Raw genomic sequence first — 72089 nt, 5'->3', positions numbered from 1 at the left:
CATATTACTGACTTCGAAAGTCATTGTATGTCTCTAAAGATATAAAGAGACTGGAATAAGACATGTCCAATTAAATATAACTTAAATACAGAAGAAAAAAAAAACACCTAACCTACTTCCTGCTTTAAAAATAATTTGTTGGGGGCCACTGAAGCCAGAGAGTGATGTTATTATATATTATACATGTGTTTTAGGCTGATAATTCCATCCTCAGTACTTAGGATGGATTGGGAAGAAAAACAATAGTCATCAGGAAATCTAATCAGCTGCTTTTGAATAGTTGGAGTGAACCACTAATACACCTTTGAAAAAATTACTCAAAGACAAGCTACAGTTGTCTGAGTTATAAATTAAAGAGGTAAAATATGGAGGATAAATATTAAGAATATATAAGCAACAGTAAAGTAAAAAAATACAAAGTGAACTTTTAAAATTTGTTGTTAGTGGAATTCTAAATACTTTTAAAAGAAGAATTAAATTTTAAAAGAAAAACATATAAGATCAAAATTATAATTTAATTTTGATCAGCAGGACCTAAATTCCAAATTATATGGATGATATAAGAGAATTTGTGAGAATAAGGTGGCATGGAAAGATAAGGTATACTTCATTTTTAATTCTCTCAAAAGTTTAATAGATGCTATTTCCTTCTTAAAAGTTATATTAAAGAAAAATAATCTAAAGGAAGCTACTATTAGAATAAAAATAAGCTTTTAACTTCAAATCACTAGAGCAAAAGAAACATATTATATATCAGAAGAAGGAAAGATAATTAAAAAATAAAAAATTAGGTAAAAATTAAGCAGAAATAAAAGCCCTGAGACTGGCTAACTGTAAAATCTCTAGCATTTGAAAAATATGCTGGCGATGGTAATCAAAAAGCCTGTGGAGTGGTTTATTCAACCATCACCTCAGGGCGAATACTCTATGGCCCAGATTCCATTGAAAGGGTGGCCAGGAACCTTTGGAAAAGACAATGCAATGTCACAGGTGGTATGAGTAGTAGTATTTCCCCTGATTCTTCACTAAAGAGGTCTACAGCCATTTACCAAAGTCGCTGTATTCTTGGGAAATATATTCTTATGAAAATGTACTCAACAAAATAAGATAGAAGTTTTAAAAAGAGAAAGATATAAGCTGTAAATAGAGGAGTCATGTAGAGAGATAGTAAAAGAAAGTCTCGGTGGCCACTTTGTCAGATGTGCAGAGAACAAAGAGTCTTGACCAAAGCAGAAGATGAAGACTGAAGAATGCTGTAGGAAAATCTCCAGGAACTAAATGAAAGAATTTAATCATTTGGGGGACAATATGACTGAGAGGAGTTTGACAGTTGTGATAGAACATCTCAAAAAAATATATATATATACACATTAATGAAGATAAATGTATAAAAGTTTTATAAATAAAAATATAATGAAGTAGTATTAGCTTAAGAATAAATTAACATTATACAAAATAGAAAAATAAATGATCCATTTTTGATGCTTGTTAAAATTTTTGTATAGTCATAATTTAATAAATAGTAACTTAATTAAAAGTTGATATATACATACACTTGGAAAATAAAGAAAAGTATTTTGGAAGGAGCATTGTAATATCTATATCCTATCATATAGAGAGTCACATGCACCTACTGAAAATTTCTATTAGATTTCTGAAATCAGATTTCTGAACTATATATACATTTATTACAACTGATTTGCACATTTACTGACTTATTTTTTTCAATGTATTGTACAGACAATTTTGTTTTAGGAATAGAATTTCATAAAATAAATAGAATTTAACAAAATTTAAGTATATAAAAAATAATCTATGCATTAGAAATTAAAAAGAAAATCATTGCTAAATAAATCTTTTGCCATAGAAGATAGCAAAAGTATAATGACATATTATATTACAAAGAAAAATAAATTTTGAGTCAATGAACTAAACAAGGAATCTTAATGTAAAAATATATATTTAAAACATGAGAAAAAAATGAGGGACTATCTTTTTAACTTTGCAGTATGGAAGAGTCTTAACCAATATACAAAATCATAAAACTATAAAAGACAAGATCAAAAGATTTACTGACATAAAAATAAATATTGTGTACAGTGACAAACTCACATAGAAACATAAAATTGATGACTATAATATATGAAAGTGCTTCTAAACATTAATGTGAAAAATATAAAAAACCCAGTCCAAAGTAAGCAAAAACAAAATAAGAAATTAAAAAGAACAGAATAGTAAAATAAATATTTAAAACATATTCAACAATATAGACATAAAAAGAAAGCAAAAATTCTCTTTAAAAGCAACAAACTGAGGAAAATGAAAAGTGTTGACAATGTCTAGTCTTTGTTAATTAACTGGAATCACTGTACCTGTCAGTATTTAAAATGTATATATTAATCCAGCAATTCTATTTATAAAAATTTATTCAACAGCTATTTGCGCATGTATACACAGACATGTCAAAAGATAATCCCTGCATTACTGATTTAAAAACACATACCTAAGAGGAATTGATAAATAAATTTTGGTATAATCATACACTAAACTACTATGCTTTGGTTAAAAAAGACAGCAACAAAATAAATAAGTAAACAACAACAAAAAAGGCAGATTCATATTTATTGGTTTGGAGAATCCTCTGAGATTAACTATTACATGAAGAAAAACTAAGCTACAAAGCCATATATATTGTGTGACTCATTTAATTATAACAAAAGTGCTTAAGTTTACTCTCTCATTCTCTCTTCTTCTCCCTCTATGTGTAAATACATACACATATTTATAAATATTCATACATGTAGATATATAAATGCATGTACAGCTATATTTTTACACATGTATACATATACACAGGTACATGTGTATATGTGTATAGTAATATGCGATAGTTGACTATAATATAAAAATAGAAAATCTGCAAGATTATGAACCATAGTGTTAACAGTAATTATCTTTGGAGAAGGGAAGGTTGGGTAAAATAGAGGATGAGCTTAATTTTTTTCTCTCTATAATTTCTTCTTGTTTAAACTTTTTACTGTGGTGTAGTAATTAGAGAAATAAATAAAACAAGATATGACTATAGCACGAATTAGATTAACAAAAAATGAAGAAAAAAATGATAGTATAAAAAGTTGGCAAGGATTGTGGAAAATACCCTCAAGAAATCTGAGGCAACTGCATTCCTGAGTTTGAAGCACAGGGTGTAGCAACTGGTAGGGTCAGAGATAGGGTGAGACTAGGAGATTGGGTAAAGACGTGGTTAATAAACCTTGAACATTAGTAATATTTTTAAAACCCAAAGGTTAATGGTTTGTTTTATAGGCCAAAAGTTAATTGCTTGTTTCATAGGTCGAACCTAAATATCTTTGCATCACAAACAGCAGAAAGATAGAGACAGAAAAGATAAATCAGTAAGAACAAGATTTGATAGAAAAGGATTTACTCCTAAAAGAAAATTTTAGGATTCATGTTTTGATCGTCTCACTTTCATATGCTTTCCACATTCAAAGCTATGTTAGGGTTTGAATAATTCATGCCTGGAAATATTCCAATAGGGTATTCCATAAAGAAACATCTAAGTATGTTAATGTTACCATGCTTTATTCATAACTGAAAAATATGTCAATACATTTTTAAACTCATTATGTAGTTTTTATAAAAATATAAGAAAATAATTAAAAATTTAGAAATTAAAAAAGAAGTAATATAATCACCCTCAAAACACTATTCTTACACAAACTTTTATATAGACCTTATATAGTCATAGCATTTTTTGCACGGGCTTGATAGTTTTAAAAAATATATGAATACATATTTTATCTAATTGTCATGACTATGTATATATCTGTTCAGTTTTGTAGTCTACATTGTAATAAGCTCCCATATGATTACATGGTTATCTCTCCATTCAACAAATATTAGTTGGCTCCTTCTACATGCCGGATGTATAATTGATAAACAAAATAGGAACTCCAAGTTTCATGAGAAAAATAGCTTAAGAGATCATTACAATTCATTGTGTTAACTTGTGTAATGGGTTAAGCACATATGGGAACACACGAAAGAGGCACCTTCCCCACTTTGCCATTTAGTGTAGAGACCTCAAAAAAGGATGTGACATTTAAACTAAGAGGAAAAATTCAAGAGAGAGGCAGTATAAAGGAGGTGAAGAATGTTAGAGGGCTACAGCAAACAGCAGAAAATGTGGTGTATTCAATAAGCTGGAAGCAAGTCAGGTGATGTGACTGGAGTGAAGGTCGTAGAGAATGTTACCTATCTGAAAGTATATCACACAACAACTGGAGTGACTTTTAAATTTGCTCCTGCTCCTGTGTATCTCATTTCAGAGCCAATAATCTAACTGGTTATCCCACCAAATCAGAACCTGAGATGATCTAATGAGCTAGAAACTAAGAGTCTTCCTTACCCCTTCCCTCTCTTCCTCCTCTATTGTCTTTGCCCTCTATCCCTACACATCTAATTAGTTACCAAAACCTATCAGTAGTACTTCTTGAATATCTTTCAGATTTGTGATACTCAACCCAGATCTTTACCCTTTTCCAAGGCTGATAGAGTCTTCCATGTTTTTTACCTTCCATTCAAAAGATATTTTCTTTCATACGCCTACCAATTCTGGGTTATGTATCCTTTCTACATGCCCTCAAAAATCAGCACTCAGGTCATCACATGGTTATTGATTCTTATATAAGTCAGCTATCTTTTGAAGCTAATAAAAATAGAGAACTTTTGTTAAGTGCTTCCTATGTGTACAGAATTGAGCTAAGGCATTTACATTGATTATCTCACTTAATACAACACATTTGTGCTGAAAGCACTTTATTTGAAGATGAGGAAACTGAGCTACAGAAACCCAAGGTCAAACAGTCAACAAGTGGCAGAGTATAGATTCCAACCGTAGTGAGTTTAATAGCAAAGTCATAAACACAGATGTGCAGAAACATAGCATTGTTTTTTAATTTTTAAAAACTAAATCGAACCTCCTTTTAAGTCCTCAATTCTGCTAGGCAGCTGGAAAATAAACAAACAAAAAACAGAGAAAAAACAAGGAACACCAAATTCAACAAATAAACAGACCAATAAATACTCCAACAAAAGGAGTCAAAACCCATCTTAATCCCTTTTCCTCCTTGCACAGGCTTTAGAAACCTGAAGATCCTATCTGGACATCCAAGGCCTCGGTGACTATCTGGAGGATGATAGACACACTGAGTACAACATCACAGAGGTGAGAACAGATATTGAACACAATATTACAAGCTGATATGGTGTAGCTGAAGCAGTCCTCGGCTCACCACCTGCTGACTTATATCATGCCGTCTGTGGGGATCATTACAATGTGTCTTAAGAAAAGAAAGAAGCCAGGATGCTTGGAATGAATAAGGGTTTGGGTAAGTATGGTCTGGCTAATGTGGAAGATACCAATAGAAATGGAGCTGTGTATACAGTAATGATGACAATGGTGTTGCTTTTTTTGGATCTGATAGTAAAGAAATGCGACAAAGCAGAGACGAGAGAATACCTTACACAATATGAGTCAAAGGTGGCCAAGAAATCTGGACTGGTTGCTAAATCTTCTGGATCTGAAATCCTGAGTGGATGATAAGGGGAGCAAGATTAGAGGAATAAGTCAGAGAATTCAAGTATATGGTTTGGTCTGAGGCCCATCCAAACTAGTTCTGGTAGGATGTGCTATCAAGAACCTTCAGAAATAGGGTGGAGTTAGAGATGATCCATTTGAAATGGTGTACTGGAGGAGCAGATAACTTCTTTGGTGGACATGTGTTTGGTTAATGGACAAAGTTGCTTTCAACACATTCAAGACCATGCTTGTTGATTGACTGAAATGGAAGTTTGAAATAAGGAAAATAATCTTAATCTTGTCTATTAGAAGCAATTTAGTTTTTGACAGTTTATGCAGATACTCACAGGTTAACTGCGTCCCTTTTTTATTAAATGCCCCAACTTACAGAGTTTTACTGTGCTTACTTCTTTCTCTTGGTTTCTCATGAATGACATGAAGAAGCTTCTGTAATATCCTTGTACTGCTTTTTCTGGTTTCTGCCTTATCTTGTAGTTCTCATCAAGCTGAGTATCTGGGTGCTGGCATCGTCCCCTTCTGGGCCCTATGTAATTCATTGTCTCTTCTGGTGAGAGGTCACAATTTGAAGTTTTTTCCTGCTCACCCAGCCTCATATAGTTTCTTAGAATCTGAGTTACTTCTGCCAAAACCAGTGTCTCAGCTCTCCAAAATTTCTGGTTTATTTCCCTTGTCTGACTTCTCTCCTGGGATTTCAACACCAAGAAAGAGTAGAGCTGAGGACCTCTCAGAGACCCTTACCCATATCTTCATCCCTCTGTCCAACTCTAGCACCAATGGGGTGTGGTAGAGAGGTAGGGTGGGGGACAGAAATGGAATGGAGGGGAGGGCAGAAAGCACACTCAGGTCCCAATAACCTTATTCAAGCTGCTAGGTGGAGCTTTGGACTTTTCAATCCTGTGAACAAACAAATTTCCTTCTTTTTCTAGCTTCTTTGATACTGAGCTTTTTAAAAAATTTTTAAATTTTTAAATTTTTTTTATATTTTTATTTTATGTTTTCAGTATGAAAAGTTCAAATTAAACCAAAGAGGTAACTCAAAATTTTTGATAAAACATATCCTTTAGATTAATTGATGGAGAGAACAGGATTTGGGGATATGGGGGTAGTCACGAGCTGGGGATTCATTAAGGTCTCAGGTCACATTCACTGCGAACACTTATTGCATATGGTAGTTGATTCAAAGACACTTTTGACATGTATCATCTTTGCCACCTTTGTTTACACTTCCTCAAAGTTACAGACCATGAAGAATCTCATGAGTGGTTTATGACTAAGGTTTAATACTTTATGGGGGTACTAGTTTGGAATTTGAAATCTGAAAGCTCTCTTGACATTTTCCTGATGTCTTTATTGTCTTCTTGGTCAGTCTCAAGTTGAATTCTACCTTCATTTTCTCCCTTTCCTTTCTCTCTTTTTCTCACCACTGGGAAGTTAAGGCCAATAATTCAATAAAAGAAACACTTAGCTAACAAGAGACCTTTTCAAGTAGATGTCATCTTCTAATGAAGAATTATTACACTCAATATATTATCATAGCTAGAGCAGAACCAGTTTGAGGATAAAAATGACTTGACAGTTATTTCTTCTACAGTTTTTTTCCTCCAAGAGCAGAAAATAACAAGTCAGCTAGGCTCCTACCCTGTAGTGAATAGGAAAAATAAGGAGGAACATAGGCAATATAGTTAGAAAAAAAGTCCTATTGAGGCATTATCGCACATGTCATTACTAAAATATTAGTCTGATAAGGAAACACAGAAGGCATTGTTTGACTAAAATTTTTAAATTCTAAAATATTCCATCCAACATTTAGGAAGAATTACAACCGACATATTAGTCTTGAAGTTGGCATGCAAGTGTTTAAATGAATAGAATGAGAGCAAACAACCAAATACACTATTTAGTAACTATTCTCAATTTTGTAGACAAAAGTATTTTAGGACTCAGATTTGTAATTCCTTAGTAGCAAATATCCTCTTGCATATAGAAGTATTTTTCACATAAACTTCAATAACTGTGTACTATGAATCTGTTGAAAGTCGTCCTAGCATGGAAGCATGGACTAAGAGAGGGTTTTCTTCCTTTTTTCTTCTGTTTCTAATAATCTTCTTTGTCAAAGTGGATTAAATGAGTTGATATCTCAAAAGACATGGGCGGCTGACAGAATTTGGTGCAGAGAAGACTGCCAGGAAAAGCAGTTCCCATCTCACTGCTAATATGAAATATCACTTGATCCAAGAGTGCATCTTTGGCTTTCCCGGACTTCTACAAAAGTGTTTTTATGCATATGGTTAACAGAATGTGCTCTGACTGCAGTGTGCTTGGGTTGGATCCTGATTCTATCGCTGATTCTGTGACCCATGAGCAAGTAAGTTGTTTATTATACCAATTCTTCAGTTTCTTGATCTGCAAAAGGTAGAAAATGTGACATCATTAACTCATAGGGTGATTTTGTATGAATTTAATGATAAATCCATTCTATGCATTTAGGCCACTACATTGTATATATTAAGTACACTAACTATTACTTAGTCATCCCCAAATATTTATAGATCTAAGGACTATGCACATACTCCCTATGTAACTTAGTGGTTTAAAGACTGATAGACCACCTGTAGATACACACACTCAAAGTCATATTGTAGAATGTGAAACTTTTTTTTTTCTAATAATTTAAGTATTTGTTATATGGGTATTTCTAGAATTTTATCAGGGATTTTGAAGAGCCATAAACACTGTAAGTCTATCATTTACTTAGTCGTGTAAGAATTCTTTACCCTCTTTAAAGCTCTGATCTGCAGCAGTAAGTAAAATATTTTTCTCCTTCTCTCTTCAATCTCTAGGCAAACTGCCTACATTAAAGGGAGAGTAGAGTTCTGCTATTTTGAATTAAACAAATGAAAAGGGAATCTTTCTAATTTTCTTTTATTTAGTGGACCATATTTTTTAGGTACATTCTGACATATATATGTATATGTGTATATATATACACACAATACACACACACATACATAAATATATATATAAATATATTAATATATCAATCATATCATCACATAAGACTCCCATTAACTTCAAAGAGAATGATAAACAATGGCGCACAAGTGGTAAAGCACATTTCCAGGGCATAATGAAGTATTATCTGAAGCAGTGCTGAAGCAGATGTCTTGGGAGAGGAAACAGTAGCAGTGCACCAACTGCTCGAACTGCTGCAGACAGGCCCGGGTCACTTAGCCTTAACGAGATCATGCTGACAGCCAACAAGAAAGGCAAGGCTGGAGTTGGGGGTGGTGCACAAAATTATTGGAGCCACTGTTGTTAAGTAACACCAGTTTGTACATGTGACTTGTTGGTAGAGATTGCTGGTCATTCATAAATCTTCCTAGTTTCAGGGAGCTGGGGACATTGGGAAATGACCAAGGCCTACGTTGTTGTCTTATAATGTAACCAGAGCTCGTAAAGGACTGTGGGACCCCGGAAGAGAGGCTGGGCCCACCGCTCTGGTTTGCCTGGGCATTTTACTCCAGTTCCTGTAGGAGGTGTGCCTACCTCAAACTCTGTTCACCTGTTACAGCAAAGTCAGAGCCACAGGCTTGTGCTGTGATTGAGCATGGTAAAGAAAGATTTTCACCACTGGGTAGAGTGCTTGGGCAGCAATGAAGTTCTACTTTAATTCAGCCCCATTGCCTCCTAAAAAACTGCAAGTCTCCATAATCTAGGGGTGGGATGAAAGGAGGCAGAAGATCCTCATATGGGTTCAGAGTTGAGTTGAAGATCTAGTATCCCAAATATCATTCTATGAAAATCTCTTCTGTTACATGATTCTTTGGGATTGCAGCCCTTCTGCTTGGCCCTCGGAGAGGAAATATACAAGGCTATCAGTTGAGCTGAGAAAAGAGCAGAGATTCCACATGAAAAAGTCATGGAGGAGTAAAAGGATCGACACCTATTATTTTTTAATATCCCTGGACCTCTTTGGTGATTGCAATATCCAACTTTTAGTAGAGTGCAAAACAAGATGTAGTAGGAAAATAAAGCTTTGAGAGAGAAAGCACATTTTATTGCCTACTGCACAGTCCTTTGGAGTGGTTAACATACAAGTTACACCAGAGAATTACCCTCTGCCCACTGCCGTTGCTGACGAGTTGCTAAGGGAGCTGATTAATGGAGAAAATATGGTTTTGGCATAACAATCAAGATGGGCTCTTTAGACAAAGCAGGATTTGTCTACTTCACCCAATGCCCATTCAAGATGGACAAGTCGACATTTTAAAAATGGAAAACAGATGTTTCATACAAAGCTTTAAAAGTGTCAGGTATAGATGAAGGACCCTGGCTACTCAGATGGATTGGATCCAAGAAGGGAATGTGGAGAAATCTGGCATTTCATCTAGCAGGCATAAGTGCATTCTAAAATAATCAGTTTACTTTTGAATAAAGAAAAGTTGTTCAGAATCCGTAAATTAGGATAGAATGGCTTCTGAATGACCCAAGAGTCATCACGTTAATTTTCTTCCAGGTTTATTGATGTATAATTAACAAATAGAATTGTATGTACTTAAGGTGTACAAAGTGATGATGTTACATGTAAATACATTGTGAATTGATTACCATAACATGTTAATCAACATATCCATCATTGTCATCATATTAGTTAATTGTTACTTTAAACAATTGGTTTGTCAGATCATTACTATCAAATTCCTTTTAATAAAGGGATAGAGAGAAAACTTTGAATGAAGTTATAACTGCATATATTAGTAATTGAATGTAATTTAAATTCAGTCCACTGTACCATACTCTGCAAACTACATGTGGAATATTTAACAAACTTCCATTCTCTAAAAGCAAAGCAGAAAGAGACCATTTGCAAAGACAAATGTATGCTTTAAAATTTTAAATAAATACATGTTTTTACTCTCCAGTGCAAGAGTGTTCCATTACAATTACCTGAAGAACTTTAAAAAACCACTCATGTGGGCTTTACCCTTAGATATTATAATTTCATTTGTGGATGGTGGAGCTGGAACACTGGAATTTTTTAAAAGCTCCGTGGGTTATTTTAATGTCAGATATTTAAAATCAGACTGAAAACTCCTGTTTCAATGTGGCTAGGTATCTAAAATGTGAGATAAAACTTTTTTTATCCTCCTGTTTGCTGGGATGTACTGTACACTGTGCCAAGGGTGACTTCCTTGTTCATTCATAGCAGAGAACGTGGAGTCTAGTGTGGGAAAGCCTAGTTTGGAATCACAATTGCTCTCCTACTAGTTAGGTGACCTTAGACAAGTTATACTCTCTGTTTCTCAGTTCTTTTGTGTGTTAACGGTAATAATAATGGTATTCGATCCTTAGAGGTAGTGTAAAGATAAAAGATTACATATTAATAATTAGTATTGCAAAGCCTTTAGAACAATTTTTACTACTAGAAAGGACCTAGACTCTAAATTTTGCCCTCTTTTCCTAGTCTCAAAGAAGCCAATGAATATAAAGTAAAAACAATTGTTAACTTTTTATTTTCAATAACATCACTCCCAGGATTGTACATCATTTTTCTGCTTTGTTAACAAAATTCTTTGAAAAGAGATGAGGACCAGTACTAGTGGCCTCCAGTTCTGTTTCCCAAGATGTGATCTGTGAAAACCACCTAAAGCACTTCTCAGAAATAGAGTTGCCTGGGTCCTATTACCAAATATTTTGAGGATGACTCTTATGTGCAATCAAGCCTGAGAACAACTGCTCTAGTCCATTCTATTGAAATGTGTATTGATAGGAAAAGAATTATTGTGTCCTTCACCTACCTTCTAGTTCTGATGTAATTCTCAAAAAGAGAACCTCTTTTTGAGATTCACACCTCAGGGAGGATCTCAAAAATGTCAATAAAAGGTAACTATCAGAAGACATGGTGACACTGTTGCCAATGTGCTCATGTAGAAACCTTATCAAGGTTGTAGGTTTTGACTTTATGTGACAAAGCGGTTTAACCCTATCTCTAAAGGAGCACTTGCCACTCACTGTATGTAGTTTTTGAATGGGTTTCTCTTTCTGGATAATTACCTTCTCATATCTTATCACTCTTGTGAATCCACAATTGTGGGTAGGAGTGTCTTCCTCAAAATATTCTAAGACCCCCGCCCTCCCCTCCCCCCCGGTGGCTGGCACCCACCACCAGAACTGGCAGTCTGTCTAGGGAGGGGAGGTTCTGGGCCCTGTTCCGGTTCCTTGTTTCTCCCTGTGGGACTGCTCTCCAATTCCTAACACTCCCCTGTGCCCAGCACCAGATGCCCAGACGAGCTCTAAGACTCACGCACGTGTGGTCCTCAGGGACCCCACGACCATGCCACATTCCAGGAGGGCAGCCTGGAGAATGAATGGCTCCCACTGACAAGCATGAAATTTTCTTCATGGAATTGTATAAGATTAGACTGCCAGAAAAGTGCTGACATGCTGATTTTGGGAGACTCACTCATTTTCATATGGAATAAAGAATTTTCATATGTACTGATTGGAACTCCTCTCCCCTCCGACACACACCCAGTATATATATATATATATATATATCTTTCTCTATCCATTATTCTAAATATTCATCTATAAATCACCATATCTCACCTCACATTAGAATATTCCTAAATATAAGGACCCCGCAAGAATTATTTGCAGACTCTATGAATGCTCTTGACTCCAACTTTTACTCTCTTTTTATCACCAAGCAGAAATAACTATATTTTTTTATTCTGGGACACCCACTGCACAACAGCAGCGTAGTTGTTTAAAGATCTTTACAATAAAGCTAGCTAAGCTAAACTCAAATAAACTAGGAATTGGTGCGATAAAAATTAGAAAGGTACGTGTGAAATAAATTAGAATAGCCTGGGATGTTGCTGTAATCGCTCCACAATCCTTTGTGAATAAGAAAAATCAAACTTCGTTTCTTACCCATGCAGGTAGTAAACAGGTCCATTGTGCATTTGTCGTAGGCTCTTTTCTACATATCTTCTTGGGACTCAGGCTGGAAGAGCGGCAGTATCGGAAACACTGCAAGTTCCAATAGCAGGGCCAAGAAGCTCTGGAAGGCTGGACATAAACAATTTAGTAATTTGGCCAGAAGAATACATACCACTTCTGTTCACAGCTCATTGGTCAGAACTAGTCACAAAGTTCTCACTTAATGACATGGGGTCCAGAAAGTGTAATCCAACTAACTATTTTCCCCAAAGGTGAAGAGCCAGAAATATTTGAGGAGGAATAGTAATGACCACTACAGATATATTCAAGGTAGTATACTTATTTAATATTTCCCAAGTTTCTAAAAGAAATGCATACCTTTTGCTGTTTCTCTTAAAAAGAGTATCTTTTTTTTAAAAAAAATTGTAGAGTGAGAAAAGACTCATAAATAATGGATGTCTTATAAATAATAAATATTACAAAAATTAAAGACAATTCCTATATTTAAAATTTATAAAAAATTAGTCAATGCATTTAATTTTATTTACTTCAAAGACAGAATCATATAGCATTGAATTCATGCTAGAATCCAAAAGCAAAAATTTGAGCACAGAAAGGCAATATACACAAATATTAAAAATGTTATTTCTAAGTCAGGAATATATGAGAATTTTTTTTTACTTTTTCTTTCAACTATCCTATAATGAGTGTATATTTTTTTTACAGTGGGGAAATACATGATATGAAGTAAGAGAGAGTAATGTCTTAGAGAAGAGGAAACCAATATATTTTTAGTATAAAATAAAAAACCAGATTTATTAACTAAAAGATTAGCTGGAAATAAATCTTTTATTTTTCTACAAGTTGAAAAGTAATATTTACATTCCATTAATTTGGAGAATGAAATCTAGTAAATGAATAGAGATGGCTAAAAGGACTCTGTGGTCCATCCCAACCCTGAATTTGTACCAAAAGCTTTTTATTCTACTTTAGACAACTTTGTGAAAGGCATAGCTGCTTGTCAAAGAGAAGAACTCTTGTTTATGTTTTGGTATCTATTTAGCTATCTTTTAAGGATTAGATTTTGTGAGATCCAAATGTTACTTAGGAACATTACAACATATCTTCTGTTTTTACTGGTTTTTGAAACAAAATAACAAACAGAATTTTTGAAAGGGTGTATTACTTCATAATTAGAAAAAGAGAGGGATTAGTGGATATGTTCATCCTCTTCATTTTAGTGATAATTTCATGTAATTATATGTATATATATGTATATACATATACATGTACCTATATATATATCTTATCAAAGTATATAATTTAAATATGTACAATTATACCTAAATGAAAACGTTTAAAAATTTCGAGATAAACATCAACATGTGAATGTTAGCATATCTGCAGTAGAAACAAACCAGGTCATTATTGTTAAATTTAGAAATATTGTGCTTGCTATATAATATGATATTTTGTATTCTCAGTATATTGAATGTTTGGATTCTAACTTTATAGTTTCAAAATCAAGGCTAATAACTAAAATGATGCTAAGCTTCTAATCATAACCGAGTCTATTTCTACATGAGGAAATGAGGAAGTGAGGTGAAAATATTCTTTTGATCTGACAGATCAGCTGTGGTTCTTATGTTCTACAAAGACATAGATATTTGAGTCACTTTGATCTTTCCACCATTTATAAGGACCACAGCTGATTGGATTAAGAGACATTTGTTTTCAAAGCTATCCTACCACTGAATATGTAGAAATAATCTAAGACTAATTAACAAAATACTTTTAAATTCTAATATTTCACATGCACAATGAAGGATAGTCCAGTTGCAAAGGGTATTTGTTAACATTTCTAAGTTAAACTAATGAAAACTAGCTGAAAAACATGCTCTAATACAGAAAAAAGGTTCTCTATGAGAGTATGTTTTGTACCTTGGCCAAAATAGGCAGGCAGTTTTCAATACATTTTACCCTAAGCATTTGTGGAGCTCAGGAAGCATTATGTTAAAAATTTTGTAAGTTAAGTTCCTGAAGGTGGATGGTATTGCCAGTTCCCATTGTTTAGCAACTAGCGGAGTAACTCTTTAGGGGAGCAACTAAGATGTATTTGGATTTTAAAGACCAACAGGATTGGACTCAAATGCAACTTAACTAGGTCCAGATGATGCTAATTAATGAGGTTCATGAAGAGCTGTTAGAAATCTTTAAAACTTGTCCCAAAATAGTTAAGTCAGCACATAGGAACTCACTAAGCATTTGAGTGACTGGTGAAGATGCTGGTGACATGGAAGGATGATGGATAATAGAGCATCTCTAATAAATACTTGAATACGGAGTCTGAAAAACTATGGTTATATTCACATATGTTATATATGTGAATAGTTCTATATATGGTTACTATATAACCATATTCATATATGGTTATATGTATGATTTTATATAAATATATGGTTATATATAACTATGGTTATATAGTAACAGTAACAATGTTTACTATGGACAGTGTTCTTTCCTAGAGAAGCTTGGAATGTGGGGATTAGAAAAGTTATTTCAATAATAAAAAGCTCAGTTCTATAAAATAAGCCTATGTTGTCAAGAAAAAAAAAATGGAATCTTAACAAGCAATGCTCTTTTTGGACCCATAAATGTTAGTCACAATAGTGCCACAGATGGCTTTGTGATTTCGTGTTATCACGTGACTGATTTTGTGCAAAAGTAATGACCCTTGTAGGCCTGGCTCATAAGAAACTCCCATAGATGAACCTATTAGTTCCTTTCTCTTCCAGCTATTTGAAATGGAGTTAACACCCAGTATGACCTTGGGAGATGTATGTTAAAAATAACAGAGCCACAAATGAAAGACAGTTGAATATCTGAACTGTCATTTAGAGAAAAGCCTACCACTCTGATCAGAAAGATACTATCTGGACTTAACGTTAATAAGAAATACATTGCCGTGGGTAAAACCACTGTGGTTTGAGGGTTCATTTCAGCAGATAGCATCACTGCAATTAATACAGCTGAGAAGGCATTTATCATCACATCTATTTACCAGAGAAAGAAGCATATTTAGGGAATATTTTGTTTACAGATGGGGACTACAGCAGAGAGAAGTGCTACTTTTCAAACAAAACATATTAGGTTTCTATTGTTTCAGGAATGGGGACTCAGGTTTCTTGATACTCGGCTATCTGATACACTTAATTGAAAGCAATCTCTCTACACTTTGAGATATTCTATAATTTAAACATACCTTTTTCATGGTGCTTATCACTTTGCACTGCAGTACAGATATTTGGATACATATTTTGTATTTATTTCTCAATATTATACTCTTAAAGCCTAGCATTATGTGTGATAACTTTATCGTATACCCTAAAATATCTTGTTCGGTGCTTTATTAAACATTTTAAAAGCTCAATAATGAATCTGTGTGATATCAGCCAATATGCCTTTATATTGTTTAATATAAAGATGTGCATACAAATTATTTAATGCCTTCCTTGACTGTTGCTATCATATAGCTTCAGACTGAGTCAGCACAGATTAGAAATAGGAAACTCTTCTATGCTGCAAACATTTTCTCAATATTTCTTATCCAAGAGTTAAATAAAGTGGATTTTATTTGTACTAGAAGCTTTTCTGTAGCTTAGTTGAAATTTGACATATTTTGTAAAAAAAATTACTGATCTTCTAAAGTGTTACTCCTTTGAAAAACTTGTATATCAAGATGGACAGATGAAGAAGTATGAAAAAAATTTTGTATGAGTTGTGCTCATGCAAATATATATGACTAAGTAGTTATAAACAAATTATTCATTTAATGCTAACAGTAAGTTACATCATCCTAAAATGTAACTCATAGTTTTAACTCTAGGCATTCATTTGCATGTTTTTTCTTTTTTCATTAGCAGTTCTGAAATTTTGTACTCTTAAATCTTAAAAGTATCTTTTTCATTGCTTTGATTTTTTAAAAAAGCCCACATTTGCCAAATGCATCATTTAACTGAGGGCTGAGGATGTAACCAAAAACACAAATTGCTTATATATGTCTAGGATGTTATTTTATAGATATTTAAAAAATGATTAGGATTATGAAGATATTTAATATTTAGCTGTTAGTACTAGCCATACAATGCTTTACAATATAAATCAGCAATTTTCTGTAAGCACACATAATTTAGAAATCAATAAAGTTTAGCAATATTGCCATAATCCTGAAGAGTACTATATTTTTCCTTCTAAGTGATATATACACACACACACGTACACACACACACACATATACATATATACGTATATATATACACATATATATTTCTTCTGTATTATTAGACATCATCATTACTATCACTATATTAGACATTGTGAGGAGAATGACATGCTCACATCATTATGGTCCTTAAAAATGTATGATCTGGGAGTGGTTCCATGGTGTAGTGGTTAGCACGTCTTGCTTTACACACAGAAGGTACTGGGTTTGCACCCCAGGCAGAGCCATGGACCATATCCTGGGTGCACCAGGCCCAGGGTGCATGCCTCTAGTGTGTGGGAGGAGATGCCCCACACACGCTGGAGATGCCCCATCTTCAGAGATCCAGTTCTTAAGGGGAGACCATAAGTCCGGGGTGGAAGTGGGCTGAGCAGGACAGGGGCGGGGGAGGGAGGTGGTGGATGAAATTAAAGAGTGGAGGGAAAAAACAATGCATGTTTTGGCTGGGAGATAAGGCAAATTCTTGTTCATGAGATAACTTCAATGCACGTTGCCAAACAGAGCGCCAATTAAATGGCGAAAAAACAGTCTTAAGAATAGTCACTATTTAAATAGGCAGAGGTGAAGAGTGAGAATCTTTCAAGCAAAGAAACTATTTGAGAACTATGTAGAGATAAGAGAGAATAAAAGCATAGTTCTCAACCCATTAGAATCATTTGAGGAGTTTTTAACAATCCCATGCCGAGGCCACTCTCTAGACCTACTAAATAATCTACAAACTTTTTTTTGGAGGGAATTAGGAATCGGGAATTCCTGAAGCTCCTCAGGCTATTGATTCCGTAGGGAAACCCAGATTGAGAATAGCTAGAGGAAAGCTTGTTATACTAACAGTCAGAACTGTTTGGCCAGAACTACAGTAGAAAGAGACCAGATGGAGCACAGTTTGCTTGGAAATAAACATGCCAGAATCATTACAAAATCTTGTGAAGCTTAGTTATTGGGAATTGAGGGAAACCAGGAAGAAGAATAAGTTACTTTCAAGTTTTTAATTTCCAATGACTAGAATTATGTGGTAATTAATTGTTAGAGAGGAAAGAGCTGGTCATAATATGGAGAAGATGACTTTGGATTTAAGTGTATTGATTTTAAGCTAACATTGAACACTTCAGATGACTATATCTAATTACGAAGTTGTCAAACATTTTTTAGATGCTGTCTTCTTGAAAAATGTATGACTATAAATATTAGTGTTTCTGTTGCATATCAAAAGGCATCACCAAATTTCACACTGTTTTTAAGATTCTTTATGGATTCTGGACTTAAAAGTATTTTTAAGACTCAAGTATTGCATTTGTACATGAATGTATCTAATTTTTTTTGCACAAATATAAAATTCAGAGTAGAACCTTAATTCACTAAACATATTTCATTTGTTCCAACCTAGATTTAGCTTAAACACCCTAAACCTAAAAATTAACTGTAGCCAGGCAGCTATTAATGAAATCTTTGAATACAAATTGGTAGAAAATAAGACTTATTAAATTGAAATGCCAAGTGAAACAGCTAAGTAGAAGCAGACATTGCGACTCAGTTGGAAATTCAGCTGGATGCCAAACTACTCCCATCAATGTAGAAAATAGTTTCTGTTTTGAGAAAATCCATTGAAATGTTCTAATATAATTCATAATACTAATAATAATACTTTTAATTTAAAAGAAAGTATTTATACCCTAATCTTCCTTTAAACAGTAAATACAAGTCATTTAAAATCAATCTATAATACACATTAAAATTGTAAAATTCTTCAGCCTATTGATTCTCATTCATAGCAGCCCAAATTTCTAACTTTGTTCTACCTCTTGAACATTTTCCTCTTATTCATACACTGGATGTACAATTACTTAGACAAATTATGATCAAATCAAATATGAACTTAGATACATTTTCTAAAGTTTAGTTTTTTATCACTTTCATTTTCAAACTTATAAAAAAACACTGTGGGGTGTATTTTTTTCTTGCAATCATAAGTGGTACTCCCCTTAAGTTGAAATATATAATTCTCGAAAATAGACATTATATTTTATCAGTTAGATAAGCTACTGGCAGGAGTCAGGAAATGCCAGCTTACTCAAAGTAAATAGACTAGCTAAAGGGACCATGTACTGGGTTTTATCTAATATAAAACATAAAAGTTGCTTGTAGTTCATAAAATTTAACTTATTGGAAAGATTTCCAATTTCTGGTCTGGCATGTAAGGAGCTTGGACATTGTCACATCCTATCAACAAGTAAAAAGCTGAGCAACCTGAAAAATTAACATCCCTTCTTAGATATGTCAGAGAAGTAGAGTCACAGGGAAACCACTGCCCCCTAAACTAGAGAGACAAACAGACTGGATACAGAGAATCATAACTTATGGGAGAAGAGTACCACTAGGAGAAACCTCCACAGGGACCAGAGAGGAAAGTTCTGTAGGAATCAGTCCCAGAGAAGGAAAACCTAAACTGTAATTGATGAATTTCTGGAAGTCTGAGAGTAAAAAACTTCAGGGGGCCCAGTAATAAGAGAACCCTCACACATTTATGAGTTTTACCTCCAGGAACTCAACTTGGTCTCACAGTGAAGATCTGGGGAAAACCCACTCTTGCTGCTGGAAGAGGGAAGGAAAGCCATCATTTTGAAATATGCCAGAGCATTCTGTTCTTCTTAACTACACTTGCCCTCAACAGAAACTATTTTACTACAGCCTAACTTTTGGAGTTTTATCAGATCGTAACTGACCTGGGCAAAGGAAAATATTCAACCCCAATTCACTTTAACCTTCTACACAAGGGAGGGGAAATAAACAGTTACAGTCTCCTCTAGATACCCTGTCCCACTTTAGTGTCTACATAAAGGGGACAGAATGTCCAGAGGACTGAGAAGCACTGTGAAGTCTAAGCTCTAGGGGCACAGGTTCTTTAAAACAGGGGTCCCCAACCCCTGGGCCATGGACTGGTACTAAGTGGCCTGTTAGGAACTGGGCTGCATAGCAGGAGGTGATTGAATGAAGCTGTATTTGCAGCTGAGTGAGTGAAGTGTATTTGCAGGCGCTCTTCAGTGCTAGCATCACCACTTCAGCTCTCTCTCAGTTCATCAGGCATTAGAGTCTCAAAGAAGCACCAGTCCCTGATGCTGTAAAGGTTGGGGACTGCTGCAGGGCTGCAATTAAATCATAGGATGGTAGAATGCTTCCCCTCTCCCCTCACCTTACCACCACATCATTAAGAGCCTATATACTTCAGATTCTTTTGCTTAGTACATCATGTCTCACTAAAAGAAAAATCAGAAGGCATACTAAAAAGCAAAAACACACAGTCTGAAGAGATAACTAGTATCAGAATAAAAAGTTAAATACGGCATAAATGTTGAAATTATTAATTCCCAGAATTTGAAAAAACTATGATTAATATGATAAGGGCTTTAATATAAAAAGTGGATAGCATGCAAATACATATGGGTAATGTAAGCAGAGAAATGGAAATTCTAGGAAAAATTAAAAAGAAATGTTAGAAATCAAAAACACTATAACAGAAACAATGCCTTTGATGAGCTCATTAGTAGAATGGACATCACTGAAGAAAGAATCGCTGAGCTTGAGATTGTGTCGAAACAAACTTTCAAAATTGAAGAGAGAACAAAGACGGGGGAAAAAAATAAAAAGAACAGAATAAGCAAGGACTATGGCACAACTATAAAAGGTAATATACTAATGGAAATTCCAGAAGGAGAAAAGGGAAAGGAAAAGAAGAAATATTTGAAATAACAACGATTGAAAACTTCTCCAAATTAATTTTAGACACCAAAATACAGATCAAGGAGGCCCAGAGAAATCAAGCAGCATAAATGCCAAAAAATAAAATAAAACAAGAACAATCAAAAACTACACCTAGAAATATCGTACTTAAATTGTAGAAAATGAAAGATAAAGTCTGGAAAGAAGCTAGAGGAAAACAACATCTATAGAGAAAAAAAGATAATTATTTCTGACTTCTCAGAAAACATGCAACCAAGAAGAGGATGAAAAAATACTTAAAGAGTTGAGAGAAAATAATGATAACCAGCCTAGACTTCTACAGCCTTTAAAAGTAAAGAAGAAATACTTCCCCAGACAAACAATAATTGAAGGAATTTGTTGCTAGTAGACTTGACTTGCAAGGAATGTTAAAAAATATTTCTTCAGAAACAAGAAAAATGATATAAATCAGAAACTCAGATCTACAAAAAGAAAAGAAGAACACTGGAAAAGGAATAAGTGAAGGAAAAATAAAATTTTATATTTTTCCTATTTACAATTGATCTAACAGATAACAGTTTCATCAAAATAGTGATAGCAACAAAGTATTAATTATGTATGCTTATATATAAGTGAAATAAACGACAGCAATGATAAAAGGACAGAAGAATTAGGATTATTGTCTTATAATGTATTTGCCTACATGTGAAAGCTGTGTAGTGTTATTTGAAAGTGTACTTGGATTAGTTGTAAATATATACTGCAAAATCTAGGGCAACTACTAAAAAAAAAGAAGAAAAATTTATAATTGAAAAACTAAGAGAGGAAAGAAAATTGAAACATATAAAATACTCAGTTAAAACTACAAAAGGCAGAAAAAGAGTAAAAGACAAAATAGGAACAAAGAACAAGGAGAGTAATAGAAAATAGTACCAAATATGTTAGATATTAATTTTACCGTATTAATAATAACTAAAGATTAGTGGTCTAAATGTACCAAAGAAAACATAGGTTGTCAGACTCAATCAAAACACACAACTAGCTCGATGTTTTCTACAAAAAAATCCAATTTAAATATAAATATACATATAGATTAGAAATAAAGGGATAAAGAAAGATATATTAACACTAATCGAAAGAGAAGTTGAGTAGTTATGTTAATTTCAGACAGAGCTGACTTTAGAGTAAGAAAAATTTTCAGGGACAAAGGGAAGCATTCGAAAATGATAAAGGGATAAGTTCTCCAAGAAGATATAAATGGTTTTAATGTGTATGCACCTGGAAACAAAGCTTCAAAGTATGTGAGACAAAAACTGATAGAACTGCAAGGAAAAATAGATGAATCCTCTACTATAGCTGGAGACTTCAACATCTTTCTCTTAGACATGGACAGATAAAGCAGGCAGCAAATCAGAAGGGACATAGTTGAATTCGACAACACATCAACCAACTGGATATAATTGGCAGAATATTCAAAAGACTCAGTAAGTTAACAAGTAAATTATATAAGTATTAAATACCTAAAAACTTTAATAAGTGAATAAATGAAAGTTAAATGATTATTTTTGAATATTTATTTTATTAAATATTTTATAAAAAGAAAAGCATTACAATTCTCACATTTTGTTTTTGAAAACATAAAGAAATTTTAATTTTCGTATTAATTTTAATTTACATTTTAATACATTTCAATGGTTTAAACATATAGTATAATCCAAATATATTAAGCTTTTATGTACTTTAGGTCATTAGATCATTACAGCTTCTAGAACACAAACTAAGTGAAAATCTTAGTTATAAAAAAATTAATGATCTTGCTGAAATGAAGCTAAAATAAATTTTATTAAGTAAAATATAATTTATAAACTGAATATGATTTTATTTTTATGATATATTGATATCACTTGCTCATCAATAGAAATTCCAGATATATATAATAATTTAGCCACCATTGATATATTTGAGACTTTCAGTCATGTAAGAATCATAGCTTTACACCTATGTTTTATTTTATTTAAAGGCATATCTATCTAAGGAGGAAGACACATTATAGGTTGCTAGAATGATGTAATTTCCAAATGTTGATACATAGAGGACATGAGCCTCCATTCCATTCATACATGTTTTCCAGGGTCCTCCAACTTTAGAGGTTTGCTTGAATCACCACTATTAGTGGGGGAAACTTCAGGCAGAGAAACTTCACAATACTTTTCCCTCATGGCATACGTGAGAAGTAAGAATTTATAAAGGAAGTGAAGTAGGGTATTTTTGTAAAGAGTTTGCTGGAAAAAAAATAGCATATTTTCTTTCTAGTATACAAAGTAAATGAAAATATAAACTATAGCCAGATATAACAAATATTAAACTTGTACTCTACATTCAAATATAATATTTTCAGATTTTAAAATGAAAAAGAATTCTCATCTGCATAAATTTTTTATATCAGCCTTTACATTTGAAATCATTTATAATTTTGAATTTAGATGTTTTATATAAGCTCTTCAGATTCTTAGTACAGAGAATTTTTTTTCCGTTAAGAATACAATAAAGAATTAAGTGTTTGCACATTAAAATATATAACAATTTATGTTATATGTAAGAAAACATTCTTTTGTTTTATTTTCATATATAAGGTTGATATATTTGTAATAATATGAATGTCTTCTAGTCAATGTTATTGAGTAATAATACATATACATTAATTGCATTAATTTTAGGTACAAAATTTTATGAGTTTTGAAAGTCGTATGGGCCCAAACATCTCCACCATGATCAAGATATAGCACATTTCAATTATCGTCAAAGATTCCTTGTGCTCTTTTGTAATCCATCCATTCCTCCACTTCAGGTCAGAGGCAACCACTGATCTGCATTTTGTCACTATAGACTAGTTTGCATTTTATATCAATGGAATGATATTAAATGTACCATTTCAATCTGGAGCTTTTATTCGTTCATGTCATTGCATGTTTCAATAGTTTATTCCTTTTTATCACTGAGTATTATTTCATTGTAAGAATATACACATTTTGTTCTTCCATCCCCTTGTTATGGCATTTGGATCATTTCAATTTGGGGCTTGTGAATAAAGTTGCTATGAACACTTATGTATATAAGTCTTTGTGAGGACATATGTTTCTGTTTCTCTTGAGTATATAAATATCTAGCAGTGGAATGGCTAGATATATGGTAGATACAGATTTAACACTTTAAGAAGCTATCACACAGTTTTCTCTAGCGGCTTTACCATTTTACATTTCCAACAGCAGTGTATGAGAGATGAAGTTGCTCCACATCCTTGTCAACACTTGATATTATTAGTCTTTTAAAAATTGTAGTCATTCTGGTGACTGTGTAGTAATATCTCACATGGTTTTAATTTTAATTTTCCTGATGAATTATAATATTGAAAATTTAAAAATTTGAAATAATTTTGAATCCAGTCCACATACTCATGCCAAATATTAAAATTCTGATTTGCAGAATGCCTCTGCCATTTTAGAGTAGTCATCTGGCTTGACAACCATAAAAAATATATTTGATAGGGAGTTCCGGTCAAAGAATAGAGGAGTAGGTAAATGCTGTGCTGGCCTCTTCTCACATCCACATTAAAACTACAACGAAACTACTGAACAATCATCAGTGGGAATTGCCTGAAGTCTAGTTGAACAGAAGTCCTACAAATGGGAACCACCGAAGAAGCCATCTCAAGGCTGAATTTAGCTAAAATTAGTTTTCTTTTAATGCAGAATTTGAACACATTATAAAAACAACAACAAAAATTCTTTCATAAAACAAATACAATTTGAAAATTTCACATAGACTATCTCTTCTCGTGATTCTTACCTAGACTCTCCATCATTCACCACTTCCTACTCTAATCAGCTGCTCCTTAGGCTTCGAGATGCTCTCACTAAAGGCCAGGAATTTCATAAACTATACATGGCTAACCAAAGCACTGTAAACTTGGAACTAAAAGTGAAATAAAATAAAATGCTTTTAAAAAGTTCATTTTTTTTTTTAAAAAAGGTCAAGAATCCAAACTCCTCTAGCAGTGCCATAGGGGCACATCTTGCTCTTGCTGCTGAAGTAGATGTCATTATGGCGGATGACTTTGCTGGATGTTCTCTGTGCATTGCAATGCATCAGATGTGAATGCGATTCTTCATGCCCTGCCTGCTGGGAAAGACAGTATAGCGCCATCAGGGTCCCTATCAAGGGAACCTAAATGAAGGAGCCTTTTCCTGGGTGGAAACTAATGACCCAAGGTCCAGCTACTCCAGGAACTGCACCCCCAATGTTTCTTGGGCAGAACTATTGCGTAGCTATGTAACACCAATGAGCTTTGGCACCCCAGTCAAAATGCTTTCAACCAGACTCTTTTCACCTGAGGCTTATTATATGGATTTTTTAAAAAAGTTTCAAGAAAGAATTTTCTCATAGAATCTGTTTAAGTATTTTGAGACTCAAAGAATATTTAGTGGAGTTGCTTAAAAGCATATTTTATGTATGAAGTTTTCTTTAAGATCAGATTCAATGCTTTGGACACATTGTGAATGATGAACATGGAAGAAAATTGCACATTTCGGTCCTTCAAAAATGTTTTTAGGATTCCCGAGTGACAAAATTATAATGGTTGGTATGCAGAAAATGGGGCACCATAACTGATAGGCTTTAAAGCATTCTGGGCTTACCTTTGTGACGTGTGATTGAAAAATGAAGCAGCTTTCCTTTTGATTTTCTTTTCCATCTGTTTTTTACATTTAACTAAGCAAAAGCTATATCATTTATCCCTCAAAATGGCCTCCTTTTTATTTGACCCAAGTTTTTTCTGAAGGCTGGAGCCCATCCTGCGCTCTGTAGGACTCTACCCCACATGTCAAACATTCTATCAACTGATATTAGCAAGGCAAAAGCTTTCTACTTTTGATATCTCTGAGTTAAAATGAGCTAAAAATTCACTTGCCGCAAAGTTTTTAGCAATATGATATGGTTAAGAATTAATGATTGCTGAATTAGAATTTATATTTGTTCAGTTTAGTGAGGACTATATTTTATTAACAAAGAAGTTTCATTCACTGTAAAAAATAAGTGAATCAGTACACATTAATCACAATTGCTTTGGAAAGGGCTATGACATATATTTTAAACAAATAAACAATAGATCCTCTGTTCCAAGAAACATTTCATCTAAGAAAAATTGATTTTGTAATTCAAACCAGAAATTGCCTCAAATATTCAGCCTATATTGGTTCATTTTGTATATGCCATTTTATCTGGGCAGTTTCTGTTGACATTTTTCGTGTTTGTAACTTCATAGGCTGTGGTCATTTGTTACCCCTGCATCACCTATCTACACGTACATTTGTCATTCTTCTGTTGAATTTGGCTCTAGTTGGGCAATGGGAAGTTAGAGCTAGTGGAATAATGCTGTTATGTGAAGGATATCATTAGAGAACAAAATTGTACTTCAAAGACCAAGCACATATGGTTTCGACTATAAAGATGGCAGGTGGACGGGAAGAAAGGTTGATTTCAAATTTATTTCCATGATAGGAGAAACTTCTTGAAAGTCTGAGGAAGATTAATTTCCAATTTGAGATTCCTAATAACTGAAACATGATCAGGTTTTACAACTTCCTGAGGTAAATTTTCTGGATGGCCAAGCCATCTTCATGTAAACCAATGGAACAATTTAATGTTAAGTCTCCGAATGATAGGATGCCGACAAATGTTTGGTAAAGAGGGAAGCTTTGGAAGCCAATGTATGTAGAGTATAATCCATTTGAAAAGTTTTAACTAGAAGATTTATAATATCAGAGAAGTGAAAACTAAGTAATTAACTTTTAAATGTGATCCAAACAAAAATAAGCATAATTCCGAAAACTTTTTTTTATTTTAAAAGACCAATTTATTATGTATCTAACTTAAGTTTCAATGTTGTTTAGCATATGAGGGCTTTCTTATGCCCTAGAATGTTAGTTTCTTTAAAAATGATAATAGTTGGGCTTTTCTGAAAGTATTTTTTTCTTTCTATATTTACGATGATTCTGGTCAAAGAAAGGTAAAGATTAGACAAACATAAATGAGAATTTGACTTTCAGCAATTATTCTACACACATTTGCACATGCAGTATTTGCACATTGTTTAGCAATATTCACAATAGAAAATATACAAAAAATCACCTAAAAGTTCATTTGTAGGAGACAAAATAGATGTCATGTTATGAATGAACACTGCAATGTTATGTCCCATTTCACACAAATCTATACATAATACCATATTTCCAGGATATGGTGATAACATAAAAAACAAAGCTCAGAATAATGTAAAATAGATGTGTGTGTGTGTGTGTGTGTGTGTGTGTTTAAGAAATAAAACCACTGACTCAAATTTTAAGATAAGATGCTCCTTTCCCTCCATTAATATTCTACACACAAGGGGCAGAGATTGCACAATCCCCAGGGAAACCACTCCACTCCCTCAGCCCCTAAGTGCCTTCAAGTTACTAATGTCATTTTACATCTCTGCATTGATATAGTTTAGTAAGTTGGATAAGCAGGCAGGGATCTTTATATGAGAATTTCTTTATTTGAGGTAAGGGTTTTCCATCTGAGACCTGATTTCTTTCTTTCTTTTCTTTCTTTCTTTCTTTCTTTCTTTCTTTCTTTCTTTCTTTCTTTCTTTCTTTCTTTCTTTCTTTCTTTCTTTTTTATTATTCAGGGATTTGTGAGATAAGGGAGCTGTTGGCAGGCATACCTTACTCGTAGACATTTTGGATGGAGGAAAAATTTAACAGGGTGGGCTTGTGGGCAGTACTGGCATTTCTATGACAGGCAAGAGTCACATACTTCATAGATCTTTTGTAGTTTTAGTTGTATTCTCTAGTGTAGCTCATTCTCTGGTATAGTGAGTTCAGGAAAAGGTCTTATAATACTTTTTGGAGTGTCATATGAAAACTGATACCAAGAGACCAAGGATAATAAAGATCTTCTCTAAGTGAAAAGGGAAGTCAATTTTGGCAGGTAGAAAGTGGGGAAGAAGTATCTTCTCAGTAGTCATTATTAACATAGTAAGAATCCCAGACAGAATATTATCTCAGTTCTTGAGCACTAGACCCAGACTAGGCATCTCATGACACATTCCCACCAGTCCAGCAGCAGTGGTCCAGGTGGGCTCTCCTTCCCTGGCTATAGCATCAGGGATTGAGTGAGAGCCCATGTGGGTAAGGAGCAGGTGCAGAAGAGATAGAGCCTGGGAAACACTTGTCCACCTCCGCAGGCCCAGTATCTCCAAACCTCACAGAGTTGGAGACGTCAGTATGATTTCATGTTTAGTTTAATTTAAAGACAGATACATGTAGACACATTTACAAACATGTTTATATGTGCTCGTTCATATACAAATGTATATTTTCTGGCTCTGCCAACAGAGAGACCTCAGAAGCAATTACACTCTAGTGATGATCAAACTCAACATGCAGATTTTGATTACTAATACCATTCTTCAATAAAAGAACCAGAGCTCCTTCAAAAAGTGACTATTTCTGCTCTGCCAACAGAGAGACCTCAGAAGCAATTACACTCTAGTGATGATCAAACTCAACATGCAGATTTTGATTACTAATACCATTCTTCAATAAAAGAACCAGAGCTCCTTCAAAAAGTGACTATTTCTAAAGATAAAGCAGGAAATAGTGCCAGAAAGTAAAACAGTGTCAAAACAAACAACAAAACTACCACCACCAACAACAGTAACAATGATAGGAATATATTAAATCCACACGGCAGTTAACTGAAAGGATCCCCAGTGGTCAAATCTGGAACAATCTGAACTGTAAAACAAATGATGTAGTATTGGATTTGACATAAATAAACAATTGAATAGATTAGTAAGTAGGAGAGAATAGAAAAATCTTGCATGCAGAAGAATTTCAAAAAATTGATATAGACACCCCACCCTCAAGGAGGTGAAACTTAACTTCCCAGCCCTTAAGTACAGATTGCACGTTTTGACTTCCTTCCAAATTCTGCATTACAGGAAGAGGAGGAAGGGTAATTTTACATTGAAGAAACCTGACAAACCTCATCTTACCTAGGTAATTAAAGTTAATGTCAAAAGCGATAACTCATTTTAATAGCATGTACCCATGACTGGATATGCTGAGAAGGACACTTTGCCTCTGAGGTTTTTTCCCCCCCAAAATTTATAACTCCAGTTTAATCATGAGAAAAAGGTCAGACAAACCTTAATTGAGGAGCACACTACAAAATACCTGACCAGTACTCAAAACAGTAGTCAAAGCCATCAAAAACAATGAAATCTGAGAAACTATCACAGTCTACATGAGTCTAAGGAGATACAATAATTAAATATTATATATTGTGCTGAATGAGATCTTGGGCCAGAGAAAGGACATTGGATAAAAATGAAGGAAATGTGAATAAAGTACACACTTTAGTTAATAATCATACATGAATGTGGTTCCTTAGTTGTGACAAATATGCCATATTAATATAAGGTGTAGACAATAGGGAGACTGGATGTGGTATATATAGAAATTCTCTGTATCATCTTTAAAGCCTTCTGTAAATCTAAAAACTATACTAGAAAAAGTTTGTTTTAAAAACAAAAATTTTGATGTAAATCTAAAAATAGTGGATTTTGTAGTTCAATGAACAGAAACAAAGGAACAAAGAATGGTACATGGGTTTGAAGAGAGGGGCATAATGCTTTCCATTTGACCTGTTAATTTCTTTCCTAGTCTTTTTAAAAAAGATATGTCCCATGCAAGGAAAACACTGACTATGGATTACGATTCACAATAAACTTTATGCTAAAAAGTTAGTAAATAGAATTAAGTGATATATAAAAATGCTAATATATGACAACCAATTGGGATTTGCTATAAGGATATAAAGAGGCTTTAATATTATAAAATCAATTGTTGTAACTCACTACATTAATAAAAAAAAAGAGAAAGTTATATAATTACCTCAATGACTCCAAGAAAAAAATTAATAAAAATTTGAAAAAAAAAAACCCTTTTATAGTAACTATTGGTATACTAGGAACAGAAAGAAACTGCTTTTAACTGATCAAATATATGTGTGTATGTATAATGAATTATTAAAAGATTTTGACTGGATCTTATATTTAGTGATGCGCCGAATATTATATTCAGTGCAACAAAGTAGGATGAAGGAAGTAGAAGGTCTATGATAAAGAAAAATAGTACAATATTAAAAAAGGCTGTATTTTCATAAACCACCAGTAAGTGAGTAATTAAATTAAAATAAAGGTACTCTCAACAATAGCATCAAATACGTCGGGTACTTAGAAACAAATCAAACAAGAATTTTAAAAGGCTTATGCACAGACACCTCTACTAAATATTTCTAAAAGAAATTATAAAAGAAAACATAATATATGGAGAAATATCCCATATCTCTGATTTTGAAGACTCAATATTGCACTGATATGAATTCTCCCTAAATAGACCTATAGATTTAATGCAATCCCAGTTAAAATTTAAGCAGATATTTTATCATAGAAATTGACAAGATAATTCTAAAATATACTTATCAGAATACTGGAAACAGCCAGGGCAATCTTGGTAAAGATCAGAGTTGAGGATTTATACTATCACATATTAAGATTTAACACAAATATTTAATAATTAAGAAGTAGAACATAAACAGCGAAACGGGAACTGAATAGAGAGTCCAAAAGCAGACATATATATATATATATATATATATATATATATATATATATATATACAATCACTTCATTTATGATGAATGTGACAACACAATATAGTGAGGGAAATGATGACCTTTTTAATAAATGGTCCTGGATCAACTGGATAATCATATACCAAAAAAAAAAAAATCCCTGAATGCCTATGTCTTATTATATACAGAAATTAAATCCAGATAGATCGTAAACCTAAAGATGAAAATTAAAAAAAAATAAAGTTTCAAGAAAGGAAACAGAAGAGAATATTTTCATGAAATTAGAGAAAGCAAAGCTTTACTTAGCAGGACACACACACAAATTTAACCATAAAGAAAAGATTAATAAACTGTACTATATTAAAATTAATAATTTCAGTTTATTAAATAGTATCATTAAGAAAGTTCAAAGGTAAGGCAAAGAGTGAGAAAAGATATTCATATAACTTATGTCCAGTAAAGGAGTGATATATAGAGTTTCTAAAGAAATCCTGCAAATCAATAAGAAAAAAAATGATAGAACACAAGATAAAAGTGACAAACAACATGAACAAGCGCGTCACAAAGTGGATATCTACACAATCAATAAAACCACTGTCTGATACCACTACATGTATACACTGGAATTGCTAAAATAAAAATAACAGACAATACCAAATTTTGGTGAGGATATGGAACAAAAGGAATACACATAGCCTTCTGGCGAGAGCATAAATTTGATCAACTACATTGTAAAACTGATAATATCTATAAAGTTGACCTCTGCATACCTTTTGACCCAGCAATTGCCAAAAGACACATACAAGAATACTGAACACTATTGAGCATTGAATGGAAACAAATCAATGCCCATTCATAAAGTAGTATATTTCTACAGTGAGAATTTACACGGCAATAAAAAGAACCACCTTCTGCTGCATGAAAACACGTGGATGAATCACACAAGTATAATGTTGAATGAATGAAGCAGATACGAAATAAGACATATTAGGTGAATCCATTTGTAAGAGTTCAAAAACATATCTAAAGTAACATATTGGTTAAATGTCAGATTTGTGGTTACGTTTTAGGGAGTATTGGCTGGGAAGTGCGATGGGGAGGTGCGATGCTGCTAATATTCTATTTCTTCGCTTGCTTGTTAATGAATGTTTTCTTGGTGAAAGTTCAACTTGTACACTTAAAATTTGTGCATTTTTCTCTATATAAGTTATGTTTCAATAAAAAATTTAGCTAGACAATGTATTAAAAGATACTCATTGAATATTAGACAAGATGGAAATTCTTGCTAACATTTGGCTTAAATTTATATGTTTATCCTTATTTACATGTTTGCAAGCTGTCCTCTAAATATACCCTGCAATTACTATTTTGCTTGCAGTATTATAATTAATTTTGAATTTTTCTACTCTTTACTAAAATATTTTGTTCTTTAATACCTGATTCAAATTTTGAAAATCAGTTCTTCTGGTTTAATTCTCAGCCCCTGTCGCCATTGTTCAGGTCCTGATGTCTCTAAAACCAATACTGGCTTTTGTCTGAGCTCCCTCTTTTTCAATTCATTCTAATTGAATGCAGGATCCAGAAAAATTTTTCTAACTACTTCTCCTGATTTCCTAATAATTTCCTTTCAACTAAAAAACTGTATTTTTCAACTGTTTTTGTTCAAACTTCATTTAAGTTCAAACTTTTTGGCCTATGGTCTGATGTCATATCTTTCTGTGATCTGACATCATATCTTTTAGTCTTTAAGCAAACACACAATGCAGGAAATCTTGGTTATACTCTTTATTTTCTAATAATAAATTGTGTCTTTGTTTTTGTAGCATTGCAAATAAACTTTCTCCCTTGCATGCTGTATTTTGAACCTCTGTCTTCACTAGTGAAATAATAGTCACTTTCATAAATATTTTGAAGACCTACAAGACAAAAGAATAAAATGCGAACTCTCCCTTTGAGAAGCAAACATTTCATGTGGGAAGCCCAGAGACAACTGCAGAATTAGCAGTACCATAGTTTGTGAAGTTCTATATAAGGCAAGTTGTATTATTCAGTGTCTTTGGCTGTGGGCTTTTGCTATGTGCTCCTGATCTCATTGTTTTCTCTCAATAGCTATCTTTTGATGGGCCTGATATAATTCTATTTCATTCACTTTATTCTATTATAATAGTTCTTGAACAGGAGAACAGTCAAATAATAGCTTTCTTTTAATCTAACATCTGTACAATTGTCACATAGCGTTTTCCCCTCTAAATCATGGCTGAAAAATATATGTTCTTTTGTTTTATAATATGTATGCAAACCACTTGTGACAAAAACCAAGGAATCATAGTAACATATAAAGCTCAATGTCTCACATGTTCCTAACAGGCTGAGGAGTGTTTATCACATTTGAGAATGTGATAAGAATTAAGAATAATGAGTGCATAGTTTACATACAATTTCAATGCGTTCATAGAATCCTTTCAAAAATTTGGGCTTTGACACCAATGCAAGTCACTTTATGCAAGAGCCACTTTTGGTGAGACAGCTATTATACTCAACCTGAAACAATAGTACTATAGTAGAAGCACAAATACATTTGTAAGAAAATGCAGAGATGAAAACAGTTAATTATGACTTTAAGGAACAAGTAAAGGTTCATAGAGAAATGGCATTTGATCAGAGCCTTAAAGAATGAATAGAATTCCACAAACTATTATAAACTGATGAGACATTGTAAGAAAAAGCAAAGAGGCCTGAAAGTGATAGAGATCAGGGAGAGATAGATGTATCTGGGAGCTTTCAACCTAGCAGATGACTGAAAAACAGTTAAGAGGGAAGGATATGAACATAAGCACCAATTAAAATTTCTACATATAAGGAGTAAGCAGAGGGAAAGGAGGCAGGAAAGGGAACAAAGGATTATTAGAGAAGTTGGGGCAAACTAGGTTATTTAGTGTCTTAGCAATTGAAGAAGAAAACCTTTCAGGAGGAGGTATGCTACAGAGTCAAATGCTACAGAGTCAAATACTACAGAATGCAATAACGGACCCAACAAAAAGAACTATCAGTTTGATATGGCAGTCAGCATTATTAAGAGCACGTTTGCTGGAATGTGAGAGTGATGGTGGCTTAGGCCAGAATGCAGTAGAAAGGGGAGTGAGCAGGATGGTGTAAGGAAGTGAAGGACCAGCTCAAAAAAGTTTTTTTTCTGTCCTGTATCATGAACCGAGTATGACCATTCTCTCCAAGTGGATTCCCTTAATGTTTAATTTTATGACTGATTGATATTCTAAATGATATTATGTGGTCTGCAGGTTTGTATACACATTTTGTCTCCCTACTGTGATTGGTGTACCTTTTTATGTACTTCACAACAGAGGAGTACTCACATCCTGCACTCAATGGCTAATTATTTAAACAGTGCATAGTGAAGCACAATTCCAACTATTTTCTGAAACCTACATTAACCACCCTAATTCTTTCTTCCTCTATTGAACTATAGTGTTGATTGTCCATGTCCATCAGCTTTTAAAAATACTTCTAGTTTTTATTTTGAAGAGTCTTCAGGCAGTGTGTATATCTTATTATTATTATTATTTTTTAATTGTCTCTGGGATCCAGTGGACCTTCCAGACAGTGAATAATTGTTCTATTCAGCAAAGGACTCTCTTCCCAGCTTCTTCAGCTTGCGTCTCCAAAACCAATGACTCCAGTAAAACCAAACTGAGAGAAGAAAAATTCAAGTAAATTAGATCATATGACATACAAAAAAAATTGAACTAAATTCAAACGTAACGAGTTTCATAACCCTGAGTTCTTCTGTTTACATTTATGAACTGTTTATGAATATTGTTCATATTCCCTTATCTCTTAATATATGAATTCAATATGGATTTGAAAATTTTCTTTGGGAATGATTGCTGTATTTCTAGGAAAAAAGCTGTTCATCCAGACCAACTCAAGGAAGGCTACTTAGGGAGGATACCTAGGGAGCTGGTAAATATCTTGGTAGAGCCTTTAGGGCTAACTCTAAACATCTAGGTCAAATAGCCTTAGCAATTTAACAGTACAGAACAGTTCTGAAGGAGTCATTTCCCTAGCAAACTTCTGAAACATTTTTAGAATACTACATCAATAAACCGAATCCCTGGTGAGGTCGCTTTAAAAAAAAAAAGTAGAAATAAAAAAGGTGGAAACGATGGATTAGGTAAAAATTGAAACTGAACATTTAGGGCATCTCAACAAGCACCAAATCAATTATATCACTTTTTCTATCCTTCACCTGAAAACCATCTGGGACTGTCATGTAGCCTCAGCCTCTCAGCACTGTCAAGAAAGAATTGTCCAGATTGTCAAGAACACATGCTTTACACCACTTCTACAACACTCGTGTGAGGAAGGCAACTTATACAACAATGGGTAAAATTATATAGTGTTCAGGAAGTCCATAGTATGAATAGCTCCAGGATAATGTAAATGTTTATAAAGCACAGTCAGCAGTTCAAGATTTCACACCTCCTTCTACCAAACACCTAATTCATTTATTTTTTCTCAAAAAAAAAAAAAGTTATGTTACATTTTAAATGTGAGAATATTTTCAGGTAGTAGAATATAATTTGGTCTTTTCAGATTTCAATAATCTTATCTATGTCTCTGGTTGCTTCTCTCTCATGCATCACACATTTTTAGAAATGCAAAATCATTAAAGTTATTTTCATTCCCCTTTATTTAAGGAGTATAAAGGAGTCTGGAGGGGGATCCACAATGATTTCAGATTATAGAAATGATATTTTGAGTATTAGTAATTAGAGTTATTGTAGCTTAATTTAACCCATATATTATTAGCACTTTCAGAGATATATTTATTTACTTATTACCATAAATGTGCTAGCTAAGCATAAAGAATTTTGCTCCTGGCCTCATAGAGCTTACCAGCTAATCTGACAAAATAGATGAATAAATATGCATGCATTTTAATTTTAAGGACTGTCTAATCCTCTATAGGGTATGTCAATGACTGGTAAAAGCCCATTCATATGACTCTCTATACTATCCCAGGTAATAATGCTGTGTGTGTGAGTAGCTAAGTCAAAGATAACTCACGCATCTTCAATAGGCCATTTCATAATGAATTTCTCTGAGATCTTGCCTTACCACATAGAATATCCCTTTATTCACTACCTCAAAGAGTCTAGAATGAGTTAGAAAAAAATAATTATACTTCAAAAATGCAGTGTCAGCAAGAATCATGGAGAATTTCGAAAAATATTTGGTAGAGGAATACTATGCTAGAGAAAAAAGGATGGCACAGAATTAACATCATAAAAATTAAATGAACATCCTTAGATAATTATAAATATCTTATGAATGAGAACAAACATTTGAACGATATTTGAACAGTAAAAGATAGGAAAAAACTCCGGAAAATAAAATACTATTTTTAGATGATATTAAAACCTACAATATTATATCATTTCCATTTCAGAGTACACTCCTTAAAATTAGAATGCACATTGAACAGATAACTAAAGCTGTAACAACCCAAAATCTGAAGAAAAGTCAGCAATGATTTGTAGGTTTTTTTTTTTTTCACATTTAGAGTTAGATCATTTATTTACCTCTTTTTGTTTTATTTTAAATGTTATTTATTGTCCCATAGAAAATGCCATGAACAGCTGGTGGATATTTTCTTTTCAGGTGGTTTCCTTCAGAAACTATGGAGAAGAGTTGTTATGAAATTAGAGTCCTTCTTTGTTCTATGGAAAACCATGTACTCGATGATTATGATTCTCCAAACTTGGATGGACAAACATGTAATCTTGGACTTCTGAGAGATGCTGCTGTAAGAGCTGGTTCATTTCTTTTATTCTTATTCACATGGCAAATGCTTGTTTAGAATATGTTTGGAATCCTTTTGTTTTTCCGTAGTGTTTTTTTTTTTTTTTCTAATTCTATTAAAATAGTCAATGAGCTCTCTTCTTTTCCTTTCTTTTCCTTTTAATCTAAATAATGTTACTATTTAGGAATTATTAAACCATTAAAATAAAGGCAAGTGTACTTTACAGAAATCCCTCCATTTAAAGTGTTTGATTATAAGTGACAGACAGCATATAAGATATATGAAAGAGTAAGAATAAAAAATTAGTAATGTTAACAATCTTAAACTAGTGGAAGATGGAACAGTTGGCACCCTTCAAAAGTCCTGCAGGCCTTTTTTGACCATTCGAAGTTTTGGCTTCTCTCTGATGGGCTAAGAAACATACAGAGATGCAGCCGAAGATTGGAAAAAAGAGCCAAGGTCAAAGGTCGACACAGTGAGGGAGTTTGCTCTTTAAGAGGTTATCTGTGGATCTGCAAAGCCAAAGTGTAATTGGGTTTTGTGATGTGCTTTTAGTGAGTAATTGTATATGATCTTAGATAGTTTCAAAGACAAGCTTGGAAGATTTTTCTGGCCTGTTTGTGATAGCAATTTTGGGGATTGTGTGCAATCTTGGGTGAACAATTCATAATGATCAAAAATAGCCATTAGAAGTGATACAGCAAGTATGTGACTAACTGCAATATAATTTCAGTACATTAATTCTAATGTAACGTCTTTATTATTTATAAGACTTTACAGCAGCTATGAAAATAAGGATATTTTGTTTTCATGGCTGGTATCAGCATAGCAAATTTTATATCATCATCACAGTTCTCAGTTTTTCAGAGTTTGGTCTTTACTTGAGAATTACTGACTCATCATAAGAAAAAAAAAATTAGATCATTGCAATTGAATGTCCAAGATTTTTTTGTCACTTAACTTCTTAAGTTTACCATTCCTGAATATTCTAAACAATGGGAAATAAACATTTTCTTATTGTTTTAGTTGTTTAGGGTTGCCTTGATTAAGCTGTCACTGCTGTCAATTATGTTCTTATAAGCCTGGTTGGATCTATTTCATGTTAGGAAAAAGCTCAGATAAATCCAGGAAAGCTTAATGTTTATCCAATGTGAAAATAATTACTCAAAAGTGTTATTCTTAATCCAGATAATTAGAGTGAGGAAGGAAAGATCAGTGTCATTGTGAATTATGCCCTGGCAATTGACTCTTGGTCCTTGTAAGTTTCAGGTGAAGATGTGAATGGATAAAGGTTAGATTAAACATAATCCAAAGTAGCTGCAACCTTAATCTGTTATGATACAAGGATGATCACTTAAAAAGAGCTGGATTGTGGGATTGTTTCTGGTTGGATAAGATGCCGCTCGACTGGGACGAGTCTTAAAACACGCTTAGCACCATGTCACTGCAGCTGTAAGCACTTGTGCACGACTGCAGCCTGCTACAACTAACAGGCGCTCCTGGGCTCAGGCTGCACATTGGAGTGTCATATTTTCACAATATCTGGGCTTCACATTAGCATGCCTTCCAATGGTCTGCATGGAAAAATATTTCCTGTGATGTTTGTGGTATCTCTTCTTAGTTGTAATAACATGGATTCAGAGTCTGCTAAAACTCTGGAATAAAGTATGCAGCCATTTATTAGAGGGCATATTTGTAATTGAGCTTATTTTTGCTCTGTTTCAACATAGGAACTCTATTATTAAAATACTCTTTCAGCTAACTCACAATGTTCATAGAACTACCTATTTATCGAGTATTTTGGAAATAAATTTAGGCATGGATAATGAAATCCAAAAGACTTTTAAAAAGCATGATACAAAATCCAGTCATTTTTTTAATTGAAAAGAAAAAATTAGAGTTTTATCTATTTCTTTTAATAAATCTCAGAAATTTAATATACTTAATTTCTGAATGGCTCAGTTGGTTTACTTCAATTATATAAAATGGAATAAAAAATAATTTAATGATTATTGTGTGAAACCAGTTACAAATTGAAATTCATTGCTATATTATGACAAATGAATTTTAATTAGAGTCCGAAAGTTTATTGATTTGTGATGGTTTATCTCTCTCCCCAGTAAAATTATGTTGTGCCTTATTTATTGTTGTTAAGTAGTTAAGAAAATACTACTGCAATCTAAAAAGCTAATAATGTGAATTTTTAGAACACATTTAGCTTTACTTGGAATAATCAAAATTCTAAAAGGTTAGTTTGAATATCTTAATAAAGTATATTTTAACAAACATCACTCTAGTATATCAATATATTTTTAACTTTAATTAAAATCTAAATTTACCTAGTCCTTGGATAAATACCTAGCATAATATGCTATGAATGTACCAGACATGTTTTCTAGTTACATTAATGACTTTCATATGTATTTGTGCAAAATTTGTTTTTCGACGATCATAACATTTGCTGGACATTTACCACACACATTTAGGCACTTGCTCTGTATTGTCACAAGTTACTTAATGCCATTAATTTGTGTATCTGATGTTTTACCAAGGCTTGTTATTTGCCAAGCAGTGATCCAAGGGCTGTGACAATAACAGTGAAAAAAACAATCCCTGCCCTTGGGAAGTTTATACTCTTCTGAGCAGAGACAGAAAATAAGATAAGAGATAAATGCATAATATGCATAACAGTGGCAAACGCAATGAATAATGGTTAAGGGCTTAGTAATGGGACGTGGTAGATCACTGTTTAAAAGAAAGGTTAAGGATGGCCTCACAGAGAAGGTGAAATTTGTGCAAAGACTTGAAGTGTATGAGAGAATGAGTTATGTGGTGTTCTTGGCTAAGGGTATACTAGTTTCCGAATAATTACTCTTTTTTTTTAAATTGTTTATTGGGGTAACATTGGTTAATACAACAATATAATTTTCAGGTGTACATTATAATTTGACATTTGTATATTCTATTGTGTGTTTATCACCCAAAGTCCAATTTCTTTTGGCTACCATATATTTGATCCACTTTACCCACTTCACCCTCCCCCTACCCTGCTATATTTGACCCCCTTTAACTATCTATCTCCCCTCTCCTCCCTCACCTCCAACCCTCTGGTAACCACTAGTCTATAGCCCTCTGGTAACCAATAGTCTATAGTCCATGTCCATGAGTCTCTCTGTTTGTCCTTGATATCATGTGATTTTCAACTTTTCTGTCTGGCTTATTTTGCTTAGCATGATCTTGGTAAATAGGACAATTAACCAGGAAGGTTTCTTATCAGTTAATCAAAACATAGTTATCATTTCAGAATTTACTGATGAGTTTGGCCAGAGTATCAGGTTCTACATTTAAAAATATATATATTTAAATTAAACAAACTTCAATAAGTTTTGATTCTAAAATATTTGTGTGCTTGATTTTCGAAGAACACAAATGTGTTTTTATCCTCCTGATAATGGTAGAAAACATAGCTATTAGTCTTTGAGAAGATGCATTTGCATTTTTGCATAGAAGAATAAGAGCAAGAAGAAAGAATGTCTCTCGGTGCGTATTCAATTGTGTATGAATACTACAGGCCCGATGAATTCTGTTGTCATTGTGTGTTCTACCACTTACATACATACAAACCGGGCCTATCCTTGTGAGTTAGTTGATGTGACAGGCGTGGTGGCCAATGTGCATAGACATCTTGCCCACCTGACTTATTATCTCTAGAACACATCTTTTTTCTTTTGATTTTTTAATTTGCAAACATTGTTTCATCGCAAATATCCCCAGGAGAATTTACACTTTAAATTGTTGCCATTCATTTATATTTCAGTATAAACATATTTACTATATAATCACCGCAGGAAAGAATTTGGTGAATAAGAGAATGAACATGGAGTTTCTAAGTTCCCAGACAGGGAGAGGTCAGAGATACACCTGAGAGAAGAATATTACAGAGAAGGAGGTCAACGTTACCACAAACAATATTTACCTACCTCACAGCTCTAAAATAAGGGCTGCTACAACACACTGTAGCCATGGACCTCCTAATAGAACAGAGAGAATAAGCATAGTACAAAGTTAAAGTCAGAGCAGAATACAGCGGGGATCTGACTAGGATGCACATACCTGAGGGCAGAAATTATTGGCGGCTATTTTAGAGTCTGTGCATTCACATCTCCCATTAAACAGCAAAGAATAAAATAAACAAGATAAATCAACTAGAAAAAATTGTGCATTGTAAAGGATGAGGCAAAACATAGGCTGGTAAGAGTATACATTGGTATAAACTTTCTGGAGAACATTATGTCTAAACAGCAATAAAATTTTTGGACCCGTGATGACATTTCAATAAATTTATCAAAAGAATAAAAGAAGAGAGACAAAAAGATCTAAATAAAGGAATGTTCATTAGAGCTTTATTTATAGTAAGGAAAAGTAGTAAACCAGCTTTACAAATAGAGATAAATTGATTTACAGTTCTATCTGGATGAGATAAGATTTTACGGTCACTTTATAATGTTTCCAAAGTATATTTCACATCATTAGAAAAAGCTTAAAATGTTTTTAAACAATAACAATAAAAATGCTAACTACTGCGTAGTATGATTTTGATTAATAGATATCTGAATATCTATCTATACCTATATATCTATATCTATCTGTATCTATATCTGTTTCTGTATCTATATACCTATCTTTATCTATATCATCTATATCTATATCTATCTGTAATTATATCTATATCTATAGCTATGTATATCTATCTATGTCTATCTATAGAAATAAAATCATTATTACCAGTATGTACTTTTGGTTAATAAGATTAGAGGAATTATAAGCAAAACTTCTAAAAGCATAGTTTTGATTTGTAAAATGTCTATGTGTACATAAAAAAACTTTCCCAACATTTTCTTTTACTTCTCCACTTTCTCTAGGCAGGGTAGAGTGGAAGGCTATGATTTAATGTAAATATATGATTAGCTATGTTGGCAACAGTATGTCCAGTCATTCTGATTGGTGGTATGCCACATGAAGGACAGGACCCAAACTATAGCATACCACAAAACTGAGGGCAGTTTCCATACCTCAAGGATTTTGCAGATGTGAATAAGGATACTGATTTTGAGATGAGAAGATTATCCTGAATGTAGGGTGGGCCCAATTCAATCTCATGAGTCTTTTAAAGGTAGAGAACATTTCACAGATACGGTTAGAGAGAGAAGTCAGTGAAAGAGAGATGCGACATTGCTGTTTTGAAGACGAAAGGAAGAGGCCCTGACCCAAGGAGTGGAGGAGGCCTCTGGAGGCTGGTGAGGCCAAAGAAAAAGATTCTCTTCTAACGCTCCAAAAGGAACATAGCCTTGCCAATACCTTGATTTTAACCCTGTGAGATTCCTATTGTACTACTGACCAACTGAACTGTGGATTATGAATTTTTTTTAAATTGTATTGTTTTAAGTAACTAAATGTGCAGCGATTTCATATAACAATAGTAGATCCAGTGATGTTTTAATTAAACTCATGTGAATTTATTTCTTTAGTTCTAAAATAGTTATTTAAATATAAAACATTTATTCAAAAACTATATTTTTCTATCAGCTTACTGTTGGGCTAAGTATATTTAAATACAATTTGCATATGGGCTCTGTTATTGGCTTAAAGAAAACATAATCAGGTGAGCCAGATGGAATTTTTATAGGGAGTGCTTCCTTCCGACTACTTTGTGGGGGATTTTATGGGCATCGTTACATGTAGTTAAATTGGAGTATATGTTGCTGTCCACATGTGCTCCTTCCGTGAGGAGACGGGGAACAGCAGAAGGGGTGTAGAGTTTGGAAGGCGACTTCACATTTGTGGTCAGGTTGGTGAAATATTTCGTGGGTTGTTGATTTTATATATGACTCTTTTAGTCATAATCTCTTGGCAATGTGATAATAGTACCCTTTATCTGGATTTTTCTAATATTTGGCTTGTTAATATCAATATGGGGATAAAGAGATGACAACAAGAAGAAACTCAAATGTTAAAAAAGTTAAACAAGATCGTAGTTCAAATTGAGTTAGAGGTTAGAATTTGTTTACTTTTATTTCTACTTTTATTATTTAACTACAAAGTAAAAAATGTGTAAAATCTCAAGAAGTGAAAAAGCAACCATTTTTTTATACAATTCTTTATTTTTATGAAGCATTCTTAGTTAAGAAATTTTGTAAGATTTCAACATTTGAAGCAATGCAAATATCTTCAAGTTTAGAAATCATTTTTCTTCAATTTTGGAATATGTACTAGTTTTCTATTTCTGTTGTAACAAATTACCGCTGACTGAGTGGCTTAAAATGACACGAGTTTATTCTCTTACAGTACTGGAGGTTAGCAGTTCAAAGTGAGCTGTAGGTGCTAAAATCAAGGTGTCTGCAGGACTGGGGGCTTCCAGCTCCTAGAGGCTGCTTGAATTCTTTTGTCTCATGGGCACATCACTCCAGTCTCTTGCTTCTGTCATCACATCTCCTGCTCTGACTTAGACTCTTCTTGCATCCCTTTTATAAGGACCTTTGTGGCTACATCGGGCCCATCCAGATAATCTAGTATAATCTTCCCATCTCAAAAGCCTTAATTTAATCACATCTAAAAAGTCCCTTTTTGCATTATAAGGTGATATTTAGAGTTTCTAGGAATTACAATATGACATGTTTAGAGTTTGTGTGTGTAGGGGGGAGGGTGGCATTATTCAGCCTATCACAGTATAAACTATAAATCATGAAGGCTTTGAAACTTCTCAATATTGTCTTTATTTTTGAAGCCCAGTGTCTCTCTTTACAAAGGAGAGTCTCTGTAAAAGTCCATGTTTGTCATTTTGACCAAGATACTACATGTAATTAATGGAATAATAGCACTAAAGATTTGTCCTAGGCTTGAGAATTAAGTAGTCAATAACTTTTGAATCAATGAGGACACTGATTAAAGCTTTTATATTATTAGCCCATAGTCACCTACAAAACTTAGAGGTAGAGCAAGCACCAAGAGGGAACTAAAGGAATATTGACTGAATGCCTACCAAATGCCAGACCCTATGTGTTTTGTGAATCTCCCGAGTCAGTCTTATTACTGTCACTTTTACAGGTACAGAAAGTGAGACTAATAACTGACTAGTCTTGGATCACACAGATATTTTCATAAATCTAATTGTCACTCACTAATATCCACTGTGCCTTCTATTTCCTGGCCCTGTTGAACTCAGGTGTGGATATGCGATTTGCTTTAGTCAATGAAAAGTGTCCCTTCTGAGCCGAATTTTAAAGACTTAGTGCTTACTTTACCACTTTTTTTTTCTTTCCCTTTTTCTTTGCCAAAGTGACTGGCAATGTTGTCAATAAAGAATGCTTTGTTAAAAAAAAAAAAAAGATTCATTAGCCTGGGTCTCAAAGTAAAATAAATTTGAACACTGGTATGTGGTCTAAGCAAGAAATAAACCTATGCCATTGTAAGCCACTGACATTTAGAGGTCATTTGTTGCTCTCATATAAACTAATTTATTCACCTGAAACAGTTATTAAGTGTCGAGGCCAGAATCTGCCTGATTTCAAAGCCTACATTCTATAATCTAGTTCACTGATTTTTATTTTAGAGTTTATTTCACTTCTTTCCACTGCGTGACACACATGCAGAAATATCAGAAAATTATCATAAACTATGGATTGATTATAAACACTTCGCTTTAATCAAGTTTGTGAAGTAGCTAGATATTAATATCTATGAAGGACTAGATAGATCTTAAGCATTTTTCACCACTTATTGGGACATACTTTAAATGCAAAAAAAAAAAAAACTGAACAACGATCATGAGCTTAGTAATAGATAATAAGCAATATAGTTGTGACTCTGGTAGATGCTCATCTAAATTGCCTTATGTGTGATAACGTACTTAATCTTCACAAAGTCCCTGTCGAGTAGGTATTATTATGATCCCATATTTTAGATAAGAAAACTGAGACACAAGCAGTAAATGGTAGAGCTTACATCAGAACCAGCTATACTCCTTAGCCCCTTCAGCCCCTTTTAAATCAAGTTGTTCATTTATTTCAAATATTTACAATCAAAGCCAACACATTTAATATTTGGGAATTAAGGGACATTGAAATATGTTTTGCAACTAAGGTTTTTCTTGGAGCTTCACATACAGGTTTTTTATCTATAACAAGACACTAGTCAATTTGAAGTACAAATCAACTAGAAAAGAGGTTTCAAAAAAATGTCTTGCTGTCTGACTAAATTAATACAGTAGCCATAATTAGATATACAGTGTTCCATACATCTTATAACATCTGGTAACTACTGGAGTTATTAACCACGGTGAAACACCATTGTTGTCACTTTTAAAGTCTGTTTATTGTTTCGACTAAAATATGAGTATATTCATTTCACTACCCTCTCCCTCCTTTTTTTATTTGTGCCCTTACGATACTAGTTTGACTTGTCATCTCCTCGGCTTTTGTAAAGAGCTATGATTTTTTTATAACTTATTAGATCTGAAATTCAAGTCCTCTTTGCAAATCAAGTCACTGTGTTCTGCGAAGACCTGTCATGAGGAGTGATTTATGCATTGTTTTAGATTTGCAAAAGCAATTAGGGCCTGGGCTGCTGGGACACCTGCCTGAAAGTGTAGACCTTACAAGATAGTATTTCTGAAGCTAATTGACCTAACTGGGTAACATCATAAAGTATAAGAAATTGTTTTTTTTTTTTTTCAGAGTCCATTGATCACAAAGACACCACACATCTTAAAACATGCCCTCATTCTTAGCTGTTAACTTTTATTAGTAACAAACAGAAGCATTTCTCTTTTCTATGACTAACAGATGTAATCCTATGGCGACCCCACATAATTATATAATTTATTAATACCTGTTTCCCTGCTCTTTGAAATCAGAGCATTCTTATGAAACCTTTCAAAAGCTAAAACGGCATAAAGGGAAGGAGCAATTACCATAGGGATGCATCTTGCTAACAGGTGCACAAAATAAATGAAGATAAAGTGCAGATGCTCACAGACAGGGTTCAGAGCTTTGGCAGCTTAATGCTGAAATCCTTAGTGTGGTTCCTGGGGACGGAGCTCAGTGGGGACACGTTTGCTGCTCAGGTGCCTCTGCCTCTATAACTGTCCACGGAAAACTATCGCTGAACGCTATTTTTGCTTTTTGTCTTTTTTTTTTTTTTTCATAAAAAGGAAAATCCTTCTTGAATTCCTTTTGTTAGAGAAAATAGGTAAAAGTGTAAAGCAAAATTTTGAAAAGGAGGAGATACCTGTATTATGAATATTGCTATTTATGTTACAGTCTTTAATGTTTCAAAGACTGGGGGAATAACCTAAATCATTCATTAGTTATTTTACTGTCGATGCTGAAAACCTTCAGTACTCTAGTTTCTACATAGTATTTTGACATATTTAACTATGTTCCTTGTTCAACAAGTTGAAGTTAAATTAGTTAAAGTAGAATTCTAAGCATTCACAGCCTATAATCAGGAGCATTTATCAGACAGGCAGTCAATTGTGAAATCACCTCACATTTGGCGATTACTCTTGTGAACACTCTCCTGTCCTCCTCTTTCCTCACCCCATCTAAGATCTTACTGAGCCTCAAATGTCAGGAAGAACTAAGGAAGCATAGGAATATTCGAATCATGTATGTGATAAAGATGGAAAAATGCAGATATGAGCTAGAAATATGGCATTTTAAGTTACAAAAACAATTTGATATACTTTTGGTCTATAAGGCTTAATTTTGATTAATTAATCCTATGGTTCCCCCCCCCCCCAAGTTTTATTGCAATATAGTTGACATACAGCACTGGATAAGTTTAAAGTATACAGCATAATAATATGACTTACATATTTTTGTTAAACGATTACCACAATAAGTTTAATTAACATCCATCATCTTGAATAGATACAAAAGAAGACAGAAAAAAAAAATATTTATTTTCTCTTGTAATGAGAACTCTTAGGATTTACTATCTTAACTTCTATATACCATACAGCAATGTGAACTAGTCACTAAACCTATGCTTTTATCAATTGGACATCTGAATCTCATTTGCTGTGATTTCTTTTAAGAACCTGGCAAGGTTAGTGCTGTTTTTTGGCTTGTTCTATAAAAGCAGAACATAACTAGGAAGAATATTTCTCCATCAGTTGAAGGCTCTCTATAGTACATTTCTTGTACTTTACCCTGTATATTTGAGCCAATGCCATTAGTACATCTGGAATTAAAATTTAGAGTCTTATATCTTTCAAAAGACCAAAAACCTGGTGTAAAATGAAACAGGAGACTGTTTTAATTTATTGGAATGTATAGTAAAAATTATACATTAGTGATGTATACAATTTATGGTCATTTTTTGGTGCATATAATATATGGACCATTTTTTAAATTTTCAAAATACAGATTATTGTTTCAAAAAATAAAAAGCGAATTCTATCTCAAAAACTCTTATTTGACCAATATTTATTCTAAAATTCTTTTTAAAAAAATTAAGCTAAAACATTTAAAACTTACATCACTTTATATAGTTTAATTCAATGAGCAGAACAACAAAAGAAATTATTAGAGATACTTAGGAATTATATGATCATGGGCTGAGTAAGTACTCGTACAATGACATACACAAATACATGTATATAAACATAGACACCCACACATATATAGATATATGTGGATCTATATGGATGTATGTGTGTGTGTATATATTATTTTACATTTTTATAGTCTAAAACTTCATATATAGTCTTTGTGTTTGACTTTTTAACATAATAAATATGTAGTGCATTATTATTTTATTGACAATAATGTATTTTAACGGTGTTTAAAAGACTTACAAAGTCCACCATGTCATATGTTAATCGTGTATTCCAAATATTTTTTGTTGTTTTTTTGTCTAATATCTTTATGATCGTTTTTGTTAGTCTAACTCCTTAATTTAATTAAGCATGAAATAAACCAATAAAGTTTGAATGAATAAGACATTTGCTTCTATGAGAATTAAGTTGAATTCAATCTGATAGAAATAATTGATCATGTGCATTTATCTACATTCTTTTCTAAAATTCCATGAGTGAAAAAGACTAAAAGTTATAAGCACATAAGTATGAAGAAAATGAGAAAGGAGACCATAGCCAGTAAAAAATAACATAGATGGATATGTGGTAAATAATTTAGAAGGTAAGGTAAAGTTAAAATATAAGCCATTATAAAGGGAAGCCACAGGATTGTGCAAAGGTTCAAAATTTTATACATCAGGTAAATCTGGGAGCAAGAATGCGGAGTTGAGGCTGAAAACAGGACTCCTTGAAAGTCTATATGAGAAAAGTTACAAGTGCAAATGCCTTCTTTCATCTGCGCACCCAGCCAAACTACCTTCTTCCCAAACAGGCAGAAGACCTGAGGTTTGCAATGTGAAGATGATCGAATCAGACCTGTCATAGATGACAAATACTGCTGTGGGCAAGCTGAAGGAAACACTTAAGGGTACCCGCATTATGGTGACACCCCATCCCCTTCCCACTGCTGAGCTTACAGATGTTTATATCCTCCAGAAGGGATAATGAAACTGAATAAAACTTTTTATAGAAACTGGCAGCCTTAAAAATAATGGCATAGCATACAAACATTTGAGATACTGCTAATAAATGTCCAGAAGCTCACTTGGTCCTCCTATGATGGCATGCAATATTTCACAAAACCTGTTTATATTCACAAGGCTGCTGCATTGGTGTGTGTGTGTCTTATTCTTAAATAGGACCCATTAAGCAAGAATTAGACAAATATGAGATCTTCTGGATTATCTTTCTAATTTTCTACACCTTTTCCTACAAATTTCAAACTTATTATTGATCTCTCTCACTCTCTCTCTTTTTGTTACATTTAAAAAAATCTACTTCTCTACCAGTGGTTTTTTTTTTTTACCATTTTAATTCAATAATTTTTATTGTTTCCTGAAAGTTATTATTATTATTTTTTGTATCATGTCCTTTTCTAGTTTCATGAGTTTGACATCTGCTCATATCTCTCTGAATTTACTGGTTATGGGGGGATTTTAATTTTAGTGTCTCTGTTTCCTTAATAGTCTTAAAATTGAAAAAATATTCTCTCTTGTTTACATTAGAGACTTTCTTCAAATATCCATGATAGGACTCTGATAAGAGAGGATAGAAAAAATAGAAAAGAGGCCATGACCAAAGAAAGAGGAAAAAAAATAGTGCTCAGGCTGAAGCACATGGGTTTCCATATTGAAAGGGCTAATCGAGGACCATACACAATAAATAATAAAAAGTTGAAGTCAAAATGCACCTTAACATATTTTACCTACTCAGCAAAGAATGTAAAAAACAAGTCAGATCTCAAGGTTGATAGTGCTGTTCACTATGAGAGATGGAATTAAGACTAAGACTTGGATGTTCAAACATTAAGACTGTTTACTGTTTTTTCACATGTAGAAGTGTTTCTTGTGTGTTTTTCTACTGGGGATTTTCTCTGGTTTATTTATTTACTTTTTTTTGTTTGTTTTTGGCCCTAATAATTAGTTGGAAACGCATGTAAAATGAGCTTTCTTAGACTAAAAAAAGAATATTTTTTGATAAAAGTTATTACTATTAAAACAGCTATTACTATTTAAAAAGTTTAGAACTCTTTAGAAGGTTCTAGAAGCTTCTAGAAGGAAAGATGTGCACAAAATCTTGAAAATAAGAATGCCATTAGATTTTGAAATGAAATTCTGGAAGCTGAGAGAAGATATCTTCAAATATTTGAGGGCAGATGATTTCCACTTTTATTTATTTAAGCAAAGTTACTATGAAGATACAAAAAAGAGAAACATTTTTAGACATGTCGGATCTCAAAATAATTTACCTCACATACTTCTTTAAGCAGAATGATGGAAGATACATTCCATAAACAAGGGGGTAAACGACAAATGGGAAAGAAATGAAATACAAGAAAGAGGAGATTTAGCATAAGGGAAGTGTGAAGGGAGATCTAACTGAACAGCTGTATGTGAATCTACAGCAACAGGAAGATATAGAGTTTCAGGAAGGAGATAACTAACTAGAAATTTAAGCAAACAAAAACAAAAACAAAAACAAAACAAAACAAAATGCCACCTATGAATGCATAAAAAAATGTATGCAGAATATTCATTTAAACAAAAAGTTTCTAATTAGAAGGATTGATAATGGGAAAGAAGTATGTATGTGTGTAGAATTGAGAGGATGGTGGGAGAAGAAAAGTTAAGGTATAGCTTAATTTTTCACATCAAGAAGTTAGAGTGATAATATAATTTTAAGAAGTAGTGAAAACAATAGCTTACGTGAAATGAGAGTCAGGGAATTAAAGGGATAGAACAGGTCTGTTTATTTTATTCACGAATAGAATAAATTAAATTCTTAAACAATGTGTATGTATGTGTGTGTGTGTGTGTGTGTGTGTTTCTTTGATAAAAATGTAAATTTATATTGAAGTTATCTGTCTCATTTATTTAGTCATAGTTTAACTGTGAATTCTTCTGGGATGCAGGGCTGCTTCTCTTTATTTTGTAAAGTGCTTGGTGTGTGCACCAATAATAAATAGCGACAGAAAGCATGTGCCCTGGCACGCACACACGTGCACACGCATGCACCTCAAACGGGTTGAAAGTTTGGACAGACTGCATGTTAATATCAATCACATTTGAAATACCACCACAGAATTAGATATTAGCAAGCCTAAAAGATATGAGGGAAGGAGGATGAAAAGTCCCGACTGGATTTTACATTTGGGCTGCTTTGTAATTGTATTTAAATTTATGCTCTACTTCAAATAATCAAAAGTGGAAATGGTGATATATTCATCATGGGTGTGGTTTATGCCGGAAGGCTATACAAAAGTTTGATCAAGGGACCTGCTCAGAAAAAAGGCACATATGAACATGAGGGGAAGGAATATACAATATAATGCCTACGTTAAAAGAACATGTACATTTCTTTTTTTAAATAATTATTTTCCTCTGTCACAATCTTTTTGTGATGAACTGACCAACAACTGGCCTGGACTGAGCTGGATAAGAGGGTGTCTGCAGTAATCATAAAGAGCTAGGAGAGCTCTTGAGAAAGAAATAAAATGACAGCAGCCCTTCTCTTGGAAGTATTGGACAGCAGTTTTTGTCTTTCATCTCACTTTTCACTGTAGATTAAAAACAAAACAAAACAAAAACAAAAAAACCCATTTCCAACCGAAAGCTCTTTTTTATTTTAGAGTGTGAGAGCATAAGAGAAGCCTGCCTTTTCTTCCAGGGGAAGGGGCAGGGGGGAGGGTCTTCCTTCTAACAAATCAGTCTGGCAGTGCACCTAGCAGTTTTGTATTCCAGCTTCACTTGATAACAAGAAAGCTGAATCCTCTTTCTAAATGCAGCTCAGCTCTATGTACAAAGGGTGAGAACAGCTAAACACTCAACCACTTTGTTCTCTCCAGCGGCCCAAGCCCCCCTTCTCCATGGAGATTTCCGACAGGGCACATCATTTGTTTCCCTCTATAAATTGTAAATGTTTTAAAAGCATGATATGTCATATCATATTATTCTTTTTTCCTTTTCTTTCCTATTTTTTTCCTTTCTTTCTTTTTCTTACCCTGAGCTATCGTTCTCTTAAAGTTTTGATCTTAGACTTGCTGAATTCTTCTGTCTTAAAATGATAAGAGTTTGGTATAATTCAGATATATCTGAGGAACTGAAAATGACATTTGAATTAACAACAGTGAAGCCTAGGACTGTCACCATTCATCTATGGTGCAGATAATATATGGTTTCTCCTAAAGTTGTGATATCCTACGCTTTGCAGCCGTGTGTAGCATATGACTTCATAACAGAATATTTCCAACTTATCTCTCCTGTCTTTTATGATATTACTGTAATTCATTTTAACTTAAACATATACAATAAGAATCCAATACGTTGTTTCTATTCTTATTGTAAATAATTATCTTTTAAATCAGCTGAGGATGAAAAACAGAAAATATCTTATTTTATCTTCATTTATTCTTTTTCCAATGCTTTTTCTTTTTTAACGTAGACCATTTATGACTTGTATTATTGTTTTTATACCTGAATAACTTTTTAAAAACATTTCTCACAGGGCTAGTCTGCTGGCAATAAATTTTCTTTCTGCTTTCATGAGAAGTTCATTATTTCTCCTTCACTTTTGCAAGGTGATTTCAGTGGACAGAGATTCTAGGGTAGTGGCTTTTGTCTTTCGATATTTTTGAATACCTCTTGTTTGCAGTTTCTAATAAGAAGACCCCTGTAAGTCTTATCTTTCTTCCTCTCTACATAAGGTAACTTTCCCCTCCTCTAGCTTCTTTAAAGATGTGCTTTTACCTTTGGTCTTCTGCACTTTGCATATAATATGCCCAGATGTACATTTTCTGGTATTTTTTCCCTGTTTGCTAGTCTCATGATTCCTAGATAAGTGGTTTGGTGTCTGCTACTAATTTTGGAAATTTTTTAGCTATTATTATTTTAAATATTTTTCTGCTCTAATCTCTATTCTCTTCATATTTTAATTACATACATATTACATCTTTGAAATTGTCTCAATTGACTGTTCATCTCTGACATTTTTTCCCATTCTTTTTTTCTCTTTGTTTTCAGTTTGAGACGTTTCTCTTGACCTATCTTGAAGCTTACCTCAGTTTTGTCCAGTCTACTGATGAGCCCATCAAAAGCATTCTTCATTTCCATTTAGTACTTTGGATTTCTAGTGTTTCCTTTATTGCATGTAAGATAAAATTTATATAACATACAATTAATTATTTTAAAGCGTACAATTCACTGGCATTTAGTGTATTCACAATGTTATACGACCACCTACTTTTCCCAGTTTTAAAAATTTGTCATCGCAGGAAAACACCCCATACCAATTAAGTAATTATTCCCTATTTCCCCTTATCCTCACCCCTCGATAGCCACCAGTTTGCTTTTTTTCTGTACAGATTTGGCTATTCTGGATATATCATACAAAAGGTGCAGTGGAATATATGATCATTGTGCATGGCTTCTTTCTCTTAGCATAATGTTTCTGAAATGCATCCAAGTTTTAGTATATATCAACATTTTTTTTCCTTTTATGGCTGGACAATATTGCATTGCATGGATATAACACAATTTATTCATCTATTGACAGATATTTGGGCTGTTTCTGCCTTATGGCTATTATAAACAGTGCTGTTATAAGCATTCGTGTATAAGTTTTTGTGTGATATATACCTAAGAGTAGAATTGCTGGGTCATATAGTAATTCTGTATTTAACTTTATGAGGAACTGCTAAACAGTTTCTGCAGTGTCTGCATCATTTATATTCTCAGCAGTATTATATGAGGGTTCTTATTTCTCCAAATTCTTGACAACGTTTATTTTCAATTTTTTGATTGAAGCCATCCTAGTAGACATAAAATGGTATCTCTTTGTGGCTTTGATTTTCATGTCCTTTTGCTCATTTTTAAATTTGGTTGTATGTCTTTTTGTTGTTGAGTTGTAAGAGTTCTTTATATATTCTATATATTAAACTATTGACATATACATGATTTAAAAATATTTCCTCCACTCTTTAGGTTGCCTTTTTATGATGTTGATGAAGCCTTTTGGTGAACAGTAGTTTTTAATGTTAAAGAAGTTCAATTTGTCTATCTTTACCTTCATTGCTTATACTCGAGGTGTCAAATCTAAAAGTTGATTGCCAAATTCTAAGTCATGAAGAGTTTTACTTGTAGTTTCTGTGCTTCGCTTTCATTACCATCTCTTCTTGCATATTGTCTACTTTTTAAATTAGAGTCCTTAACATTTTAATTGTAGTTATTTTAAATCCACTCTCTGATAAATCTATAATATTGCTATACTTGAGTCTGGCTCTGATACTTGCTTGATTTCTTCAGATGTGCTTTTACTTGCTTTTTGGCATGGCTTGTAGTTTTTTGTTGAAAGCCGGAGATGTATTGGGTAATAACAACTGAGGTCATAGGACTTTAGAGTGAGGATTTATGTTAATTTGACAAGGAGTTAGACTGTTCAATGTTTATGTGCTAGAGGTTTCAAGTCCATATATTGTTCTTGTTCTTGTCTTCTCCATTGTCTCTGGGCTTCCCTGAGAACTCCCCCTGAGTCAAAATCTGTCTAGCATCTCTTTCAGCTATAATGCACTGACAGTATAATGGAGCCCTATTGGTGGTGGTAAGGTGTGGTGGGGGGAAGCATTCTATAATCTTATGATTTTTATCCCTGTCTTTGTCCCTAGGTTATGACATTCACAAATGTGTGTGTGTGTGTGTGCGCGCGCGCGTGCGTGCGTGTGTGTGTGTTTACTTCCTATCCCAGTAACTCCTCCCGATCCCCTGCTACCACCACCAGGTGAGACCATAAGGCTAGAGGGGGCTGTAATGAGGACAACCATCCCTTCCCAGATGGGATAAGACCCTTACAAAGTTTTTCTCCTGGAAGGTAGGCTTCTGTTAAGTAGAACACTCTGGACATATCTCCCAGTGGTTATTCTTCCTTTTCCACTCGGGAACTTTTTGAGCTCTTCACCCTGGAATCTGGAGGCATTCCAAGGGACAAAACCTGGGAAAATGTGGGATCCTATCAGACTGCAGCCCTCAGAAGTTTCTCCAGAAAGTCTCTACTCAGTCTCTAGCAATTCATCAAAATTACTATTTTAGTATTTCTACTTGTATATGGTCCTGCAGGCTTGGACTCCAGGTAAGTAGATCTCAGAAGTAACCCTGGATTTATCTGCTTCTCCAGATTTGTGTGGAGTTTTCTCTGCTACCTCATTTCTCTGAAGGTACCACAAAAACTAATTGTTTTTCAGTTTGTTATGCTTTTTCTTATGTTCAGGAGTGACAACTTCCAAGCTCTTTACATGTCTGAATTGAAACAGGAAGTTCCTCTAGCAGTATTTTTACTTGTCAGATTGCTTGGGTGGGCAGGCCTTGCTCCATTATTATTTTTCTGTGTTTTCCCAATAGTTCTCTGTCACCCCTCTGGTTATAAATTCTTATGTCCATAGCCTAACTGTCATCAACTCTGATTTAATGTACTCCTGGAGTGGCTCTGTTCTTAACACTCTACCAATGGCATTTGGCTTCAAGTTAACTACATGGTTTGTGGCTTCACATAATCTCTAGCCTTATTATCTCACTTTATTTTTTTAAGGATCTCCTATTCAATCCTCCTAGCTTTATGTCTTCCAGTACTGCATAATTTATAATTATGGATACATTTTCTTTTCTGATCATCATGCTTATCTTCTTATCTCCAAGTTAGTTATTGCTTCACAATCCTTAGGTTTAGGCTCTCAAAGTCCTGATGAGTGGTTTTAATAGTTTACACCTATTGCAAGCATAGTGGATGTAATTCTCACACCATAAGCTTAGGTACACAAACTTAATTTTTCTAGAATTGAACTTAAATCTGAATCTCAAGCTCCCATTTTAACCAGGTGGCAGAAAATTAGTTTTAATCAGTTTAAGGTAATCTAGGCCTATTGTGGGTTTTATCATACACTACTCTGAATATAATGGGAATTTACAGGAGTCAAGGCATCGAAAGTGTATCGGGGGAGGGTAGGAAAACACTGCCTGCCTCCCATTGCCTTCTTTCTTCCCGTTTGGCAGCCACTGTGCCTTCTTGGATTCTACTGGTGCTCTAGTCATTTATCTGTGATGGCATTAGCTACCACGGCTTTTTTCCTACTTGCAGTACCATTCTACATCTGTTGATTCATAACGACGAATTCTACACCTTTAACGATCACGTGGAAAAATACTTGTGTATATCTAATGTGATGATACTGTACACAATGAATACATTTCTTCACTATTTGAAACATTTGTTGATTATGGGAAAAATTTTATGCTCCAAGTCTACTATTGATTCTGATTTTCAAACACTATTTTAAACTCAGAAAAAAGTCTCAGCTTCATTGTCTAGCTTTAATAGGGTGAAGCCAATAGGATATAAATAAATAGGTAAAAGTTAAAGACACATAGATTGCAATTTTAAAATAGTTATTTTATACCCCATGCTATTTTATTTTATTTTATTTTATTTTATTTTATTTTATTTTATTTTATTTTATTTTATTTTATTTTATTTTATTTTGTTTTAGGTTCATGGCAAAATTGAGCAAGTACAGACAGTTCCCATATAACCCCTATCCCCACACTTCCTATCAAGATCAACATTCTGCACCACAGTGGTACGTTAGTTACAACTGATAAATCCACACTGACACATCCTTATCACCCAAAGTCCATAGTATGTACATGACTGGTTACTTCTGATGTTATGTTATTCTATAGATTTTACAAATGTATAATGACATATATCCAACATTAGAGCAGCATGTAGAATAGTTTCACTACCCTAGCAATTGTCTCAGCTCTACTTAATTATCCCTCCCTGCCCTCAACTCTCGGCAACCACTAAGCTTTTACTGTATCCATATCAGTTGGGTTTCCAGATCCAACTCCAGCATGGTGGGGGTGGCCCATAATAACAAACAATTCTTAGACACCAGCAGAATGTTTGAGAATACAATCCATTCTGACATAATCTTCCTGGACATAGCTTCAGAATTCACAGGGTTAAGGATTTGGCCTTTCAAGAATGCTCTCCTCCTGACCGATACACACATACTTCAGACACCAGCCACAAGCCCAGGCTCCTACTTGTGACTGTGACTGATCAGCTCTAAATTGGAGTTTCCAACAACCAGTGTCAAATCAGAATGCTAATTGCAAGTCCAGGTTGTTACCTACACTTCTTACTGACTATAAATCAGAGGTTCCCACACACCCCTTTTTTTCTTTTTCTTTTTTTGACTCATTTGCTAGAATGGCTCACAGAACTTAGAGACACCTGTTATTTACTAGATTACTGATTTACTATAAAGGGTATTAATGGATACGAATCAACAGCTAGGTGAAAAGATACAGAGGTTGAGGTCCTGAACAAAGGAACTGGCTTTGTGGAGCTTGGGGTTAGGTATGGTGGTAGAAGTGCTCTGGTTCTTCAATGTGAAAGAAGGCTCTCTGAAAAAAAGGGAAAGGGGACCAGGAGCTGTCTTCCTGGACTTTTATGGAGCCTTCACTACAATCATGACTGACAAAGTCATTGGCTATTGTTGATTGAACTCATTCTTTAGGCCCTCTACCCTCTGGGGATGGGGCTGAAAGTTCTAAACCTCTAACCTCTGATTATGTGGTTGATTCTCCTGGTAACTAGCCCTACCTTTGAGTGGGGTCCAAAAGTCACCTTATTAACATAGCAAAAGACTACTTTATCATTCTCAACAAGGAAATTATAAAGGGTTTGGGAGGTGTGAGCCAGAAACTGTGGATGAAGACCAAATAAGTCATAAAAACAAAACAAAAACAAAACAAACAGAGTGTTCTAGCATATTTCTGTTCATGTAAGAATGTTCAAACTTAGAAAATTTTTATGACTTTCTTAGAGTTTATTTGAACCAAAGAGTATATGCCTGGAAGAAGGATCTCAACAGACTGAGAAAAAATGCTTCCCAAAATGACAGTTTGTAGATTTTTTTCTTTATGCATTTGGAATTAAGGAAGGAAAGTGAGAAAGATAACATGAAGGTGGAAGAAAGCAAGGTAAGGATTGGATTATAGAATAGAATAGTTAACAAGATTATGTGATTTCTTGAAGATGGTTATACTTGTAAGGGGTATGAAAAAGCGGCTTTTCGAAGGCATATTAGCCTAGATCCTCAAAAATAATGGACAGAGCTTGCTTAAGGCAAAGATAAACCTTTTATTAAAGAAATTAAATGACTGGGATGGGACTACCCACCATGACCTGCCCAGTTAGGAATTTATGAGCAGATCACTCTGTGAGGTTACTTTCAGTCACTGAACTTGTCAGATTTATTAAGAAATCCTTTTTTTCATTCACATTACAAAATACTTTCTTATCATCTCCTCTTGCCAGAAACTAACTTGAGGAGATTTTACTCTGATATTTGTGGGAACCTATTTGAACTCCTGTAAGTAAATCTCATGATATTTGAGAGTTCTATGACTAGGTTCCTTTGGAGTTTTGAACGCTCACAGTTGTGAGCATTAAGAATCCAGAAATTTCTCAATTATAGTTGAGGTTTTCCTATCCTGACGCTGGTACCATTGCTCAGTCTCTGCTCCGGTAAGCCATCACTCCTTCTATTCATTCATCTGCCTCTCTAATCTTGGTGGCAGCATTTTGCCTCATGTCCTCTCCTCTCTTACAGATTCAAGAAAATTTGTTTTTTAGTTAGCTCAGTTTTTTTTTTTTACTTTAGGTTAGGATAGAGTGGCAACTCCTAAACCTCTTACATGTGTATCTGAAAACTAGAAGTCTCAGTTGCCTTTTTCATCTTTCTTTTAACAGAATAAAATATATAAATTATAATGGTTGGAGGTGGTAATATATTTGATCTTATGAAGTTCAGAGACTGGATTTTAAGATATTTTGGGGTCTATATATCACTAATAATATCTAACTGTATTTATAATTAACTTTTAGTCAGTAATACTTATAATCAATAAAAATATTTTAAAAATTTTAGAGCTGATAAAAGTGGTAGATTCTGAAGCATCTGAGTGGGACTATGGTAGGTTTATAGTATCATTTATTGCTATAATTAGCTAGACCAAATTTAGAGAAAATAAAATCAAGGAATAGAACTTCTATTTTTGGCACTCTAGTAGACTACATTCCCTGAAAAACCCTCCATATAAAAAGCACTTAGAAATTCTGGATAAAATACAACAGTATGTTTTTAAAAGAAATATTTGAGCTTATAAGAAAGCAAAGGAAATCTCTCATGGCCCCAAATTTAAAAGACTCTGAAAACCAGGGAGTTTAGTGTGTACAAAACTGTGGCTTCATTAACTCCATATAGCTCTTCTCTGAGGAAGCTCAGACATGAGCCTTAAGCACCTAATGAATACTACTATCATTGCTCATTGTGTTACAAGCTCATGTTCAGGTCCATCAGTAGACTGTAAGTTCTTTGAGGAGGGGAATGCTATCTCATTCATTGTGGTTTATACAAGTACTGGGCATATAGTAATGACTTAGTCAATATCTTCTGAAATGAAAAGGAAAAAAATGCAGGTTGAGAGAAAACAAATTGCCTACAGAGAAATGACAGTAGAATAAGGACTGAATTCCTATAAAGTAGAAACATATACTGATATGCTAAATATTTTGAGATATAATAAGTCTCAACATAGTTAAATCATTACTTAAGAAAGAGAAAAAATATAATTATGGGCAGATTAAAAATGGAAAGTTTATTACAACTTAACAATTCTGAAAGAATGCTTGAAGTGAATTCTTCAGGAAAATGAAAAATAACTTCTGAAGGAAGTACTGAGATGCAAGGAGAAATATCAAGAAAAGAAACTCATAAACGTGTGAGTAAATTTGAATAAATATTGACTTATACACCACAATAATAATAAATAATATGGGAGAGGATAACAAAAGATGGCATTAAAATCATGTAAAATAATAATATGTAAGAACAGAGTATAATTGATTTAAAAATGTTTTAATATTTTTGTGTTTTAAGCATGCATAATCAAAATTAAAGGAGCCACTAAATAATTAAAACAGTATATACTGCTAAATTAATTAATTGGAGAATGAAATAAAAAAATTAATCCAAAGGAATGCCAAAAATGGCACAGAAAAAATATATTTGGAAAGCAGATATAAAATAATAAAAATAATTCTTTAACTACAAATAGACCAAACTAGTTAATTCTCAAGAGACATGAAAAAATCAGGTACCAGAATGCTTATAATATGAGACCCTTTATATAAATGTTGTAAATATACAACCAAGACACCATTCTTTAGGAGTCATATAGTTTTAATAAAAAATAAAATTTCTGAATGATAATTATTTCATTTAAGACAGTGATTATCTCAGGAGTACTGAGTGGTCAACACATGGTGAATATTAGTTAATTCTTTGTGCCTTTATAGATCTGAAACATTTGCTTATATTTTTATTGAGAACCCAGATTGGATTTTAATCTGCTTTAATTAAGACATTACTGTACTTAGTAATAGTACAGGTAGTAATTTTGGCTCTCAGAAAAACCTCTATCCATTGTAGTATTTCAATTATATGTATTTTAGTTTTTGGCCACCTGTTGCTTTGATGCTTCATGTAGTATTTTCAAATTATAGCATTGAAAGATGACAGCGGCCAATAAACCAGTTTTTATAAGCAGAATCTTAGAAATTGAACCACATCTTAGATCTTGAAAAATGAGAAATGGCCTCAGCTGTGGGAAAACTGGAATGCAGAAAAACGTTTAAGCCAGTGTCTGGTTACAGGAATTTTCTATCTTACTACTGCTTATTTTTAAGGGATGCCATTTTAGAGAGTGTGAAGAGCAGAATGAATTCCCTTATTCTCCCAGCTTCCAACACTACAATCTGCACCATCTGTATTAAATGACTCTATTTGCCCAATGGAGCAATAGAGTTTGTTATATTAGCTTTTGCGAGATAAATGACTTGTTAGAATCTTTCAGTTTAACTAATGTGAAATTTGCACTATTCTGCCAATTCTTAGACTTGGTTTGAGTGTTGACAGAATGCTCAGTAAAATCACTACAGAGACTGACACATAACACCCAATCAATGGCTCTCTTTTCCTCTCGATTTTTCTTTCTTCTGCAATATATTCTTTCACTTTTTGGACATTATTGAATAAATACCTCCTTTTTGTTTATTTTTTCTCCAGTAATATTGGAAAAGTGATGGAGGTTTTACAGAAGACTTTTTTGCTCTGATTTTAGTCGTGACATTTGGTTTACTTCATTACTCATGCTGCAGGCACAAGGGACTATGACTGCAAATTCTAAGAGAGTATTCACTGCTGCAATCTCATAATAAGATAAATGTAAACATTATGTTTTCCTGTGCAAAATGAGTATATGTTTCTTATAGAAAAATTATAACATGTAGAAAATAAAATACAGACTTTATCTCACCATCTAAGTAGAACCACTAATAATTCCAATAGTAGTCCTTTCTGAAATTCTTTAATATGCAAACAGACATAGAAACAAATAGATAAACACAGAGATAAAGATATCTATATATTTTATTTCTATTTATTTGTCTATACAGCTACATCACTATGTATTCCACATTTGTTTTGTAACCTTCATTTTTCTACTTAATATTTTGAGCACTTCAATAAAAACTTTGACAAATTTATTACTGAAACAAACAATAAAGAATGGTTCTGCTGTTTGGTATAGAAATGTAGACATATGCTGCTTCAAGAATGAACATAGTAAAATTTAAAGTTTTTATGTAAGACTAAAAATAAAGTATAATTATACCTACCTTTAATTTTACTTTTAGTAACAGGTATTAAAATATAAAATTAAAGTCAATATAGAATACTTACTAATTCTCTTGAAATTCAAAAATAAACTTGTTTTTACTTAAAGAATCTTATAATTATTTTGAAATTTTAGGTTGTATATAACTCTGAAAGTAAGAGTCTGATGTCTAAACTTTGGAATAAGATGACTTTCATTATAATAATCTGATCTACAAATGAGTATCTGCTGGTGGTGACATAACTCGGCTTTAACATTGTATTTGTTTGTGATTTTTTTCCTATGATATCTGTTAAATTTGATATTTTTTGGTACCCTTGCAATATTTTAGAAGAGTCCATTGTTTTTGGTCATGTGTAACCTATTCAAAAATTTTTGATGTTTTTATTATTTAAGACAGGACCAATGAAACTCTTTTACAACAATGAAAAGTTAACATACATCGTAATGATGAAATAATTTAAGTTAGAAATTTGCACATTTTCGGGACCTTGACTCTTTAAAAATTATATGTAGAAAATAAGCAAAACTATATTGTAAGCTTATCTCCCTGAATAGGTGCTACGGTGGATTGTCAAATTGAAGCTAACCTCATTTGAAGAGCTATAGCCAATACCCAAGTAAAAACTTAGTGGAATTAAAAAAAAATTCATCTTCAAGTTTTCAACATTTCCTTTAACAAAATAAAGATCCTGATAAATCAATTGTAGAACAAAGAAACTTAACAAGACAGATATATACTATGATTTATTTTGGAGATTATTGAAAAATAACTTTATTTTCCTTTTTGTTTTTCTTCAATTCTTGAAAATTTTTAAGAAACAAAATTTTCTTCTAATTTTTTATCCTTGATGGTTACAATAAAAATATTCTATTTTCAAGTATTTCTGGTAATGTATGTTATTGCACAGTATTTTCATGAATATAAAGTTATGAATTGATAAATTGCAACTTTTGATAAAGATAAATATTAGAGATATTAGCTGAGCAGGCTACTTCTTAAAAATTAATTGCTTAGGCAGCCTGATTCTTATGGCTTAATGAAAAAAATCTTTCTTTAAACTTGAAATGCAGAAGGTGTATCAAATTAAATACTTTTTTGGTGAATAACAATAACAGAATTTCGAAATGCAATCAATAACAATATTATACTAAACTAAAATCACTAGTTTAAAAATATTTTTTACAATTTATATTTTTAAAAGTAAAGCAACTTAATGATTTGGGCCACTAAATAATTCTAATGTGATTATATTTCAGTTATTTATTATAATTGATGCCATTGGAAAGGTGCTAATAAAACAAATAAATGCAATGTTTCTCTGTTCATATTCAACATTAGCTTAAACTTTGCCTCGTGTCTTTCATTGAATGTGACTACGTCCTAGTACAGAACAGATGTGATTCAGAAGCAGACACTCTTGAATTTAAATCACTGCTCTTCTGATTAATAGTGTATGATCTTGGGCAACAAACTTCACTCATCCTGTTTTCTCACATATAAAATAATGACATAACTTTCTTTTGTAAAGGTTAAATTAGATACATTATAAAAACGCAATGAATAACCCTAATGTATACCTATTTAATAGATAATCTTCCATAGGTGTTTTATATCAAGATTGACATTATATTACTCCTGAGTTCCTACTCATGTAGCTGAGGCAAACTAAAAATTATTTGATTTCATGGTTTATTGGATTAGATCAGACAAAAATTTTCCTAGAGCCTGGAAAAATTTTCCTTCAGTTGTCTAGAATTCAGTATCCTGTCTATTTTAAATATTTCTAATAGTGTGCCTTGTTCTAGTACCAGCATTTTAGAGACTGATAGATTGAATGGTTTACTCATGAGGCTTCTAAACAAAACAAGCCATGACATTTTATCAGCATGATATTTCCTATGTAAATGCAAGTTTTATGTTTGTGGTATCTCTAGCACAAATGTTTGATTAATAGTAAAAATAAAGGTCCATTGTAATGCTGCTTTGAGTCAGGTCATTTCATCTCACTATCTATTGATATAAGCATAATCAGGGCATCAAGTATTATTAGTTCCATTTATAGATAATACAACTAAGAATGAGTTAACTAAAATGTTGCAGTTTGCACAAACTGTCATTAGTAGAATTAGGTTTTAAATGTAAACTTTTGCATTCCATATACTGTGCTTTTGTCATTAGACTTTCATTTCTCATTCACTGAGTGACTGAAGAACTACGTATGGAGCACCAGCCATGTAATTGGTACTACACTATACTCTGGAAATACAAAGGTGAATAAAGCAGACCAATCCCTACAGTTACAGAACTTACTACTGTGGCTTGAGGTACTAGATACATTAGTCGCCTGAGAGGCAAACATTATTATTTCATTATTCAAACTCTTAGCAATTCTTTAGGAAAAACAAAATTGCTAGAACTCAACTTTATGTTTATACTTATTTATGTTCAAGTACCTATATCTAATTTATTCTTGAGGCATGTTATGCTTTCCTTTATAAGAACATTGAGAAGGTCCACTTCCCCATTGTTATATTCTAGTATAATCAACATTGTCTTCAAAACCTCTGCAGTAAGAGCTGTGAATCTTGTCTTTCCACCTACCATATCTTTCTGTGCCACTACATTCTTTTTAACCATCTCCAAGAGATATGCTTTGACTAAGAGTCTATGAATGTGATTTCCTTTCAGTGTGGTCACATAAGTTCCTAATGGACCAAATGTCTTTGCAAATTACACCTATATGCTCTGGACAAAATACAGAAACTTTGATGAAAGAACCAGCGTGGTCTGAGTTTCCCATTTTTTATGGTTTTTAGCTAGAAGGCAGGTTAAGATTGGCACCAGTAAAGTTGACTAAAACTCCTAAAGAAACCTCACAGTCTTCATGAGTTAAAATATACAAGGACAGTGTTTAGGTCAAAAGTCACTGGAAAGTGAGAGCAGAATCCTGGGAAGGAGAGAGGATGCTCCATATTCCACATATAAACCCTCCCTGTCTCTGGCTGACTCCTGAACTACACATGCACAGACCATCGATACTTTTTGGAGCACTATAATAAAATTCATGGATTCACTATTTCTGGGATACAACCCCAAATTACTCCACCAATAAAGACACAGAAAAATGTGACACAACATCAAATGAAAAATACCAAGACCCTTAAGATTACTGAGTTCTAATAATAAAATCTAGCTGGTAAGTGGATGAGTATTCGCTTTTTTTTCACCTTTCCTACATATTTATAAATTTTAATGTAAAAATATGAAAAAACCAAGTCATTGATTATTTTCCCTTCCTCTTCCTACTAGCCTTCCATCTCACTTCACAATTCAAAGCTTCTGTTTCTTAACAGATTCTACTTTAAATATCATACTGGCTGTCACACTTTATAATCTTTAGCACTTTACATATTGCTGCATTATGACAGGCACTCAGAAGATATTATTTTGTGCTTAAGTTAAAAAATGAGTAATAAATTTAAAATCCTTTGAGCTTTCTTTTAGAATACCAAATAGTTATTTTGGTTAGTACCTTTTGAGTAAATGTGGCTCAGTGATTTTTTTTTTTTAACTTCCATGAGTGATTTGCAGACATGGCCGGTTGTATTAAATGCCCCAATTTGACTAGTGCCTATTTGCAAAAGGCCCATTCAGTTTTGGCTAAAACACCACCTCAATGGCCTTAAAAACAAGACATAACTAACATACTTAAGTTCCTTCTACTATCTCCACATACCGCTACACAAGCTACAAGAGTGAATGTGATATTATTTAATTATGCGTCATTAAATGTACATTTTCTTGCCAGTATGATCTTTGTGATGGCTAATTTTATGTGACAACTTAACTGGGCCAAGAGTTGTCCAAATATTTGGTAAAACATTATTCCAAGTGAGTCTATGAAGGTGTTTCTGGATGACATTAACATTTGAATTAGAAGACTTAGTAAATTGCCCTTCTCAATGTGGATGGGCTTCATCCAAGTCTTTGAAGGCCTAAATAGAATAAGACTAAGAATTCATCCTGTCTTTGAGCAGGGACTTCAGTCTTCTCCTGCTTTCAAACTTGGACTTTGACTGGAAGTTTCACCACTGATTTCTAGTTCTTAAACTTTCAGACTTGACTAGAACTATACTATTGGCTCTCCTGCATCTCTAGCTTACTAACTGCAGATCTTGAGATTTCTCAGCCTTCATAACTGCATGAGTCAATTCCTTATAATAGAGTGATCTCACTCTATTTCCCTTTATCTATCATCTATCTATCTATCTATCTATCTATCTATCTATCTATCTATTAGTTGAATCTCTCTGGAGAATTCAAACTAATACAAGTGTATTCTTGTGTCAAGAGAAGAACAACGTGAATTGGTAAGATTGATAAGGTGCTACGTCAGAAACTTATTTTCATAAATTTAGCTAAAATTTTGTAGATTTAGCTAAAAAACACAAGTGATTGTTCTCCCACGCTTCAAATACTAGTTTTTTTTTTATATGCCATCAGGAATTTGAAGAACCTGATTTTCTATTTTCATCTTAATTTTCTTTGCATAAAAGATATCTGATGTAAATAAATTTTAGGCAAACAGGGACATGCATTAGTCTGAAAAAGAGTTGGCAATATCCCAAATATTTACATTCTCTTTATCATATATTTTATCTAAAAAAATAAGGTAAAATATAAAATAAAGATAAAAATATTTTACCCAAGATAAACCTACTTCCTTGAATTGTTGACTTTTGTTATATTTATGTAACTCATTATATTTTGAATTTTCTAATGTCATCTCAGAATTTTGAAACTCTATGACAGTCAACTTCAGAATAATTCAGCTAGGTAGTGGACTCATTTCTATTTAGGCAGCTATATATGCTTTTTTTCTTTGCTTGTGTAAAACTTGGCCTTATCCTTATCATATATAAAATGAAGGAAAAAAAAGGCATTTGATAACAATAATACATCTTTATAGGAATTCAAGAATCTTCATTAAAATATCACATCTATGAAAAAGTTCCAAATCACCCTTAAGAAAGCATTTGAAGTTGCCCAACAGCTGTCATCTCTTGTCTCTGAAGTAAAAAAATGGAAGATTTTATATTCCAGTTTGGTAAAGAAATGAAGATAATTCTAGAATCTTGGAGCATGTGAAAAGTACCTAAAAGGGTTCTGGTACCAATTCCAATGTGTGGGGAGGTCCCCACTTTAATAAGCAATTATTGGACACCAGTTGGGAGTCCTGCACGTCAACTCAATTCTGACACTATACACTTGGAGATAGCCTCAAATCCAACAGGTTAAGGGTTCAGTCCCATGAGACAGTCCCCTACTTCCAGTTCAGAAGCCAGTCACAAACCCAGGTTGTTACCTGTGTTCGTGACAGGCTGGCTATAAACCGGAGTTTCCCACAACACTTTTCTTAGGTTTAAATAATTTGTTACAGCAGCTCATGGAACTCAGAGAAACATTGTACTTACCAGATTAGTGGTGAATTATAAAAGAATATAACTGAGGAACAGCCAGATGCAAGAGATGCACAGGGTAAGTTATGGGGACAGAGTGTAGAACTTGCTTGCCTTCTCCCAGCTAGCACTCTCTGACATCTCCATGTGTGCAACAACCTAGAAGCTCCCTAAATCCAGTCCTTTGGGGGGTTTTATGGAAGCTTTATTAAATAAGCAAGGTTGATTAAATCACCGGCTTCTGGCGATTGATCCAGCTTTCGGCCCTTCTCTTTTTCCCAGAGGAAGTTTGGTGGCAAGACAGAAAGTTCCAACCCTCCAATCACAGGTTGGTTCTGCTGATAACCAGCTCCCATCTTAGGCTATTGTCATTTAGGAAATTCCACTGGTTTTAGTATTTTGACAGAAATGTAGATGGAGACCAAATATATATTTCTTAATATAAATCGCACTATCGCAGTACCTTTCCTAAGTTTCCTTGAAATTTTGTCCTAGGAATCTTTATGCCTAAAATTCAGAAATGAATTTTTATATATATTATAGGTGAGAGAAAAACCCACCCCATTTTAACAATAATTACAGTATTTAGTATTCATAGTACTTTAGTTTTAAAAATATTTTCTTATGTGTTATTTCAATTTATCCTCACAACAATGCAATTAGGTAGTTCATGACATAAATATAATTATGAGAACACTGATCCTTAGATAAATAATAAGGTAAATGATGTATTATAAAACTCAGTCTAAATCAGAAATTAACATATTACTATTCCTAACTTTGATTTGTTCTTCCCTCAAAACATTTTTGAAGAGAGGAAGGTACTTATTAAAAAAAAGTATTTGCACACTGAGACTAATACATTTTAAATTGATTTTGTAATATTCTTAATTAACTAATTTGATCATTAATACTGTCAATAAAATTAAACAGGTGTGATCTTTGTCATTAGACTTTTAAAAGAGTGATTTATTAGTTATTAAATCATGACATGAAATTAATTTTAAATACCTAGTCCTGCCTAGAAAAACCACCAATAGTAATTTAGATAAAACTCTTTTGCTTTTCATAATTCCTTTCAGCATCAGTGGATACTTTCCTTTGGTTAGTAATTAGATGATGGTTAGGACATCATTTCTATTCAGTAGGAGATTTTTCTTTAAATGGCCCAAATATTGTTTTGGTTTAGTTTATGAATTAGTCTTAAACTAATTCATAGTGGCCTCCATAAGCAGAAACCTTTAATCAGTTATCTAACCTCAAAGTATGTTCTAAGATTTTACAAAATAGCATTTTAAGTTTCACTTTAGTATTCACATTATTTATATTACTGATCTAAAAGCAGAATATTGTTTGAGAATATACCACAGCTCCAACCATGAGATATCTGGCAAAGACTAGCAAATCACTTAACATCTCTTCTGATAGATAAAATGACAATAACAACCTTATTAGGTTATTATAAGAATTAAATGTTTTGTTTTAAATAAAGCTCTTAGAACAAAACCTGACTCAGAGAGTGCTATAGATGTGGGTGTAGTATGTTGTTGATACATTTAGCTTCTTACTCGCCTTCTATTCCCTACCCCCACTATGTGCAAAACAGCAACTTAGTAAAGTTTCAGAGTGCGGAAGGGCCATGTATAAATTAAAACGTTCAATAAATAATGCATTAACTATCCCCCAATAGAATTATGCTGAAATGTAGGGTTTTCCATAAAATAAAATTTAAACAGCTAAAAATAACATCAAGTATCCAGCAAATTTATTTAAAACTAAGTTTTTTTCACTCAAACCTTCACATAGGCATAATTACTTATAAAATATTTCAGATAGTATTTTAAATGTTTATCTTAATTAGGTATGTAATATGCTAGAAATATTTCTGAAAATATGTTAACTATTTTATGTATTTATTTGTTTGGTTATTTATTTATTATGGTGACAGCGGTTAATGAAATCCAATAAGTTTCACGTGTAAAATTTGATAATAAGTCATACATATATTACATTTTTTTACTTAGATGAAATCTGTAATTTTAATATAGATTGAAATATAGACTGCCAACATTTTTGGAAATTAAAGGTATATATATTAGCTAGGAGACCTGACACTTCAACAAAATGTTTTTTTGGTCGACAAATGCTTTCAAGACTTTTCAGACAGCACTGGTTTTTCTTGTGTGCTTATAGTACCTGAGCTCATGGTGGTGCTGAATCCTAAGTAGACGGGAGGGCCAGCTCATATGAACTGTGTTTTCTTTACTTCTCATTTATATAGCATTACCCTAAGAATTAGTGTTATTGGGCATACACGCTGCTGATGTAATTTACATAGTGACATGAATTTTGGTCTGATTTAAGTAACTTCCTAGTTTTTGACTCTCTGTGTCTTTGTTGGTAAATTAGAGATGACCATAAGAGGTTACCTCTCTCAGAGTTACAGTGATAATGAAATTATAAGTTATGCGTGGATGCATTTGTGTCAGTAGTATTGTGATTTTAACTATTTTGGTAACTATAGAATCACGAAGATGAAGAATTTATAGAGGGACAGTACTCATTTTTACTCCAAATGACCACAGTGCCGCTGCCTCATTATAAACATAATATAATTATTTCTAGAAAAATAAGATGTAAAATTAAGTAATGGTAACTACTATATAGGACATTCTTCGACAAGGTGACAAAATGAATATGAGTTCAGACCTCTTTACTGCCAATCAACATTCCTAAAGGGGCTCATGGAACATATTGCATCTGGGCTGTTTAGGTTTCTAGTTCCATCCCCTGCTGCTCTCCCACAAGTGCTCTGTGTTCTGGTTACCTCCAAATGAGCTGTGCTCTTTCTTATCTCCTACCTTTAAACATATTTGCCTTGCTCTGCCTAAAATATTTTCTTTGCCCCTATGCTCCTTGTGAATTTCTACTCATGCTTTAAGACTCAGCTTATATTTACTTCATCCATCAAGTCATTCTTGACCTTCCCAAGTGGATAAGCACTTCTTTTCTGTCTATCATAGCAGATACTTTACCCATAGTTAGAACTGTAGCCTTGTAATTTAGTTTTTTTTTTTTTTTTTACACTGAGTTATGAAGCTCCAGACAGCAGGGGCAACATAGAGTTTAAGAGCACAGGGTCTCACTTCATACGCTATAGATTAAAGTCTTAGAGCTCTACAACTTACTAGCCATATGAATGTGAGCAAGTGCAAGTGAAGAAATCAGTCATCTGTAAACTGGGGTTAATAATAATACATACTAAGATAATTTGGCTATTTAATGGACTGAGTAAAACTCTTAGAACAGTGTCTGGTGCATGTTATGAACTCAAGTAATGTTCAATATTATAATTATTCATTTTTCTTAACTTCAAAGCAAACATGGTACCTGAGACATAGTAGATTTTTCCAAACAATTTGAGTGAATAAATAAGTGATTATAATGTCCACTTCTAAGAAGGAAATCCACAAATAACCCTTAAAATAACTGCATTATTACACTTGTAAAAAATGATAAAATCTTTCTTAAAATAAAATTATTAAACACATCAAAACCAATATTTGTGTGTATGTGTGAAAAAAGAAATATTAAATAAAGAGAAATCAATTCAACTTAACTCATAAATTCTTTGATTTGGGCGATAAACAAGTAAACGAAGTGGAACAGAAAATAAAATTTATTAATCCTTCTTAAGTATTTTAAGATTTACACCAAAAGCTTAAAAAAGAGTTGCCTTGTCATTAAGGTCAATATATATATGGTCATGAACATATATATTTTCCCTTGAATTTATTTATAAGCTTAATGCACCCTTTCCCCTTCCAAATCTTGAGTGTTTCTGAAACATACTCCAAACATTTGCGAAGTTTATATGAAAAAAATAAACAGGTAAGTTATAGGCAAAAACATTTGAAAACAGGTGAGTGGATGACTTGCACTGTTAGATCTTATCACATAATTAAAATAGTGTGGCCAAAACATGTAAATCACTAATGTTGATGAATCAGCGTTTCAAAGCACCAAGGAAAATGGATTATTAAATAAATGATCTTAGATGAATTGGCTAAATACATAGTTAGAAAAAATAAAGATGCCTCATACTATATCCTAAAATAAATTGTAGGTAGATAAAGAAGTAAAATATAAAAAAAGAAACAAAAGAACTAGAAGAAAAATAGAGATGACTTTTTTATCTGATTATAGGGTGAAAAGGTCTTTCTAGGCATACAAGCGAAAGGGTAAAAATTCATAAAATTGGTAGATTAAAACATGAAGATTAAAAACACCTGTAATAATAATATATCCAATGGTCAAGAACACTATTCTTTGAGATAAGCAAGACCAGATTTAAAAACCAGCTCTGACACTTATTAGGTATGACCTTGGGTGAGGTACATAATATGTTTCGATCTTCTGGTCTGTAAAATAGTCATAGCAATAATCATCATAATAATTATTAATAACAATAGTAACTACTATTATTAACAGCAATAATAATAATTATTGTTATTATATGGTAACCACAACATAAGAGTTTTTGTGAGGAATAAATAAAATAATATTCATCAAGCACTTAGCATAAACAATGAATGCAAATTAAAAAAAGATATTTAAAACTTTTATGTGGAATATAAACCTAAAAGCAACAACTGAATAGGACAATCAAACAGAGACTCATGGACATAAACTATAGACTAGTGGTTACCAGAGGACTATAGATTAGTGATTACTAGTAGGGCAGGGGAGGAGTGGGGAGGTAGATGGGATAAAAAGAGTTGAATATATGGTAGCTGAAGGAAACTGGACTTTGGGTGGTAAACACACAATAGAATATACAGATGTCAAATGATAACGTACACCTGAAAATTATATAATTGTATTAACCAATGTTACCCCAATAAACTTAATTAAAAAAATAAAATATAAAATATATGACATACAAAGATTTGACATCATTCACACAACAAGATTTTTACACTTTCAAATGAAAAAATGAATCAAGAAATGAAAGACATGAATATGTAATTCACACAAACAATAGATGACAGAACTAGAGCTAGAGATCAAGATTATCTCTACTTGGTAGCATTAGAAGTGATTCTTTGCTTTTTAAAATTTTTTAAATTATCTACAATAACACATTACTTTTTTGTTTCAGGAAATTATTTTGTTTAATTTACAGAAAGAAGAATGTCTCAAATGAGTATGCTGACAAGTTTTTCAGTTCTGAGGGTTCTATTTAAGTTAGACTGATCCCCTGTCTGGCATGCCTTCATGAAATCAAATAACTTCGGCGTACTTTGAATATTCCTAGAATGTCCTTGCATGTCCTCGTTGTTGTTTATTACTTTTGTCTTGAGACATTTCCTTAAAATCTCTCTTACTACCTTGTAACTTCTTGTCCTTGTCCTACTTCAATCGATCCTGAGACTAAGAGATAGAAGAAAATTAAAATAATTAATTGCCTACTTTTTGATGATGATTTTAGCACACTATTCTTATTAGAGTGTAAAAACAGACTTTAGAAATATACATTATATGATAATATAAAGTTTTATTTTTTAATGTTTTATATTAAGGAATTTGTCATCAATGTGGTTTGTCTATATGAATTTGAGGCAGAGTTTAGGAACATATTTTAAAGGAAGACATAATGAGATTAGTCCACAATAATCCGTACTACTATTTCAAATAGATTGCTATCCTTTATTTGTCTGTGCTTCTGCCTTTTTCTTTTCTTTTTTTATTGCTGTTGTCTCATGACCTTTAACTGGGAAACATATATAAAGATTGCATGCTAATGTTTCGACTGATTCTTTTCATTGTTATTGGTAAGTTTTATACATAAGGTTCTTATTGTTCTTGTAGAAGGGAGAGGTAAAATCAATTTCCTCTTTAACATATTGATAAACAACTCCAGATATAAGAGGTAGGGAGGAGAAACTAGATTTACCTTTGTGTGACCTACATAGGAATGCTGGAAAAAATTAATTCCAGAATATTATGTCAACATTCCTGGAAGTTGTGGATATGATTTACATAGTAGGTCTTCTCCATCCACCCAGCTA

This window comes from Rousettus aegyptiacus, unplaced genomic scaffold (assembly GCF_014176215.1).
Source record: "Rousettus aegyptiacus isolate mRouAeg1 unplaced genomic scaffold, mRouAeg1.p scaffold_m13_p_10, whole genome shotgun sequence".
NCBI lineage: Eukaryota > Metazoa > Chordata > Mammalia > Chiroptera > Pteropodidae > Rousettus > Rousettus aegyptiacus.
Note: the sequence above shows the minus strand (reverse complement) of the source record.